This window comes from Dipodomys merriami, unplaced genomic scaffold, assembly GCF_024711535.1.
Source record: "Dipodomys merriami isolate MVZ:Mamm:240054 unplaced genomic scaffold, mDipMer1.0.p SCAF_29, whole genome shotgun sequence".
NCBI lineage: Eukaryota > Metazoa > Chordata > Mammalia > Rodentia > Heteromyidae > Dipodomys > Dipodomys merriami.
The window spans coordinates 388881-460969 of NW_027204381.1; the positions used below are offsets into that span (position 1 = coordinate 388881).

Here is a 72089-nt window from a genome sequence, read left to right on the forward strand (position 1 = left end):
TCCCCTCCCCTCCCCTTCTCTCCGCAGGCAGACAGACAGCAGGAAGCCCTGGTGCCTGGAGCAGTGGGGAGGCTGCGGACCTCCCCTCCCCTCCCCCCTTCCTCTCCCCTTTCCTCCCCTCCCCTCCCTTCCCCTTCCCCTCTCCCTCCCCTCCGCTCCCCTCCCCGAGGTGGGGGTCACCTAGACCAGCTCGTGATTGCACCAGAGGGTGAGGGCGCTGCACACGTGCACAGCCCGGGCCCGGAGAAGTCTATCCCCAGGCCTCAGGAGAAGGGAAGAGGGGGTGTCGCGGAATGGGGGGAGGGAGGGGGGCCGGCGGTCCCCCCTAGCAACCCGAGGACATCTAGGCAAGAATCACTGCCCCTCCCGCCTTCTGGCTGAGGTCTCCACGGGCAGCGCCGGTACCCCGCGCCCCCCCCCCGCGCGGGCGGGCACAGGGAGGGGCGCGGCGGCGGTTGGGGGGGACCCGAGGAGACACCCCCTGCCCGGGCGTGTGTGACGCGGCCCCGGGGCCACGGTGACCTGGGATCTCCAGGCGGGAGCTCCGCGGGGCGGGGCTCGGGGCGGGGCCTGCCCTGCGGAGGGGCGGGGCCTGCGCGGAGGGGCGGGGCCTGCCCTGCGGAGGGGCGGGGCCGGGGCGGGGCCGGCGACGGGCCGGTGCTGCAGTCGTCCGCTGCAGCCCGCGGGGCGGTGCGGCGGCCCAGCGAGCGCGGAGCGGAGCCCGGCGCAGCCCGAGGTTCATGGCCCCGACGGGAGGCGCAGCCTCTGCACCCCTGTAGCTCGGCTCTTCGCTTGAGCTGAGCGCCCCGGGACCGAGCCTGGCAGCCTCGGATCGCGCGTCCTCGCCCCTGCAGCCTCCTCTCCCGCCCGTGGACATGACCGCGTAGCCCTCTCCTGGCCGGGGGTTTGCTTGCAGTTGTCTTCATGGAAGCGATGTCCCCCCAGCAGGATGCTCTCGGGGGGCAGCCGGGGCGCTCCTCTTCCCTGACGGGCGTATCTCAGCTCGCCGGAGGACCGGGCACCAGGAAGGTGAGGACGCGGAGCGGGCGGAGGCCTGTTCCCCCCCACCCCAGCCCACATCCCCGCAGGACCCCGCATCCGGGTACGATCCTGCACGACCCCCGCATCCCCGCAAGGCCCCTGTCCTCGCACGATCCCCGCACCGCCCCCCGCATCCCCGCACCCCCCCGCATCCCCGCACCCCCCCCCGGCATCCCCCGCACCCCCCCATCCCCGCACCCCGCATCCCCCGCATCCCCGCACCCCCCACATCCCTGCACCCCCCACATCCCCGCACCCCCCACATCCCCGCATCCCCTCACCCCCCCCCCGCATCCCCGCACCCCCTGCATCCCCTCACCCTCCGCATCCCCTCCCCCCCGCGTCCCCTCCCTCCCCCCGCATCCCCACCCTCCCCCCGCATCCCCGCACCCCCCGCATCCCCGCACCACCTCAGTGTCTCCGCTGGAGCCCGCGTTCCCACACAATCCGCAGAGCCCCCCGCCCCCCCCGCATGATCTCTCCACACGACCCCGCATCCCCACGCCCCCCACCGCACCCCCTCCCGCATGCCCACGCTAACCCCCCATCTCCCACGCCCCTCCTTGGCCGCCTTCCCCACCACGAGCCCCGCGGGCGACCGCAGGAGGCAACAGCCCTGCGGGTCCTCTACGCTCCCGCCTTCCCGCTCCCCATCCCAGGGGGCACCCCCCCTCCTGCTCCCCGCGATCCCCGCGGTCTGGAGTTCTAATCCCGCTGCAGGCTCCCTGGGCAGCGGGCTCGGAGGGGGCCCCAGCGTCCGAGCCGCCTCACCTGGCCGCTCCCACGCCCAGGGGTCTCAGGTGGATGCGGGATTTGGGGGTGCGGGCAGGGGGCGCTAACGGTCCCACTGTGGGGCGCGGACCGGCCGGGAGCTGGGCTGGGGGGCGGAGGGGGCGCCCGGAGCCGGCCCCGGATTCGGGGTGGGCGTGAGCGCGGGGCGGCGCCCTGGGAACCCCGCAGGCCACAACTTGTAGCTTTTGCTGGGGATAAAGGCGGCAGCCGCGGGGCCCGGAGGAGGTTCGGATAAACCCGTGTCGGGTTTCTTTGGCCCGGTCCCCCCATCAAGGGCAGCCAGCCTTGGCTTGTGGCAGTCCTCTTGGGAATTGCTGGGGGGGGGGGTTGTTCTGGCCCCCATCTGCCACCGCCTCCTCCTCCTCCTCCTCCCCCTCCTCCTCCCCCCTTCCTCCCCTCCTCCAGCCCCAGACCTTCTGATATTTGGCTCATTTTTGTTGTTGTTGCTGCTTATTATGGTGATGGCCTTTTCCAGCCTCTCTGAAAAACAAGTCGGGGTGATTAAAGGGATCCCCTAGTTCTCCCTTGGGAAATATTGGAAGCCGTGGCATTGCTGTGATGAGGGGGTTACACGGGCTCCCTTGAAGCTCGTGCAGATTTTACAGCCTGTCATGAATCTTCCCACCTGGCAGGTTGGCGGCTTGGCTAAAGGTCAGGTGAAGGGAGGCTAGGAAGGGGCCGGGAGGGGGAAGCGAGCGTGGAAACGCGCGCCAGCCAGCAGCCCAACAGCCTTGACCTTGAAGCAAAGCCATCTAGGAGTGTGTGTGAACTTGATGTATGGGTTGTGGTTCTGGCTCTCAGTCTTTGACGTATGGAGGCTGCTGATTGTCTCTTTCTCCCTTCAGAGATGGGGTGTGTGAGAGAGAGGGGGGGTCTTCCCAAATAAACGGTGAATTTACCAGGGTCTCAGTACATTTAGGATGACAAGTGAAGACGCCATAATTGATACTGATTTTTAAAGAATTGTTTATTTAGATCATCTTAAGGAATTGGAAAGGAAAAGAAAAATCAAAGGATTATCTTCCTAAGCAGTAACTAAGCCTGTAACTAAATGTAACTATAAAGCATGCAGGCCCGGGAAGCAAGCACGGGAGAGCAGCTACATCTTCTGCCCATGGCACTTGTCCTATAAATGAAGACTTGCTCTGCCTCCTTCCGGTGTCCTTGCTATGAAGAGAGCCCCTGTCTCTAAGATGGTACCACACATCACAAAGCGTAACAGGTTTATGCTTCACCAAACCAGTGCCTACCTTTGCCAAGATGGCTGGGTAAAGCAAATATCAAATTGAAAGGATTATAATGTATGTGTATATACAGACATATGTGTGTATAGAGAGAGACATATATACATATATCGTATAAAATTGGGTCTCAATTGAACTCCAAATCTAGGATCTGTTTCAATTCATTTCCTCTGCACCAACCAGTTCAGGAGAGAGAGCTATTTTCCCTTGAAAGGAGCTTGACTTCCTCCCATTTAGTAATAACTGCTGATGCTTAAGGCTCAGCTAACCACCTCCATCTCTCCCTTTCCTTTGCAGAAGTCATGAGGTCTCTCTGACACCTCTCTTGTCTTTCCTATGACCCAGCCCCCATTTAGTAGCACCTGTGATCTGTGTATGCATGGGAATTAAGCTGATCACGTGGTACATGCGTACAATCTCTGCCCTCTGGAGTCTTGAGGAGGATTTATTTTTATTTTCATTTTTTGGTTCAGGCCAGCCTGGCCTACTTTGTGAGAACTTGTCTCAAACCAACAACCACCACCACAAAATGTAAATCAATCGCGTTACTTACCTGCTTAAAATTCTGATGCACTTGACATCCCATGCATGACAAAATTCAGATTTCTTTTCTTAGCCTTGTCTACTCCTCCTTTTTCTCCTTTTCCTCCTTATTAGCCAGCTGTGTGGGCCTTCTTTCTCATGATCAAGTTATCCTATTCCTTCTTGTTTTGAGAGATTGGTGTTTCCAGATTCCCCTACACCTGCCTGTGCTGTTGACACCTTCGTATTGTTCAGACCACAGAGCCTCTCACTGGGAAGTTCTTACATAAAAGGGGGTCACCCCGCCAGCGGTGCAGCCATTCTTACTGTTATCTTAGTGTTGCGTGTCACCTGCTGTTTTTGTATTCACTTGTTTCTTACCTGTTACCTGCACCAGAATATGAGAACCATGAGGAGAGAGGCTCTTTATCTATAGGCTTCCAGACTGTTGCCTAATAGGTATCATTGGGGTTAATTGTAGAACAGTTAACAGGACAGGCATGGGCCCTGGCCTCAGGCTTTATGGTTCACTGCAGCTATTTTAGCTTTGCCTAAAGCAGCACAGACAATATGTAATGAGTCGGCTTAGATGTGTACCAATAAAACTTTATTTAGAAAAGCAACATAGACAATACGTACATGAATGGGCCTAGCTGTGTACCAATCAAACTTTATATAGAAAAACATGCTGTGGGGTCCCTGTGAGCAGCTTCCTGACCCCTAGTTTGGAGCAATGTTGTTGAGGAGGACTTCGATGGTGAAACTTTATCTGTAATGTCTTGTTCAGTAGCCACTACCTACATATGCCTGTTGAACCCTTGCATTGTGGCTGGTGCACCTAAAGAGCTAAGGTTGATTTATAGCTTCACTGAGGTATAATTGATGTACAATAAATAGGAACCTATGAGGGCTGGGAAGGTGGCTCAGTGGTAGAGCGCTTGCCTTGCATGCCTGAGGCCCTGGGTTCGATTCCTCAGCACCACATAAGCAAAAAGAAAAAAGCCGGAAGTGGCGCTGTGGCTCAAGTGGTAGAGCGCTAGCCTTGAGCTGAAGAGCTTAGGGACAGCGCCCAGGCCTAGAGTTCAGGCCCCACGACTGGACCCAAAAAAATAAATAAATAGGAACCTATGAAATCAGATCTGCATTCCCGAGCAATCACTAGTCTAAGGTTGTCACTATGGATTACATTTTCAGTTTAAAGACTTGTTGTGTGTATATGCCAGTCTTGGGGCTTGAACTTGGGGCCTGGGCACTGTTCCTGAACTTTGCTATTTGCTTAAAACTAGAACTCTACCACTTGAGCCACAGCTACACCTCCAGCTTTTCGGCAGTTAATTGGAAATAGGCTCACAGACTTTCCTGCCTCAGCTGGCTTCCACCCTCAATCCTCAGATCTCAGCCTCCTGATTAGGTAAGATGACAGGTGTAAGCCATGGAGCCTGGCCTTTAAAGGACTTTTATAAAAGGATTCTAGTTTTTCTTTTTCATCTGCCTTCTTGCACTCAATATAATTATTTTGATATTCATACTGTATACAGCAGTGCCTTTGATTGTTGAGTAGTTTTGCTTTATCCAAAACACTTGGGACCAGAGGAATTTCAGATTTGGAACTATTTGCTTATGGATAATGGGATATGTCAGGGATGACACTGAAGTCACGGCATGAAACTCATTTATACATCCCTGGAGATCATTTTATACACTGTGTTTGGACTGTCACACTGTGAGATCTGGATGCACATTTCTCCTGAAGACTTATCAGCCCTTGGAAACCTTCAGAGTTTGGAACATTGAAGATGTCAAGTTTCCAGAGTAAGGATGCTCCACCTGTGAATGTTCATTTATCCATTCGCCTGTGGGTGCGCATTCGGGTTATTTCCAGTTTTTAGGAGCTGTAAACATTCACCTGTGAGTCTGCATGGACCCACTTTTGCATTTCTTGTTTGTTTGTTTTTGATGGTCATGGTGCCTGAACTCTGGGCCTGGGCGCTGTCCCTCAAATCAAGGCTAGCACTCTACCACTTGAGCCACAGTGACACTTCTGGCTTTTTCTGCTTATGTGGTGCTGAGGAATCGAACCCAGGGCCTCATGCATGCAAGGCAAGCGCTCTCCCACTGAGCCACCTTCCCAACCACTCGCATTTCTTTTGTATAATACTTCGGTGCAGAATGACAGGGTCATACATTAGGGGTGTATCGTTAGCAGTTGAGGGATGTTCCATTACTTGTTTTCTGAAGTGATTTCACATTTTCGCCAGTGTGTCAGAGAGTCCATCTTGTCAGAATTCTCTCCAGCACGTGTTGTTATCTGCCTTTTGGACTATAGTCTTCTTCATGGTTTGGGTTCGCAGCTTCCTTACTGAGTGATGCTCTGAACGTCTCTCCGTGTGCTTGCCATCCAGGTGGTATGTTTTTTAACTCTTATCCTTAGCCCTTACGTAAAAATTTTTTAAAAAAGGAGCATGCAACAGAAAGTTCTTAGGGAGTTGGAACAGCAGCATGTTCAAAGGTCCTAAGGTGGCTGATTTTGAGGAACTCGCTTTTAGATGCTATGTAAGATGTCTCTGTTCGCCAGCCACATGTATTCTTTTGATCTCTAGTAGAATTAGCCTGCCTGGATCTCTTTATTTTGTTTTCTAATCAGAAATTTTGACTGTTTCTAAAAATCAAATCCACCCCGCGAGGACCAAGATTTTTCCATCACTGGGATACTTCAAAAGACTAGACAATTAAGTTGCACAGGAATTCCTAAAATGAGGGCTCTACAGTAAATAACATCATGCAGATAATGCTTTAAATTCTTCTGGAATCATATATGCTTGAAAACAGCCATTATTTGAACCAAATAGTTTGGGATCCATAGAAGAATATATTCAAACCTGCATTCAGTTTCAGGAAAGACTTGGGGTCAAACACACTGACCTTTTGGTTTCCATACTAATTAAAATCTATTGAACTAGGTGAGTGCTGGGGTAGGAAAGAGGCTTAAAGGCATGGGGTGAGAGAAAATTATTTTAAAATAGCTCTAGCATTTTAAGATGCAGCAACTTCTGGGCTGGGAAGGTGTCTCAGTGGTAGAGTGCTTGGCTCGCATGCATGAGGCCCTGGGTTCGATTCCTTAGCACCACATAAGCAGAAAAAGCCGGAAGTGGCGCTGTGGCTCAAGTGGTAGGGCACTAGCCTTGAACTGAAGAGCTGAGGATCAGTGCCAAAGCCCAGAGTTCAGCCCCCACTATAAATAAATAAACATATAAATAAAAATAAAATGTAGCAACTTCTGCTACAAACTTCATTCTACTTTACTATTTACTTTCTACATTCTCTGGATCCAAGTCTGTTTCTAGCATTGTCTAGAACATTTCCAACGAGCTAACTTTCATCGTGTGTGTGTGTGTGTGTGTGTGTGTGTGTGTGTGTGTGTGTGTGTGTGTGGTATTGGGGACTTAATTAAAGTGTCTTAGTAAGCTTTGCTCTTTGGTACTGAGAACAAAACATTTCGCTCATGGTTGAACTAGGGTCCTTTTCTGTCCTTAATTCACAAGGTGAATTACATAAAATCAGGTACAGAAAATTCTTGTTCTACCCACTGCAGCCACTAGTAGGACATTAGCTAATGGTGGCCCGCATTGATACCCGACTGGCCTAATTGCTTTGGGAACTCCCTGGGTTTTAGGCCTTGATATCTGCGACTCTGAGGCTCTTGTATAAGGCAGAAGTAATCTGGGAACTCATCAGCCAGGCCCTACCTCCATGCTGACACCTGAGCCTTGCTTACTGCTGGGAAGGGTTAGAAATATTCTCTAAATAGACTCAAGACTGTATTTCTAAGTTATGTGTAGGAGCCCTGAGCCTCAGGTGACTCTGGTGTGGGAAATTGTGTGTGGGAACTCAGTTGAGATGCTTTCAATTCAGTAAATGTTATGTCTTGAGTCTGAAAGAATAAAGAAAGAAAATGATCTCACATCAAGTTATTCTTACTTAAAACATGACTGGAAGCCAGGTGCGGGTGGTTCACACCTGTAATCCTAGCTACTCGGGAGGCTGAGATCTGAGGATTGCGATTCAAAGTCCACCGAGGCAGGAAAGTTCATGAAATTATCTCTAGTTAACCATCAAAAAGCTCGAAATGGTGCTTTTGCTCAAAGTGGTAGAACACTATCCTTCGGTACAAAAGTTCAGGGCCCAGGCTCTGAGATCAAGTCCCAGGACTTGAACAACAACAGCAGAAAGAAAAAAAAAAAGGGCATTAAGCATTTTAGCATGAAAGAAAAAAAAAACAACTAAGTCATTTCTGACTAGACTAGAATAAACTAAAATGTTTATAAAAGTTAGGGATACCATTTTGGTGGTAGGCCTTCAATGATGAATTTTGAAAATTGAGTCCACCTTGGTGAATAGAGACAGAACTGGCAGGCTGAAAATCCACAATTCACAGGTCTGTAACTACTTTGTGCATCACAGCTGTTGCTTCATGTCAAAGTAATGTCACCATGACGCAATGTGCTACCCGTCCCTAGAGCCACAGTACCCTCCCGGAGAATATCTTGGCTAAGAAAAACAAAAAACCTCTCACTCCTCTTCAGGAGAGCAAATTGTTCTTTCAGTGCAAGTTTTATTTGAAAAGTTTTTCACCCAAATCTCTGGAGACACCATGCATACACTTCCTGAGAATCCATTGCGTCATACCCGTGTCCTCAAAACTCTACAGGTCACCTGAGTGTATCTACACATACGTGTGGCACCTTCGCCTGTCACTATTTTGTACCACTTCCTAGTTTAGGGCATGGGTTGGCAGCCACTTAAAAGTAGAAGGAAACTAGGCGCTGGTCGGGAGGCTGAGATCTGAGAATCACAGTTCAAAGGCAACGTGGGGAGGAAAGTCCATGAGACTCTCATCTCCAATAAACCACCAGAAAACCAGAAGTGGTAGAGCGCTAGTCTGAAGCAAAAGAGCTCAGCGACAGCTCCCAAGTCCTGAGTTCTAGCCCGACAACCAGGAAAAACAAAACCATAAAAACTCTGGAGTGTCCAGAGTTTCCCCTATTTATCATAGGTGCCCTGGTTGAATGAGTGCTATCATCTCAAGAGAGTCTTGGTGGGAGAAGGTGTGGGAGACCTGCCCTGTTGGGGATTAGTAGACAGGGAGCATCCCATTGGCAATTGACCTGTGTACTTGAGTGCTATTCTAAGGGAATCGTGACCAAATCTTGAGTCTAGTAGCCAGGCTAAAGAACAAGACCCAGGGGCTGGGAAAATGGCTCAGTGGTAGAGCGCTTGCCTTGCATGCATGAGGCCCTGGGTTCGATTCCTCAGCACCACATAAGCAAAAAGAAAAAAAGCCAGAAGTGGCGCTGTGGCTCAAATGGTAGAGTGCTAGCCTTGAGCTGAAGAACTGAGGGACAGCGCCCAGGCCCAGAGTTCAGGCTCCATGACCGGACCCCCCCCCAAAAAAAAGAACAAGACCCAGGCAATCCAAAGGTCATTAGGGATACCCCAGAATTCCATATGGACAGAGATTCAGAGAGAGGGACAAAGGGTAATAGAGAAGAAGGGACTTCCATGGTGGCATGTCTATTTATGCATAGGCACTTCAGAGCCTCTAAGAATGTTACATTGTCAAAGTGCTTTTCATTTCAGAGAATTCTCATCTGTATGCTTCCCTTGGATTCCCTGTGGCAGGTAGCACAGGGATCATAGTCACTTTAGAGAGAATCTGAGAAGTCATGCCATAGGACTCCCAATAGTTGGATCCCACTGTCTGCTAGGGCCAATCTCTTTACACTCCATTTCACATGCTCAGTTGTACTTCAGGGTTATTGTTGTCTTGTGGGAAGAGGAAATAGCCCCAAGAAACATTTGTTTCTTTTTTAACCTCAGAAGGAATTTTACCTCCCACTGTGGTCTGTACTGTGATGATACTTGTTTTAGGTAGATGCACAAACTGATTCTGGATAGGATGGCTGATGAACAAATATATCTAAGACTATATTAGCTGAGCATAGTGTCACCCATTATAATCCCAGCACATGGGAGACTGAAGCAAGAGGATCCTGAGTTCAAGGCCAGACTTGGCTGTATAATAAGTTGAAGACCAGCCCCTGGACTATGTAGTATACCTTTCAAAAAGATTGCTTTTTATCACAGGGCCAATTGACAATAATGAGAGGCTTTGGTTTGCTGAGTGAGTGTTCTAGATCATGTTGTCATAGCCAGAAGTGAGGTTATATTTTTGAATTGTAGAGCTAATATTTTTAACTAGAATTGTCCAATGGCTTGAGTATGACTCCACAAAAAATTGCTTCAGACCTGCAAGAAAGGCAAGAAAAAAAAATGAGTATATTGCTCACCAGATTGTACCAACTAGCCTGTAAAGGAAGCATAGTCAAATTTGAGTAAACTAGTTTGTAAATTTGATAGTTTGATGACATATTTCTCTAGCCTTGAAAGTGTGGATTTCTTCTTTAAAAAACAACTTTCCTCAGAGCCCTTATTTTAATGTTCTGCTTATTTTATGTCAAATGCTTGAAAGTCACTTCCTTCCATCTCAGTTACATTTGACTCAAGTGCGTAGATTTTGATTCTAGACAAATCATGAAAAGTTGCCGTTAACCTCTGACTTCAGTCTGCTCCCTCGTTATTTTGATACACTTTATTTGTCTTTCATCGCTAGGAGTGCTAAGAAGGATATCGATTCACAATGATTGAGAGGTTGTAAAAAAAAATGCAGAGGGCGTATCTCTTGGCTCATAAGTTAAAAATCTGATTCTGTCCTCAGTTGTTATATGAAAAGTGTCTCTCTGAATTGTTGGCAATATGAACAGAGAGCTTGTCTTCTTGGGTTACCTGATTACAATTTCATTTTTCCTACAGAAGCATGCCTGGGTTGGCACCTTTAAGTATCATGTGCTTGCTGCAAAAACTAATAATTAAAATGAAATAATTAAACATATTTAAAGCACTTTTAATATCTTTAAGTAGTTGCACAGAGGAGCTGCCATTCATCAAAGCAGTGTATGAACACAGGGCATCTTGATCAGTGTCACCCCTTTCAATATTCTCCCCACCCCTTCTCTCATTCACCCTAGTTTTACTTTATGTATTGAATTTCTTGCCATTCAACAAAGCAGATGATAGGTGTGATACCCATCTTGATCTCTACCATCATCACATCAATCTGTTGACGTGATGCACTACTCCTGAGAATTTGCCACTTGCCACCCCTGGGTAGAGCTGGGAGGCATGGTGGTATGGTAACCAGGTCAGCGAATCCCTGAAATCTCTGAGGAATTCAACTAAGAGAACCACTGGAACACCATTGTGATGCAAAAATGGCTAGGCAGAAAGCAGAGACGACGCGGGTTTACATTTTCCTATGTGGTACTTTGCAATGGTTACAAGAAAGAAGAAAATTACAGCTTCTGTCTATAAACAAGTTTGCTGGAATAGAAGCCAGCGGTTTGGGAGTTGAGTAGTGAAAAAAGTTTTTTGTTGTTGTTTTTAGCATGTATAGTTCATATATCAAACAATTCTCCCACTTGACACTGAATGGCTTTTAGATTCATTGCAGAATTCCTCAATTGGTTTTAGAGCTGTACCTTAAAAAAAGGACACTACACATTAACTGGTCATTGTTTCCCAAAGCTCCAATCCCCCCCCCAAAAAAAAACCACAGACAAACAGGAGTCAATGATGTCTATAGATTCGATTATTCTGGACAGTTTCTATAACTGAACTCATGCAATAGATGGTCTTTCAAGACTTTTCTCTACATGACCATAATATTTTTTCCAAGTTCAACTGTGTTGTGGTACATCGTCATTCATCTTTTATCTCCATTAATATTCTGTTGCATAAATATACCATTGTTTATCCATTCATCGGTTGTCAGACTTGGCTCTGTTTTCTGCTTTCTGTCTATTATGAGTCATGCTGTTCTGGATGTTTGTATTCAAAGCGTTGTGTGGATATATGTCCTTATTTCTCTTGAGTATGGAGCTAGAAGTAGAATTGCAAGATCTTACATGGCACCTGTCTGTGTGACCATTTGAAGAACTGCCGAGAGGTTTTGCCAAGTAGCCGCACCCACTTATATGCCCGCTAGCAGTATATGGCTGTCCCGTTTCTCCACCTCCTTACCAGTGAATTCCTTCGCTTTTTCAGGATCACCATCCAAATGTGTATGCAGTGTGTGTGATTGTGGTTTCCATTTGCACTTCTTGGTGGCTCATCTTGGTGAACAAATGTTTATGTGCAGCCCGGATATCTTCTTTGGAGAATTTCCTATTCTGATCCTTGGCCTGCTTTTATCGCCTGCATATCCAGTTGTGGCATTTCTTTGGCCTCTCCTGGGCATTGCTTATTAGGTCTAAGGTGTGCAATCTGTGGATTGTATTCACTCTCTTCATTGGTATATATCTCTTGAAACATGGAAATGCCCCTTATTGCCAATGTCCAGCTTGTCTGTTTAATTGATGTTGTTGCTGCTGCTGCTGTGGTTTGGGTGCTGCCTCTAGAATCCCATCGATTGCCTCATCCAAGGTGACCTATCAGTGGCCTGTGTTTTTGCTAAGATTCCCTCCCTCCCTCTTTCCCCCCTCCCTCCCTCCCTCCCTCCCCCTCCCTCCCTCCCTCCCTCCCCCTCCCTCCCTCCCCCTTCCTTCCTTCCTTCCTTCCTTCCTTCCTTCCTTCCTTCCTTCCTTCCTTCCTTCCTTCCTTCCTTCCTTCCTTCCTTCCTTCCTTCCTTCCTTCCTTCCTTCCTTCCTGTGTATTGGTACTAGAGCTTGAACTCGAGTCTCTCTCTATTGTTTATCTACTCAAGGCCAGTGCTCTACTACTGGAGCCACAGCCCCATTTCTAGTTTTTTTGTTTGGGGTTTTTGTTTTTGTTTTTGTTTTTGCTGGTTAACTGGAGATAAGAATCTCTCAGATTTGTCTGTCTGGGTTTGCTTTGAAATGGGTTCCCCAGATCTCAGCTTTCGGAATAGCAAGGACTAACAGGCCTGAGCCACTGGCACTCAGCTTGCTAAGATTTTCATCGTTTCAAACTCGGACTTTCAGGTGATGAATCAATTTTGAGTTAATTTTTGTGTGTGGTCTGAGTAAGCAGCCCAGCTCTGGTCTTCTGCACACAGTCATCCAGTTACCCCAGCGCCCTTTGCTGTCAAGTAATTCCCTGTGGGTGTCTCATGAGATAGTTGTGTACCATGCCAACGATATGTTTAAATGATGTAGTTTTCATTGCACAAGCTTGTCACTTGCAACCTAGCCCCTTCACAACTGCTTGATGATTCCTTCCTTAGAGATTTGTTTTGCTTTTCTCTCTTTGTGTGTGTGTGGGGGGGGGGGGGGGTGATGGTGGTATTGGTGTAGTGGATGGGTTAGGTTCTTGTCCATCTAAAACCCCCATTTATTGAGTTTGTAGTTTGTGCCAGACATTATACTAAGCCTTAAGAGTTTTTAAGAAAAAAACAATGTTGCAGAAGCAAGGGAGAAAATTTGGAGACAGAGTCTCTGCTCTCTTGAAAGGAGCAGAAAATTAAATAATATAACAAAGAAAATCTTGAGCAGTAATATATGAAATATAAAAGGAGCTTGAGTGTGTGTGTGATAGATATACATATAGAGATAGGTAGAGATAAATGATAGACTTCTAGTTGCTTAAAAATGACAAGATAGAAAGCACGTTGCGATTCATGGAGTCTTGCTGCACTTCTGTGTTATTATTGAAATATAAACAAAAAAGTGAACTAGAGCTTTTAGTTCTCATCTTTAGGCTTCTGTTTGCTCTTGGGCTTTGTGATCTTCAAAACTGACTATAACGTCAGAGGAAAGAAGACAGAAAATTCACAATCTGATTTCTCTTTAATATGAATATTATACTTTCTTAATAAATGGCTGTTTGTTTAAAAAAAACAAGTTTTTAAAAATTTAATTACTGTACCCTTATTCTCTTCTACAACTTCTCCAGGTTTTTCCTTGCCTTTTCCCCTGTAGAGGAATAGATGATACAACTTCATGTTTGCTCATGTATTTGTTAGGACACATACAATTTTGATTAATTAGGTTTTTAGAGGCACTATATAATCCAGACTGGCCTTGAACTCACAATCTTCATATGTCAGCCTTCTGAGTGCTGGGATTATAGACATGTGCCAGTTTAATTTGGGGAGGGAAGGGGATGGTCAATATCAGATAAATCATACATTAGCAAAACCATTTCCAAAAAATCAATGCAGCTGCCTTTTTCCTTTTCTTACTCTGATGTATCTGATTTTCTAAAAGTTGATCTTTTTAAAATATTGCCTTCCTGAACTGTTTATTGTCTATCCTGTATCATCTGGGTCCAAACATCAAGTACTTATGAATGCTGAAATGTAGCGTGGAGAGTGATCTTTTTAAGCTAACAAAGGAAATAGGCATGATTTGAAGCTCACCTTTTCTTTCCTGTGAGGCAAAGTTTCATAATGAACCATGTCACAGAACAACTGGAAAAAAATCTGTTGTTGGTGCTAGCACAGACGCTCCCTCAACCTGTCCTGACAAGTCTGCACTATTGTACATTTGTCAGTCAATCAATAGTCTTGCTCTCTTTCAGTGTATTGTATTTCAAGTAGTTGTTAAGAACATGCAGAAGCTCCCAGTCCTTATTGTTTGCTACATGAGCAGGAGAGACCTGTATATTTTGAATGAATTAATACCTAAATCTCTAGGCTACGTTTCAATGCGCTGGGCTGATGCTACGAGTTTTCATTACCCTTCAACAATATAAATTATGTGAATCCTAAATGCATGGTGCACATAATGCTTATTTTCTTATACATTCATGGCAAATATTAGAGCTAGAAAGACCTAAGAAACTCTACAGTCCCTATTTTCCCATTTTGTAGACAAAGAAAGATGCCCAGAGAAGTGACTGATTATCTTACGTGGAATATCTCATTAGTAGCTGAGTAAGTCTGTGTACAAATAAAAGGACTTTGAATAAAAAGAATAGACTCCTGTATTTTGACTTCGTGCTTGCTAATGCATCCAGCTGCATTGAGTAGATGCCGCCAGTGCCTGTTTTGCACATCTGTTTTATGACTGAGGAAACATAGTCTAATCATGTTGTGTGTAAGGGACCTCCTGGCATTAGGTTTCCATAAGAAAGTGGTAATAAAAACCCCTTTTATAAGCTGGGCACTGGTGCCTCCTACCTATTATCCTAGCAGTGTGAAGAGGCCGAGATTCAGAAGAGTCATGGTTTGGAGCCAGCTTTCTCCCTTCTTCCTCTGCCTCAAGATGTGAGATTGCTGTGAATTCTGTTTCTGAGGGATGTAACAGAGGTTACAAAGAGTAAGAGGCTACTGAAATCACTCACCCCAGGAAGGCTTAGTATCTGCTAATAATCTGAGGACAACTTAAATAGAAAGGCCCCAAATGCACATGCTACAGAATTTGTTTTTTTTTTTTTCTGTAAACTGGAACTGAAACTGGCTCCTGGTTAATAATGCTCGATTGAGGTCATCGGTACTTTTTCATTTGTTTCCCATCCTATGGATGTTTTCTATAATTGTTCCAGCTAAGTTGATTTGTGCCTATCGTTTCCAAATCATGAGCCAGAGATTAAGCAGGGGAATACAGTACTGAGTAAAGATGAGACCAATGGTTGGGAGGGACCCCTGGACACACAGTGAATTTGTGGGATAAGAACTATGTCGAGGAAATTTGGGGTTGAGTATGGTTGAAGTCTTTGGTATGCACTATGAAAGGAGAACCATGGTAGCTGATGGAATTGTCTTAAGAAGCAGGGAGGGAGAGGGAGAGGAGGTGAATTGGATCAAGGCCTACTGCATGCATGTAGGAAATGTTTAAAAATGCAAAGAAAAACGTGCTAAGGACGTTCAGCTTGTCAATCTCTGATTCATACTCAAATCCTCTATCTGAGAAGTGGTTCTTTTGTGATCCTGTGATCGGACACCAACACGGAGCTAGCCGGTTAGTTTTGAATATTGAATGTTCCCTGAGCAAGCACGGCTTGCCTGGGCCCTTAGGCAGTGAGCAAGACCACAAGCAGCCCAATGGGTATGGTGGGAAGAATGGCTTTGATGACGGCACGGCCTTTATTGTTAAATATGCTCATCTGTCTCTTGGACGTAGACGCTACGGCTGTATCTAGAATTGTTAAAATATATAAGCCTGAATTTAGAGAGTAATTACCCAGATCGTTCAAGTTGAATAAAACCTCATTTGCCAAAAATGAGAGGTCATTGAAAGGGAACACACAAGGTTACCTACCCGTTTGCCTTCTATTTAGATGTCACCTAAAAAGAAGATACTGTATTTTTTTTTCCTACTTTAGAGAAAACGAGTCTATTTGGAAGAAGGTATTCCCAAAGGTGTAAATATTGAAATTTAAAATAAAATGAAAACGCTAGTCCACCGATGTATGTAACGATCTCGTTTGTGTGTGGCTTTAAGTGGTTTTTCTCCTCCCTCTACTTGACCTCGTCATGTCCTTTCTTCTATAAACCCAGCTGAGGACATACCCTGCCTATGAAATGGTAGTGTATTTCCTGGCGGTGTATTGGGGTATGAGTGACATAATAATTCACATCTAAGCCAGGCACTGGTGGCTCACACCTGTAATCCTAGCCACTCAGGAGGCTGAGATCTGAGGATTGAGGTTCAAAGTCAGCCCAGGCAGAAAAGTCCCCCTGACACTCTTAACTCCAATTAACCACTCAAAAACCAGAACTGGAGCTGTGGCTCAAGTGATAGAGCACCAGCCTCGAGTAAAAGAGCTCAGGGACAGCACCCAGGCCCTGAGTTCAAGCCCCAACAACTGACTAATAATGCCTTTCATCCCTGACGTGAGAGACACTGCAGTGTACGGTACCATCCTAGTCAGATGTGATAGTTTTACAATCCATGATGCAATTGTAGGCTCCTTGATAGGCAAAACCAAACATGCACAATTGGATTGGAAAGCAACCATTCCTTCCCTCCCAAGCCATCTGGTCTTCATGTGTTGCAATCTTTTCCTCCACAGAAAATGAAAACCCTGGCAGAGAGGAGGAGGAGCGCCCCATCTCTAGTCCTGGATAAAGCTCTGCAGAAGAGGCCGAGCACCAAGTAAGTACAGAGCTCAGCGCACTCGGCTGGGAGGTACTTGGGACTCTGTATTGTGTGAAGGTTTCTCAGAGCACATCTACAGCTTGGTTTTTTATCTGTGGGGTCATTTGTTTATAAGCATCAATGGTGTCTGTGTCATGATAGAAAAGATGGCTCCTAGAGTGTTGTTTGTTGGTTTGGATTTTTCTGAGGACTCTAGCGAGCAGCCTTCACACAGATGATGTGAGCCATGAAACAGCCCATGTAGTCTAGAGTATTTTATTCCTGTATCACGTGCAAATGCCCTGTGTCCAGTAGATCTGTTAAAAAAAATAAAGAAGGGGGAACACTGTGTCTAATTATTCATGCATATTACCTATTTTATATGTAAACACAAGTATTTTTGTACATTTTAATGGCTGCTACATTTTATAAAAGCACAGCTGCTTTGCTCTTTTTAGAACCCTTTCCCAAAGCCATGTGGATGTACATTATCTTGTGCACTTGTCACATTGAGCAACTTCTTAGCATCCTGCTCTTAAATTTAAATATAGCAAATATACCGATTATAAGGAGGTCATTCATGTAACTGCTTCATCCTCATTCAGGAGAATTGTGTCTGAACACACACACACACACACACACACACACACACACACACACACACACGGAAATGTAGCACCTATTATTCATTTTATTGTTCCTTTATATTTTTGTTAATGTTTTACCTATATTTCTTAAATTATGCTCAAGACCTGTGAATTCCAGAATGCCAAAGGTGACATTAAAATAAATGTGTGTACAGACTTTCATAGAACAAAAGGGAATTAGGTGTAGGGCCCAGAGATCCTCTCCAGGCTAGCAGAAATGCTAACACGTGAGTGACTGGAACATGCCATTAGGATTGCTTGGCTCAGTGAAGCAGTATAATGCACAGCCATGCTCCTCCACCCAGGCCTCCCCTAGCACCTCTGCAATATTTGCTTCTGGTAGAGCCGTTTCCTTCTACAGGCTCAGATAGACCTTCCCCAGTAGTTGCAGAATATGACTTTTGTGCCAACAGTAAGGAAAAACAGCTTAAGTTAATGTGGTGTATGTTTTCCTTATGAATTACTATTTTAATGCATATTTTATGATTTTACTATACATCGTTTTTTATTGTTATTTAAAGGGGGTGTACAGTGTGGGTATAGCTGGGTCAGGTAATGAATACATTTATTTTTGAACAGTGTCACGTCTTCCCTTGTTTTCTCCCAGTTTTTCCCTCCTGACCCCTCTCTCCCATGAGTTGTATAGTTCATTTTCAACATAGTAGCTAGTGAATATCACTGCAGCATTTGTTCACCCTTTGTCCCAAGTAAGCCAGACCCAAAGAAACATAAGTTGCATGGTTTTCCTCATTTGTTGTAACTAGAATGTGTCTGTAATTTGATAAGTAAACACGCTGGACAGTAAAAGACAAAAAATACATTTGGACGTGATAAATTATACAAGATTCTAGACATTCACACAGTGGGACTAAAGGGGGATGTTCTTAGGAGAGGATCACAATGGCTCCATAATTTTGTATATGCTTTGATCCCATTTCTCTAGGGGAATAAGTGAACAAAAGGACCATGGCCTATAACAGTTAGTGATTAGGCTGAATGTACACACAATATTTGTAATTACTAACTAGTAACTAACTAGTAATAACTAGTTCTGCTAATTACTAGTATGATTTTGAGATTGGTTCTTTCCATTTTTTGTGTGTCTTGTCTTTTTGTGTGTGTTTTTAAAATTAAACATCAAGCCAGGTGCCAGTGGTTCAGGCCCCTAGTCTTAGCTACTCCAGAGGCTGAGAGCTGGGAATCATTGTTTAAAGCTATCCAAGGCAGACAAATCTGAGAGACTCTTACCTCCAATTAATCAGCACACAGCCTGAAGTAGAGGTGTGGTTTAAATCATTGAGCAAAATAGCCAAGTGAGAATTCAAGGCACTGAGTTCAAGCCCCAGTACTGGCACAAAAATGAGTAGCAAAATAAGTTGGAGATCAAATCCCACTACAAGATGTATGCAAGAAAGTCTGAATTTCATCCATCATTGCATAACACATGTTCTTGAAAAGTTCTATTAAGTCAGATTTTTATGAATTATCAGCAAATTGTTTTATTAAGAGATGTCACTACTGTTTTCCATAGGGGTCAAAAACAATACAGATTTTTTGCATTTCTAATCATTGCATGCTGGAAATATGGAACTTTTTTCCAAAGTCCAAGATGATCGGCACATATTTTAGGCAGCACTTGATAGAGGAAAATCCTGGTACCTGCTTCCAAGTCATGACTATCTCTTGAGAAGTGAAAAGGGATCCATTCCTGGATATGAATGATTTTCTTTGCAGTATAGAGTCAGACAGCAAAGAAGCAGGTTCTTTCTACTGGCATTTTACAGGCCTTGCTTCATGCCCCGATTTCTCTCTACTGATGCCTCCTGGATCTTCTAAAATAATAATGTGTAGATGATACAAAACAAAACAAAAAAAACCAAAACTTTTATCCAACTTCAAGCAGACATCTGCAGAGGATTTAAAAGAAGGCTTTCATCTGACAACAGCTGCATCACAATTTAAAAAGAAAAAAGTTTATCAACAAGCTAAATTTCAAGAAGAAGGAAGACTTAGCTCAGCGGCTGAGTTAACTGTTGGTGCCTTGAATGGTGGTTTTTTTTCTCCCCAGCAGTCTTTGATGAACCAGGGAGTGTAGAAAGGAAGAGAAGTTCCAGGTTTTTAACGAGTTTTTGGTGTGTGATCGCCACTCAGATCAGCGGTTGATGTGTGTTGTAGTTACACTGTGTGGTATAGTGCATGACAAACGTCTTGGACACTAAGACATGAAAGGTTTGCTAAGGTGAGCATTCACAACGTCGCTCATCACACCCAGATGCCTTAGTCTTTAGCACCACAGCGTTCAGTTCTGGGTATAAGGACAGCCTCGCTTATGTACCGAAATTCTACCTGATAAGCCTCAGGGCACATCCAGTAAAGGCATTTGTTTTCCTAAAAGGTAAATGAAGGTTGAACTATAGTAGCTTATTGACATCTTTCTAATCCTATAGTTATTTAATTATTTGTCATAATTGTAGGCACTCGAAAGCCATATACCCTGAATCCTAATTGCTGCTTCCTAAACACATACCCTTCAATCTTTGGCCAAATACTTCTATCCCTTTTATCATTGCAATGAAAAACTTTTTGAGTTGTGTAAGTCAATGTAAAGGAAAGACACTGCATAAAGTGGTAAAAATTGGTCCTATTTTACCAAACAGAGTGAGTTTTGTTAGGCAAAAGGCTTCCTAGATACCCATAGTGCTTTTGATGCTTTTTCAAACTTTAGATTCTTTCAAAATGGCCGTGTGTGTGTGTGTGTGTGTGTGTGTGTGTGTGTGTGTGTGTGTGTGTGTGTGTGTGTGTGTGTGTGTGTGTGTGTGTGTGTGTGTGTGTGTGTGTGTGTGTGTGTGTGTGTGTGTGTGTGTGTGTGTGTGTGTGTGTGTGTGTGTGATGCTGTGTGCTATTTCTTCAGCTGCAGTTCTGGGTGGAGATCTTTAGGAGATTGTGTTAAGTTTTTCCATGTTCTCCTGGACTTTGACAGGATCGAATTAGTTTATTTTTTTTAATACTTGCAGAACAGCACGTCCATTTAATTTCTCCATTCCAATGTTATAGCTTATTTTCTTGCTAATTGCAGTCATGATTCAATTTTATCTTTGGTTTTGGCACCGGGAAAGCATTGCTTCATTAGCGCATGCCTGTTTCCCCTTCCTCGCCCTTGTCCAAAGGAACAGCAAGGCCGTCCGAAGATGCCATTACTGTATTTATTGAGCTAGATACTCCCTTCCCAGTGCAACTTGAAGGTTTTCCCAGAGTGTTTTTGGCACTTCGTGATTGACTTTCCTTCAGAACCTTGAGAACAAAAAAAACACGAAGGAAACAGAAGAACAGATGTTACGACTTAAGGAGGCGCTTCAGATTGTTATGCTTCAGAGAAAGCTCTGGGCCAGCTTTGGAGCGAGTTTCAGCCCTTCTGAGTAACTGCGAGAACTTCAACATGGCCTTTTGTGGACTTTCCTTACCTGTAAAATGGGACTGACCCGTTCAAAGAGTGAATACCATGCTCTATTTCGTATCGTTTCATGGCTGGATACATTTTTGTTGCAATTGCATTATGGCCTGGTTGGGACTGTGTGTCCTTCCTGTAGACCATTTCCTCCTCTGCCAGCCATGTGACAAGATTGGCGGAGCTGGGGGTAAGGGAGGGACCACTGGACTGCATGGCGTCTTTCCTATTCTCACCAACCCCCAACAATTCTAACAGCAACTCGGTAGCACAGACAATAGAAAAACGCGAGGCATGGTCTTTTGTAAATCCCTGATTTTGCATATAACTTAAAAATAAAGCATTGTACTTTTAATTTCATGGCAAAAAAAATATTCCATCTATATGCATAAAACTTCTGTACGTTCGCTCTTTTAACCCACCAGCACCCCCCTTGAGACTTCTCACAGTGTGCGTCCATCACTCTCTAAAAAAATAAGAAAAATAAGTATCCCCTCCCCGTGTAGAGCCAAGCGTTTGCTTATCTGAGATCCGTGTGTGACTTTTTTTTTTTTTGTGAGAATAACGTACAGAGGAGTTACAGTTACATGGGCAAGATAACGAGTACATTTCTTATCAAGCATTGTTGCCTCCTCTTTGTTTCCCCTTCCCATCCCTTCCCATATTCCTCTGCTCCCCCCACTCCATCCTCCCCCACCCCCCCACCAAAGTTGTAAAGTTTGTTTTTTGACATAACGTCTTATACATCTCATTGTTGCAATGGGTCCACCTGTATCCCTAGTTAAACTATTTGTTTTTTCCCTTCCCCTCCACAAATTATACCAACATCAAATACAGTGAAAGCAGGGGGTATACCATGGGGGAGGGACATACAAAGCAACAAAGAAATCATCTTATAAATATGTTAGAAACAATTGCATGAAAGGAAAAAAAAACAAAAAAAACATTTGAATACTTATCTTGGGGTTCATTCCCCTAACATCAACTTATCTGACCTTTTCTGCTTGACTCAGACATATACTTTTGGGCATTTACCCAAATGATCACAAACAAGACCACACTAAAATTATATTAAGTGAAGTAAGCTAGGCTCAAAGAAACATAGGTCCCATGATTTCCCTTATTTGCAATAACTAGTATACGTCCGTGTGTGACTTCTTGCAAGTTCATTTTGTAAGACAAACCCTACAGCGGGCCCAAATGAGTCCTTGTGTAGTCTTGTCTGATCTCATGTGACTCTGTATCAGAATTGATCTGTTATAAAGCATACAATAGTATGTCACGGTGGGCACTGGTGGCTCACGCGTGTAACCCTAGCTACTCAGGAAGGAGGCTGAGATCTAAGGTTCATGTTTTAGAGCCAGTCCCGGCAGGAAAGTCCATGAGACTCTTATCTCCAGTGAACCACCAGAAAATTGGAAGTGGCACTGTGGCTTAAGAGGTATAGCACTCACTTGGAGCTGAAGAGCTCAAGGACAGCATTCAGGCTTAGAGTTCAAGCTCCATGACCAACAATAACAACAATAGCATGTCACTTCAGCGATTAGGTTATAAAAAACGAATCTTCCATCTTGATGGTGGCTCCTCCCTCTTTCTCTGGTCACTGGACTGGGGCATCTGCATGAACAGCCCCCTAGGGACACCCACAGGGGAAAGAACCTGGGAAATGCAAACCCCAGCTTCAAAGAGAATGTGCTTCTATTTCTTTCTAAAACATCTGATAGTAAACACAGTGCAATTATCTAAGGATTGAGTTTTCTTTCTGGGAAGGTTGGAGTGGTTTTTTTTAAATTTTTGTTTTTATTACTGTGGCAGTTTCTTTCATAGATAAAATGAAGAATTAATTGAGTATTCAGTACTTTCCTGGGTCACTTTTAGTTATTTGGCCTTTCAATGGAATGAATCCATTTCATCCTGTTGTCAACTTAATGAACACAAAGTTACACATAATATTCTTTTATCAGATCTCAGCCTTCTGAGTAGCTAGGATAACAGCTGTGAGCCACTGGTGCCCAGCTTTCATTTCTTTTTCTTTCTTTTTATGTATTTCTTTTTAGTAAGTGGTAATAGATAAAACGTAGTTAAAATCTTTTTTTTTATTTCATTTCAGTAGCTGGATCTATAGCCACATATTTCTTCATAATATTCTCTTATCCATGTAATAATCTACAGAATCTTTATGAAGTTTTATTTAAAAATGAATGTTGGAATGTTGGATGCTAGTGGCTCACTTCTGTCATCCTAGCTACTCAGGAGGCTGAGATCTGAGGATCACGGTTCAAAGCCAGCCTGGGAAGGAAAGTCTGTGAGACTCTTATCTCCAGTGAAATCACAGAAAAAGCCAGAAGTGATGCATAGTCTCAAGTGGTAGAGCCTACTCTTGGGCAAAAAGGACAGCACCCAGGCCCAGTATCAAGCCTCAGTACTGGCCAAAAAAAAAAAAAAAAAAGAAAGAAAGAAAGAAAAGAAAAAGAAAAAGGAGTGTTGACTTATTTGAACTATATCACCTTAAAGTATAATTTGGATGTGTTCATTCTGAGTGTTGTTGAATTTTTCTTAAACTATTCACTGTACAAATATAACATTTCCATATCAAAATTACAAGAAGTAAAATCTGACTAATAAACTTGTAAATTCAGCTCCTTGGCTTTAAAGGGCTTTTGTGGTGAATTTCTACATGTGAATTATTCCTTGTCGTCCTGCTGTTGTTGTTTTTATTATTATTATCCCCAATGTTTTTCTTTCCTCTTATGTTTTGCTAAACACATGTTTTTCATTTATTATATAAAAATGTGTTTATGATTATGTTTGTGCACCTGCAGCCTGAAGTAGGCTAATTCTTAATCCTGAACTTAATCCTGTTGTCTATTTTTTATTAAAAGAAAAATAAGATGGAGATAGGAGAAAATAGGATAAAGGAACCAAGAACACCTTCCTTTTTTAATGTTTTAACCTCCAGTAAGCATTGGGCAGATTGGATAACTCAACTGGAATTGCTGGTTCAACAATAGAGCTCTGATATATTGATGTCAGAACTGCTCAAACTTCTGAGTCGCAAAACTCTGAGTGTAGAGATCTGGACCATGTGTTCACTGGGGTGAATTTGTTTTCATTCTGACAGTTAGAGATAGCTTTATTTGGGGAGTGTCCTTTCAATTGTTTTCTTACATGTTCGTTAAGGAATTCTAAAATATGAAGAGACGTTTATAGAATAGAACTGTAAGCTCTCCTATCACTCCACCATTAACTAGAAAGAATGCACACTCCCCTGACTGTTGGCAGGATTCAGTTTGGGCCTTATGAGTTTTTCCATTGAGTTGCTACCAACATAACAGTCAACTTCCTCCATAGCTGACCATCTAAAATAAAGACACAATGTGTGTGCTCGTGCACACATTCTCCCTGCTCTCCTCTCTTGTCCTGACCACTCCTCCTCCTCCTCTTCTTGCTCCTTCTCTTCCCACGATCCTCCCCCACAAAGATAAAATCTAGAACATCTTTTACAACATCATCTGAAAGAAGATGGTTTATGAACACTATGGACAGAAGTCTCTTGGATACCTAAAAATTGTCTCCCTTAACTATAAAAAAAATGCCTTTACAAATTTTAACTCTTTTATCTATTATACTGGGGCTTTGTAAATAGTTCTCCGCACTAATGACCAATACTGTTTTATTGGTACTTCCTTTTACTTAGAGATGTCTTTTGTGTGCTTCCAATTTTCTTTGAATATCTTTTCAATAATTTTTTTCCTAAAATGGAATCTAGTGTCCTTGCAGAGTAATAAATTTCCTACAATTTGATGTCAAGGTAAATCCAATTGGAATCATGTCTTTATCAGTGTCCATCCATAACAGCTGAGCTTTTCTTTGCCATTAACTTCCCGAGTCTCTCCTCTCTTCCCTTGTCTGCTGAGTTTCCAGACAGCTCATTCTACTTGGTTCCTTCTTTGCCTAAGTCTTAGAAGAATTAGAAGTACCCAGAACTCAACACTTGAAACAGTTCTACATCTATCCCACCTCCCTAGATGAACCAATCTCTTCCTCTAGCTTTAAAACACTTGTTTTGATACCATTTAATAGATATTTCAAACCTAACAAAATTCCCTATCTCTGCCTCCACCTAAGTGGTTGATTTACTGTCAAATCGTAACAAGTTCTGCCTTTGAAACATATCCAGAATATAGCTAGTTCTCCCAACCTTCGTGGCTACCATCCTTTTCTGCAAAATGCCAAAACCAAATAGAACAGTGGGTTTCAGTGTTTGCTAGAAACTGAGCTCTGGGACTATAGCCAAAGTTTCCTGAGTAATGTACTTCTCCCATATCTTCACTATTTAACACAATGTCTAGCGCACACAGGTAGATGCTAATGTGGATATTTGTTGGGTAAACAAATAGTATGGTGAAGTACATAGAAGCTAGATTCTTTTTCTCATGCTCAGTTATACCTTCTTCATTTCCACAGCTCAGCCCACTCCCATCATGCCCATGGTTAATTCATTTACACACTTGGTCTTTATTGTCAGTAGTTCTTAATGTGTTTTCAACTGTTTCTCCCTGATGGCTCTCCCTTCTTCTAAGTTGCCCTCCTCTTATACTTTCCTCAACTTATTTCAAATCACAGTGTCCTGCTTAAAAGCTTACAAAGTGATTTGAGGTTTGTTTTTTGCCTTTTTTTTTTTTGTCAGTTGTGCGGCTTGAACTCAGAGCTTGGGCACTGTACCTGACCTTTTTTGTTCCACCACTTTGAGCTACAGGTCCACTTCTGGACTTTCTTGCCTGGGCTGGCTTTGAAGCATGATCCTCAGATCTCAGCCTCCTGAGTAACTGGGTGTGAGTGACCAGCTGGCTGAGACAAGGTTTGATTAACCCCTAACGTGGAAAGAAAACTCCCCTGATCAAGCTCCTTCTACGGGGATACTTCCCAGACCCTTGTTGCCTCCGCCTTCCTGAATTCCCAACAATTGTGCAAACACCCGCTCATCTTTGTGATGCTCCTTGCCTCTTCACCCATCTGTCTGTCCACCCTCCAAGAAATGGAAGTCAGTCAGCCTCAGATCGGGGCCCCATTTTCCTCCTCTCTGTTCCTTGTACTGCTCTGACTGTGGTGTATCACAGTGTTCACTCATCTATTCCCCTGTCAGACTGCTGACTCCTTGAAGGCATGGGCCGAATCCACGCCCCGTACCTGTGACATGTCAGGAACCCAGCAACGCATCCTTTACTATGAGCAATTGACTGCATGGTGTGTGCAATAGATGGTGAATGAGAATTCTTGAGAGATAGGAAGCAAAAGATCAGCCGTACATGCGATGACAAGCAAACATTCAATTGAGAAAATGTTCATAGAAGAGATGGCATTTGGAATAGGCTTTGAAATGTGGGGAATGCTTTAGAAGGTAAATTGTGTTCAGCTATTGAACAAGTACTGAGTGACAACTCTGTACTAGTTAGTATGCCAGTTGTCTGGATCCTATCTAGTGCTTGTCATTAGAATCTCTAATTGATGGCTACTTCTAAACATAGCCCTTTCTAAGAGTTTTAGTTGACTTTCTTTGGTGATCAATAAGAAGCAATAATAGCACTTTAAAAAAGTGTTCCTACTGGAGACTGAGATCTGAGGATCATGATTCAAAGCCAGCCAGGGCAGAAAAGTTCCCATGAGACTCTTATGTCCAATTAGCTACTCAAAAAATGGAAGTGGAGCTGTAGCTCAAAGTGGTAGAGTGGTAGCACTAAGCAAACAAGCTCAGGGATAGCACTCAGGCCCTGAGTTCCAGCCCCACAACCCCCCTCCCACCCACCGCCCAAAAAAGGCTGTTGCTAAAGGTAAACTCTTTTTTAAATTAATCCTTAGTGATAACATGGAGAGAGATTACTCTGATCAGGTTTCAGGGAAGCTGTTAGCTGCTTTTTTTTTTTTTTTTGCTGGTTGTGGGACCTGAACTCTGGGCCTGGACTCTGTCCCTCAGCTCTTCAGCTCAAGGCTAGCGCTCTACCACTTGAGCCACAGCGCCACTTCCGGCTTTTTTTTTTTTGCTTATGTGGTGCTGAGGAATCGAACCTAGGGTCTCATGCATGCAAGGCAAGTGCTCTACCACTGAGCCACCTTCCCAGCCCATTAGCTGCTTTTTACTACAAATAAAAAGCAAACAAATAAATATGGTCCTTGCCTTTCAGAAATGACTTCATTAATCCATTGGAAAAGGGAATGTTAATATATAAGTAAGTGGCAGTAGAAGGTTAATTCATCGCCTCTGCTTGCCATCATTGTTAGATCATTTTAGAGCTGTGTTCAGATTAGAACTTGTCAATACTCCCGGGCTGTATGAAGAGGATACATAGGTTATCATCTTACCTTTCCCTCATTTCCACACTACAAGAGACTGAAAGAGACTGCATGCCACATGAAAATAAAAACTTCAGAGTCATCTTACTGTGGAATATATTTTTTAGCAGGAAGCACTGACTGGGGTTGCAATTTGAAAAGACAGATTATTTGTGTTTTGTTTCCTCCTATAAATGTGAGTGTTGAGCTGGGTATTGCAGCACAAAATTTTTAATGTGTGTGTGTATATATATGTATATGTGTGTATATATATGTGTATATACATGCATATATATGTATGTTTATATACATATATGTATAAAACATGTATATGTGCATGTGCATAGTGTATATGATCGGTTAAGACACTATGTGGCATTTGAGATTCTTTTTGTTTTTTTGGTCGGTCGTGGGGCTTGAACTCTGGGCCTGGACGCTGTCCCTCAGCTCTTCAGCTCAAGGCTAGCGCTCTACCACTTGAGCTACAGCGCCACTTCCTAATGTGGCGTTTGAAAATGTATCCTGTTCCATATTTCTTGGCTAACTATAAGCAACAATTTTGTAAAGCTTTGTCTTAGACTGGCTGATCTGCAGCATGCAATCTATTCCAGGGACCAACTATAGAAGCAGCAGTTTTATCAACCTTTGTCTTGGAGTAGATCATTTGAGTAACAGATCTGCACCCCGTGGCCTGTTACAGGGACAGTCCCTCAGCCGGCATCGACACGTGTGCGTTCCTGTCATCCTTCCTGTGCTCCAACAGGACTCTGCTGATTGATGGCCAGGTGGAACTCAAAAGAGGCCTGCAGAGGCAGGAGCGCCACCTCTTCCTATTCAACGATCTGTTCGTGGCGACCAAAATCAAGTGAGTATACTGCTACCCTCTCTTCCTGTTATCATTGTAAAAGTGCATCTCCACAAAGGGAGACCACACTGACCAAAAGAATGTTTAGCCTTCTGCTCTGATAGCTAATATCTGGAGTTTCCTGTTTGTTTTGCTTTTGAAAAAAAAAAAAGGAGTTTTCTTTTATATCTTTTTGTTGTTGTTGTTGTTGTTCGTGGGGCTTGAACTCTGGGCCTGGGCGCTGTCCCTCAGCTCTTCAGCTCAAGGCTAGCACTCTACCACTTGAGCCACAGCGCCACTTGTGGTTTTCTGGTGGTTTATTGGAGATAAGAGTCTCACAGCCTTTCCTGCCTGGGCTGGCTTTGAACTTTGATTCTCAGATTTCAACCTCCTGAGTAGCTGCAATGACAGAAGTCTTTTATATCTTTTAAAATAATTTTCCCCCAGAAAAGTACTGGGTCCCTATGTGTGCTGGGACCTAAATACAGGTAAGGGTTATGTAAAGAATGTCATGGACATGATCATTCTCTTTTCTAGCTTGACCTCGAATGTGGGGGCTTTCTATTTCATGGGGAGGGGAGATGGGAACTTAACATTTTTTAAAAAATAAAACAACCACCAAGAGGAACGTCTCTGCAATACCAAACTTGAGTCTGGCATGTCCCTTGTCATCCTCAACTGGAGGATAATTGGAGCCCTGGCACCCTTGAATTTGCTGAACTAATTTGAGACGAGCACTTAGCCCTGCTGGTCACAGCAGCAGGTAGGAGGGGAGCAGGTGGACTTGGTGTTTCATCAGCTCATCTTCAGGCTTCCTTCAGAAAGGGCGGTTCAGTCTTCAGCTCGCCTTTACAGGGGCAAACTCAAGGGGGCTAAACAATGGCCCCTATTGCCACATTTATTATTGTTTTTAATCTGAGTTGAATTGGAGCAGATGCAGTAGAGAACATGGGCGGGCGCCCCCTGTGACTGACTCAGGTATTACATTTGCTCCAGTCTGTGCCCGGTGTTGACCACACTTGCTGGAAATGGTTTGCCAGTCTTGTCATTCTTTCCTGTAGGAAATTAGAACACGTATGAAAGCCAGCTGGGGGCCTTCCTGACCACTCTTGATATTCATTAGAAAGATAAATAGTTTCTCCAATAAAATTAGGGCCTTCCTTTTTACTTTAATGATGGGATCTGTTTTACAAGCATTTAATTATTTAGAAGGCAGCTGGTATTCTCTGTTATGAGTCCCAGGCCAGCCTGGGACCATGATTCTTCCTGTGCCTCGCATGCAGTTAGAATCGCTCTGCATACCAACACACACTCAGCTTCCTGGCTCTGATGGAGTCTTGCTAACTTTTTGCCCAGACTGACCTCGAACTGTAATCATCCCAAGTAGCAGGGATTACAGGCAGGAGTTACCAGCTTGGTTCACCTAGCTTTATGTCCATAAATGTTCCTAACCTATTTCTCCTCTCTCTCTTATCAAGAAGGTCTTCAATAGTCTATGAAACGAACTCCAAGAAAAGGAAAAGAGACATTTTTGTAAAATTAGCATTGCTGCTGTTTTTGTTCTCTTTTCCTTTTGTCTGGTTGGTTTGTTTGTAGTTGGGGGAATAAGGGAGGGCACAGAATAGGCAGAACATAGGGTGAACAAATACAACAGGAATACTCACTAGACACTATGTGGAAGATGAACTGTACATCTTGTGGCTGGGGATGGGAGGGAAAATCCAGGAGAGAGCAATGGAAGGGGAGACATGGTTCAAAAAGAATTGTACTCATCACTTATTACCTGATTCATGTAACTGTAACCCCTCTGTATATCAACTCTACAATAACAATATTTTTTAAGTCTTTAGCTCTCTGTGTTAGACAAGAAAGTAGACCAAAGATAGAAGATGGGGGTGGGAGGGGGAAGGGTAGTGATTCAGAACTACCCTTCAGAAGCAGCTCCCTCCCCCCAGTTCAGATTGCAGCTGTGATACTTAAGCTATTTGGCTTTTGGTAATCTCTCTGGCTCCACCTCCTTATGTATAGGAGGTCCTGAATTTCCCTGGGTATTTTGTCTATCAGTGCTTTTTAACTCATTAAGTCTCAGCCCCACCATTTGTATGAAATATGTCAATGAGGTCAAAATATATGGCATTTCCACATCACAGGGCCTTACGGGAGGCTCAGGGAGAAATTGTCAAAAAGCAATTTTACTGCTGATTAAAAGTAGGTCATCTTCCAGGTCCCCAGAGATGAATGATAATCACGTGAAGTCTATTCGCTTTCTCTCTCTTTGTATTCTCGTCTAGTTTAGGTTCTAATTTTAGATTACAGGGTTCAGTTTGATTTGTCCTTTGGGTTCAGTTTTGGGGTTTTTTTTTTTTTTTGCTCTTTTGCCAGAATGCGAGGTAAAATGGATGAAAACTAAAGTTAAAATAAACTTGCTTTTTTAAAGGTTGGAAAGTCTTGCTACAACTCAGTTCAAAGTGTATTGTAAATTCTAAGGGGTTTTCTTTAATCTTTCACAAGATAGCAATGTTTTTCAACTTGTCAATAAATTGTACACTTGTACACTTTAATATTCAGCCACTTAAATATTTTTGAAAGTAAGCAAGTGAGAATTTTTGTAGTAGCAGGAAATTTCAGGCAAGTTGTTGTTCCAAATCCAGTGCTCAGTGTATAGAAAAATAGTGTGGCCAGTTTATGAATGCTTTCTGTCATACACGTAGGCCTGAGGAATCAACCTTTCATCCAGCATTTCAAAGGCCAACCACGTCAAAATCTACTGTGACAATCACCTGACACTGCAATGTTCAGACATTCGTCGCCCACAATTATGCCAACTGGCTTCTTGTAACAAGTAGAGCTAAAGAAATAAAATGAAGAGATCCTGTTGCCTGTTGTTTTTCTCTTCTATTTTCTTTGTGTGTGTGAACGTGTATGTGTGTGCAAGTGCGTGTGCCTGCATGCGTGCGTATGCATGGGCTGGTTCTGGTACTTGAACTCAGGACCTAGGTGCTGTCCCTGAGCTTCTTTTACTCATGGCTAGTGATCTACCGCTTGAGCCACAGCTCTCCTTCCAGCTTTTTTGGTAGTTAATTGGAGATGAGAGTCTCGCAGACTTCCCTTCCCTCCAGGGGCTGGCTTCAAACCTTGATCCTCAGATCTCAGGCTCCTGAGAAGCAAGGATCACAGGTAGGAGCCATCCGCAGCTGGCTGCTTGGATTTAAGGAAAGCTGCTTTTTTGGAAAATGAAATTATCGGCATGCTAACTTGAGCAGCCAGATTGTTCAAGGAAGCCTCTGGAAATCCCTTATTTGATGTCTTCCAAAACATATGCGCACATACCCTGTTCTTTCCTGAGATTTCTAATTTCAGCCTGGAGTGGAGCGAAGAGATGTTCTTGTCTTTGGAGAAAAGGCACCGACCTCGGGGAGGGAGGGATAAGATGTTGAAAGGGGTGACACGGATCAAAAGCTATTGCATTCATAAACCACTTTGTTCAATGGCAACTCCTTTGTGTAGCTACTTAAAGATAATGATAGTAAAAGAAAGGCACTTTGGCCTAGGTGGTTTTGAACTACCTTTGATACAGAAACGGTAGTCTGAAAAGCATCCTACAGTTATAACTTGTCCTTACATGGTGAGCTCACAACCATTTTGTTTTTTCTCTTTCTAGATACAACAATAACTTTAAGATAAAAAATAAAATAAAATTGACTGACATGTGGACAGCTAGCTGTGTGGACGAAGTGGGAGAAGGCCACACTAATGCCACCAAGTCCTTTGTCCTGGGCTGGCCCACGGTGAACTTTGTGGCTACTTTCAGGTAGGAACCGCAGCTCCTCTTCCTCTTTGCTTGGATTAGCTAATTTTTTTTAATTTTTCAATTTTTTTTTTTTTTGCCAGTCCTGGGGCTTGAACTCAGGGTCCTGAGCTTCTTTTGCTTAAGGCTAGCGCTCTACCACTTGAGCCACAGCGCCACTTCTAGCTTTTTCTGTGTATGTGGTACTGAGGAATCAAACCCAGGGCTTCATGCATGCTGGACAAGTATTCTACCACTGAGCCACCTTCCTAGCTGGATTGGCTACCATTAAAAACAAATTTTGTTCCTCTAATTTTTTAAGGAAAAACCTTGTATTCTGCTTAGGTATTTAAGTCAATTATTCATGTGCCTTATTTTTTAAAGCCATACTTTTTCATTCGAATGTTTAAAAATAAATGATAAATATTGGGAACTTTTAGAGCTGTTTCCTTGGCGTGGCCTGAGATATTTTTGTGAAAGGGTTCTACCTGGATTAGGAGTGTGGAATCGAGTCGTCAGACCTCTAGGATCCTCCCTGCTTCCGCAGTGCCAACGTATCTGTTTTACATATTGGTTATTAAACCTGATCAGTCTTTGCAAGCCACTGAAAGAAATCTTCACCCAAGCAATTTTTATAGAATAATCCAGTCTAAGTTTGAGGAATGAGTTTTCCCTGATATTACTCCCAGATTGTCCAAAGCAGTAGTGTTGTGTTATGCGAACAAAATGAAGTGTGATACAAGACTAAGTTCCCTGAACTGTCTTTCTGATTTGGTGTCTGCAGAGATATGACCATCAAAAGTGAATTTCTGATACTATGGAGTGAAAATGAGTTTCCTAAGACTCAGTCTGAAGCCTGGAGAGTGGTGAATAGATTCATAAATTCAGAATATGTGTCCTTATTAGCCAGGACATGATTAGTTAGAGTTTGTTGATTCACATCTGTCGTTTCCAGCAACTGTATCCATATTCCAGTCTTTGTTTTACGCTTCAAGGCAAATATGCATGACCTGCACCTGAGGCTTTTTGTTCTGCTTTTCTTTCCAGTCGCAACAAACTATTCAGGCATTGTCTTGAAACCAGACAACTAAAATATCTTCCAAGCTGTTAATCTTTTAATAAGGACAAGCATGCCATTAAATTCTGTTATGCATTGCTGGCCTACCATGAGCTTTTAAGAGCTTATTTGGGAAAAGCATGTTATTGGGGGGTCATTTTCTGCATATTAGTTTCTTGGTTTAAAAAAACCGATTTCTACAGATATCATCACTTCCTGTTGTTGAATCCGTTTGGTAAAAGGAGGAATTCCAAGTGATCTCTTTAATGAAAAGAATTCCTATGCAACTTCAAGAGGGGGAAGACATGGGGACATGTTTTCCTCACATAGCATTGCTCAAACTATGGCTCTGTAGCCAAGTGGTTAAAGTTGACATCATCAATAATGTCACAGTGGTGACATGGAACCCCTTACTATAAGGTGATAAAGAAAGCAACTCGCCTCTGTAGTGTTTCCCTCCCTGCAAAAGCAAAAATACATAAATAAATGCTAATCTAGCCATGAGAAGACCATCTGCCAAACACAAAGCGAAGACAAGTCTGTAAAATCTCTGAACAGTACTCCTCAAAACTGTGAAGAGCTAAACCAAAATCAGGAAAGACTGAGCAACTGTCCTTACACCAACCCTGGGGTGGACGGAATAGGTAAATGTTATAGGATATTGGATTGCCTTCAAGAACAGAAAAAAAAAGACCATCAAAAGAAAAACCGACAAAATCTAAGTCACGTCAAGAGTTTATTTTAAATGTGAGTGCCAGTGTTTAGGAATTGGATCAGAAAAACGTAAAAGGATGTGAGATGAATACAGAAATTCACTGTATAAGCTCTGTGACCATACTGGTCTAAAGAATGAGAGAGAGTAAATATGATCAATGTATATTGTATTCTTGTCTTGACATAGCACCAAAAGAAATCCCACACTGTATAGTTAATGTGAACTAATGAAAAAAAATACTTTCTTGCAAAAACATACATTTGATTTTAAAATGACTTGATCTCTCAAAGCCAACGGTTGAGGAATTCTGCCTCTGGTATGGCAGAGTGCAGTCTTAGCACACTGACCAGCCTACGGATAACAGCTCGGAAAGCTGAGCAAAATACACACAATTGTAACTCACCTAAGGGTTCTGAAGAGGTGACAAACCTGGGGTGATCTGAGAGGAGAGTTGGCACTTGGAAGAAGGCACCAACCTCAGTCGGGCGAGTTTCCTGGTTTTTAAGACACCAGAGGGTACAGGGTCACTAAAACTCACAAACCCCTGCAAGTCCTGAAGAAGCAGAGTACAGAGGTGAATGGAAAGCAAGAGGAACGAGACAAGGGGAGTTCCACTGTCCATGTGCAGACGCTGTTCAGTGAGTATACTCCTTGGTGAACCGGTGAGACAGAATTTGTAACTCCATCCCACCAAATTCATTGTCTGCTGAAACCAGAGCAGCGACACAGTCTGACTAGACAGTCGAACAGTTAGAACAGTGTCAAGAAGGCAACAGAAAATTCCTTGGCATACAGAAGGGACAAAAAGGAGAAAGAAGCTCAGTAACAGAAGCCCACCCCGAGGTGACTCATCCCCCAGATTACCAGAAAATAATTTTTAAATACAAATAAAGAGGCCAAAAGAAAAAAAATCCAACTGAAATGCATGAAAAGATGAGAAATATTGGCAGAGCAACAGAATAACCGAGAAAAAGCCAAAGGAAAATTCTACAACAGAAACGTGCAGAACATGTTTTGTTGCTGCTGTTGTTTTTTTACACAAACCATGTAGCTTCCTTACAGAGTGGAAATGGGAGGTGTCTGTGAATATAATGTTGGTATAAATTACTTCTGTGGTTCCATCTTCCACTCTTATTTTCTTTGTTGGCAGTTGTCCGGAACAAAAGGACACGTGGCTCACTCTCCTTCAGAGGTAATTTTTTTTTCAATATTCTGATTTTTAATGTTTCACCTGTGGTAAAAGAGCTTAAAATCGTGTGCTGCAGAGTTATATCCCCAAACGCTTCCCTTCACCCTTACTAGAAATTACTCGCTTGCCCTCAAAAAATATCATCGGTTGTTTAGATTGTATAGTTGCAACGACTGACTGTAAAATAATGTTCTCGGTGTAAGCCTTTCTGGGAGGAGAAAATTGGGGTTTGTTTCAGTCATTTTAGACTGAAATTAAGTCATCTCTTCTACCTCTTCCTGTCATCCTCAAACTACCAATTAATAGATTTGTTCAAAAGTGCACGATTTTCTATAGTCCACCTCACAAATCCAGTATCTAGACCAAAATGGCTAACTTCAGCTCCTCAGCTAAACCCCTAGCTCTCCTCCTTCCTGCCCTTTCCCCCTCCACAAGCTACGGGAGAGTTAAGAATTCCAGGCTGGTAGAAAACTAAATGGGAAATGAGAAGCCATGGCTCTGGGTTGGCCTAGTGAAGTATTGAATATATTCTCACACTTAGTAAGTATATGGGGCCAAACCTGTTCAGAATAGGCAGGGAGACTTTAAGGAGAAATCGATCTATATATTTATTTATATGACCCTGATCATGATTCTCGAACCTCACTTGGCAAAATGCATGTCTCATTCTTTCTGGGTTTTGGTTTTGGTTTTTGGTTTTTGGTTTTTTTGGTGTCCATGCCTAATGTCCTGAAGAAACCTTTTTTTTTTAAAATTCTCTTTCAACCCACCATGTAATCTGACTTGGCTGAGTCTGTCCCGTGTCTTTTTTAAAAGTAGTACGTAAGCCGATTTCGAATGTGATCAAAAGCGATTGATTTTGAAAAGTAAGCCGTCAGCGAATTCCATCTGACTCAGTGTTTTTTGGGTTGTCGTTGCATTTGATTAGATACATCAATCTAGAGAAAGAGAAGGACTACCCGAAGAGCATTCCCCTCAAAATCTTCACCAAGGACATTGGGAATTGTGCCTATGTAAGTGTTTCTCGGCCAGAAAATTCAATTCCAAGTCCCTGCCTCAGGTAGAGAACAGCATGGAGTCAAGGAGAGTGAGACAGACAGACAGACAGACAGACAGATGACAAAGTATGAATGTGCTACTGAAATACCATAGTTGGGGGGGAATGCTTTTTCCTGAGTCTGTGCAAATCTTTGTATGTATGAAAGGAAACCACAGAGAAAAAGCAGCGAGAGATCTATGTTCACCATAGTATTTAACACTCACCCATGGAAAGATTCTGGCCTGTGAGATGTGTCTTTTCTCTCCCTGGCATGAATGATTCTGCGAGATTTGTGTTAGCAAAAGGCAGTTAGTAAGCAAGGAGATATTTTCTGTACAGGGAAGTATTCTTCAGGGGTTTTTTCCCCCTGCTTGTCAATTCTTAAGTCAAGAGTGCTCAGGAAAAGTCCTTCATTCTTTGAGATTTGGAGGATTGAATCCCTCAGGTGAAGAAAAAATGGGTCACTTGCGGAAGATGGCTTTTGTAAGGGATAGCATGCTTCTGGCTCCCGGTGTTTTGGTATGGTCTTTAATACCAGTCTGTGTAGTGGGTTGGCTGAAGCTATAGTTCAAGAGCAGAAACATTATAAACAAGTTGGAAACTTTGTGTGTGTGTGCTTGTGTGTGCGCTGGTCCTGGGGACTTGAACTCAGAACCAAGTAAGCTTTTTTACTCAAGGCTAGTAGTACTCTCCCACTTCGCACCATAGCTCCATTTCTGGCTCTTTTTTTTGTGCATGGGTGTGTGTGTGGTTAATAGTAGATAAAGAGTCTCTCAGACTTTCCTGCCCTGGCTGGCTTCAAATGTTGATCCTCATATCTCAGCCTTCTGAGTAGCTAGGATGACAGGCATGAGCCACCAGTGCTTGGCTGGAAAATTATATTTTTATGCTGTGGACTGTCCCTCTAGTAGCCCTAGATCGCATGGAATAGTTTTGTGGAAAGCTATGTAGTCTGAATGAGTTATGCATTGGACAAAACCCAAGTTAGGCATATATTCTAACCAGTTCAGGTATCTGACTTAAATTCTTGCAGGAACTATTCACATTTTTACGGTAGGAGACTGCCATGATCTGTTTGCTTTAGTACAGTGGAGGGATAGTTCAGTATGAAAAGAATTTTCATGGAAAGTCCCCTGACTTATTTATCATTAAAAGCGAGGCTACATCCAGGATGAAGTGACAGAGCCAATGTCTCGGCCAGCACTGCTTCTAAAAGATCACCCCCAAGAGTAGTGCATGTGGAGGAAATAGATTATTCTTGGCCTCTTGTGGTGCAGAGCCTGTCAGTGAATTCTGCCGATCTGGAATGGATAGCCAGGTCTTTCCATTTTCTGTTATTTGATTTCTAGCCAAAGTGCTCTACCTTCTACCATTCATTTGTGCTGACTCCCAGAAAGCCATGCAGGGGAAAATATACTTCTGTAATTACTTTGTGGAGCATATATGTCTAATGGTTAGCAAAACTAGCTTAGTATCCAGGTAATTAGAAAGATTCTGTACAAAAGACTTTACGAGAGAGTGTCTTTAAGTGGAATCAAGGTGGCTTGTTGACTTGAAAAACAGATGCAGAAGCCCTTTCTAAAGCTGTATTTGGGACAATAAGAAGCGCATTTTGAAATCAGTGCATTTACAATGATCTTTTAAAAAAAAATTTTAAAATTCAAATAAAAACAATTTGTCCAGACAAGTACTTGGCCCACAGTAAAGAAAGACTAGAACACAATGACAACCCATACATTCTCAGGAGATTTAAACTTCTCTATTTTTAATTTTACGTGTTTTTTTCATGCCACTTTTTTTGAGTGTATCATGTAATCCTTGGCTATCAGAGCCACCTGCTTTATCTGATAATTATCCTGCATACAAACTTATCTGCATAGCCGGTAAGAGAATTGAGCTCTCTAGTATGTTCAGTGCTCACTGATTAAGTCCTCTCATGAAAGTCTTAGTAACCACAAGGGCTAGACACATAGAAAAAACTTAGATATTATGAGTACAGAAAGAGAGACCCAGCACTTTCTCTGTTCTTAGATTTCCCACTGCAATATGCAAATGAGGCAGAGGGCAGCCTGACTGATTTGCTGTGTGTGTATGTGATGTGAAGTGGGGTCCATGTATACTCTTTGCTTAAGCTCTTGTATTTTTTGAGCTTAGGTTCTACAAGAAAAAGAAATGTTTTAGTAAAGGGCATATCAAGGGGTAAAAGTAAGAAGGGTCTGTGTCCTACTTAAAGTCTCGTGCCTTATGCTATTTGTGCTTGAAAGCAAGATTCGTCTTTGGATCATCATTTAGCAATGATTATTTGTCTTTAATTTCCTTATTTGTAGATGTATCTCTTATTTCTTTTTTTTCCCCCCTACAGTCCAAAACTATAACAGTAATGAATTCAGATACAGCGAGTGAAGTCATCAACATGTCATTACAAATGCTAGGGATAACCGTAAGTTACTCTGCTAGATATTTTTTATTTGTTTTGCTTTGAGACAGAATCTCAAGGCTGGCCTTGAATTCACGGTCTTCCTGCCTCTACTTCCTACATCCTAATTATAAAGAAATTTTTGATTCAAAGTAGTATTTAGTAAACTTAGATGTAAATACTGTGCTTTGTAAGATAACATATCTGTCCTATTTTGTCCCCCATATGTAGAAAATAAAGACAGGAAAGCTTTACACTAAGTGCACTATATATCTCCACTCACACACAAAAACATCTTTGCTAGAAAATTCTTAATAGAGTTTCAGCCTTCTTTCCCCCTTCCTTCTTGGCATTATCTGACAGTTTGCCTACGAGTTGGTCTTGGGATAATGACAAATTCAGAATAATGTGTTCTGTAGTAGAATTTTTACATCAAGGACAGCGAAAGGTGGGGAGAAGAGGCGCTGGTATCAGGGAGGGGGGTGACTGTGTGAAAACAGACTAATAGTAAAGCACATTAAAAAAATTTAATGGGGGATAAAAAGAATTACAGAGTAGCAAATTTGATCAAAGCACCTCATATACATGTATGGGAAGAATGCAGTGAGACCCTTTTGTATGATTAACATAAACAGGCCCTGTTCACTGACTACAGGTCCTGACGATATGGTGGTTTGTGGGTGATGAGACTCAGGGCAGTTTGTAAGTGAGGAGAGCTCTGGACGCTGTCATGAATTTGAAGATCCTTAGTGTGCAGTCCACATTGTTTTGCTTGTAGTTTCTCACTTTTTGCTTTCTGGGGCAGAGGAAACTTTTGGAAATTTTATTAGTGGGAAAGATTGGCGTATACCTGAGGATGAGGTAGAAGATTAAGGATGGGGGGGGGTTCATCCCATGGCTCCCTGCGAGCTCTGCAAAGCCTGTGATGAGTCCTTTAATTGAAGGCAAGGGCTTCTGAGGTGTGCAAACAAGCAAAGAACCTAAACATTTCAGTCAGAGTCTCCAGGAAGATACTCCGGTGACAATGATGTGGTCTGGCACACTTAGCATCTGCCGTAGTATTGCTGATGTATTTAGATTTGCTCTTCACCATGCTGTGCTGAAAGAACTCAGTGCTACCGCAATTTGGGACACACAACCTAATTAATAAAAGTTTAGCAAAGGAGATGACTGAATCGAGTTCTGACCTCTATCAATAGAGCTTAGAGAAGAGTAGTTTAAGGGGTAGGGAAAGAGTTCAATACATTAATCATTTTTCCTATCTATAATTCTTTACGGATTTTAGTCTGCTTAGACCAGACAAAACTTAAGTTTTATTTAATCAGGAATGCGAGTTACCTTAGTTAATCCTGGTTAAAGAGATTTTCACGGTGTTTTCAATACTGCCTAAAAATCAAAAGAGTTGTTAGATTGCTCCTCCTCTCTGATCAAGGGATGGGACGAAGAAGATAGATAGGACAATCTGTGTGTGTGACCAGCAGTTGTCTGTTGGGCCTTTGCCATAGCCAAGAGCAGTTAAAGAATAGGAAATATCACCAACACACTTGACTATTCGTGTGAAACATTTTGCTTTGTCCCTGGCTGGCAGACTCAGCAGGAGCTAAGTGATAGAGTGTTGTCTCTTTCTCATGGATTAATAGTATTACTGGGTTAGAATAGTGCTGGTGACGGGTTTGCTTTTCCTTGACCCAGTCCCTTATCTAGGTAAACCTCTCTGTTCTGTTTCCGGGACTGTTCTTGTCCCAACTGAAGCCATCTATCTATCTCCTCCAAGCTTCTTGCATCAATCTGTGCAGTGGCATATTGATTTCTCATTCACATCACCTATGTAGTGAGACCCTGACCCCACTGCAGTTGTGGGGGAGGGGGCGGGGAATCTGTAGCCTGGTAAAGAGGAAGCCAATCCTTCGTGCATGGGAGATGAGTTGTAGGAACTAGCAAAACCATCTTGAAAAACCATAACTATCCCCATGACCCTGAATTTTCTTTTTGCAAAGCATAAAATACCCCCCCCAAGTGTATCTTTATGATGCAAGTGTCAAACATGAAAGATGTATGGTGACTTTTAATTCTTTTATCTCCAAGGGCTCTGAGAAAGATTACCAGTTATGGGTTAATTCTGGAAAAGAAGCCGCACCATACCCACTCATTGGTAAGTTTCTGGGGAAATCTAAGCCGGCATTCTGTCATAACTATAATTCTAAATGTCTTGGAAGTGGTCCCAATCCATAATATACCTCTTTCATGGGGTATGCATTTAATACCTACTAACCATTTACTGCGTGCTAGACAATTGGATTTTTTTTTCATGCCACAAGCTAATGGTACAGTTAGGGAAAGAAATATAAAATATTCACTTTGCTTTTTCACTTTAGCTTGTCACGTTTTCTAATTTCTCTGTGAGAAAGCAATATGTACTGGTATTCTTCTCCATATGTAAGTTTTTATGTTCACTTCTTGAAGTCTCTGTTCCCTCCTTTCCTACTATGTTGCTTCTATAGGAAACCTCCTATAATCCATCATCAGTGAGCATCTAATCATCTTTTCTGTGCCCAGAACTTTCCTAAGCCTCTTTAAAAAATGAGATAAATAACCCATGCTGATTCCTAAGTGTCTTTAGAGAGTAATTTACAAAACTAATGAACTATACTGTTCCTCTAGCCAAGTTTTCCAGCATTTGTTGTAAGGAATGCTATTTTAAGACAGAGTCTCACTAGGCTAGCTTACGCTGGTCTTCAGACCTTACACTCCTCCTGTTGTTGGTAGGAATTATAAACAGGTGACACCTCACTTCAAAAAAATACATCTTGATCAATAATTTCATGCAGTGTAGCTAATTGACGTAGATTAGTTACAAGGGACAGTGTCGATAGCAGATTGGGAAATGAGTGAGTAGTACCTGCTAGGCTTTGTGTAAAGCAAGCATTTGCATCATCTCCTGTAACCCTGTCACCACCACTGACCCCAGACATATAAGACAAAAGGTTCCTGCAAAATGTCTCTCTCTATTCTAATACAGAAGAGGAGGCTAGACAGCAGAGCTAAAGGCAAGACTGATTGCATTTCAGGTGTATTTTTCTTTTGATGTCATTTTTTTAAGTGAACAATGTAAGTTGTCATTATAGAATCAAGTATCTAAAATAACAATATAATTTAATGTAATTTATTAAAAAGCAATGAAGACTAAGGAGATGATAACTTTTAGGAACATTGCGATTTAAAGCTTCTACTGCTACCTTGTCCTAATAAGATTATGCCACCAGATCATACATCAAGGAGGCTGAGATCTGAGGATGGAGATTTGAAGCCAGCTTAGGCAGGAACATCTGTTGAGATTCTTACCTCCAGTTAACTACCCAAAAGCTGGAAGTGGAGCTGCTCAAATAGTAGAGCATCCACCTTGAGCAAAATAGCTCAGGGACCAGCACACAGGCCCAGGCTCTGAGTTCAAGGGATAGGACTGGTACACTAAAAAGAAAAAAAAAATGCATAAGGTTTTAATTCTGTGTCTCAGTGGGTATTAGAAAACAACTGTAAATTAGCTGCTGGCTATTTTGATAAATGAATTTCATATTTTTTTCATTATAAGAGCCTTTTGCCTTAATCCCTGGCAGTTAATAATACACTTTCATTGTATGTGTATGCCAGGTAGCAAGGAAGAGCCTGAAGAGTATACTGAGTTCTGTAATAAGTAAACTTATTCTGTGCCATTATTTAAGCACAGAGAGTAACAGTATTTAGGGACTACACTGGGAGAATGGAATGACTTACAGTACGGCAGAGGAAAACAACCATGTTCCAATCAGATGGCCAAGGTTTTCTTTTTGTATCTATTACTATGACTTTAATCCTCTAAAAAACCCACCCTCAGGAGGAGTCAGTGGGAGGGAAGTATAAAACAACCACTCCCAATTGCATAGCTAATAATATAATAATATTCCTGGGCAGACAATTACATAACTAATAAACAGTAACAAAACAATCAGTAATGTTCCTCAAGGATCGTTTTCATCCTGTTCTTTAAATCATCTTGGCCACGAACATTTCCTTGCCCAAACCTTACAATGCTTGTGTATTATGGAGCTCATGATGCAGGATAACTATTTTAAATCATGGGTTGCCTGAAGATTTTTCAGATCTAGTGTCAAAGGAGAAACTAGAATACCCTTTAAAATGCCCTTCTTAAATGCCAACCTAGGAGGAAAAAAAAAGACAGCATATGCACTCATCTCCAAGGCAGACCATCATTCTCAGTAAGGGATTCTTAAAAGATACTTTTTCTCCTTCCCTTTACCCCTCCCCCAACATAGTGGCGCTAACTTCCCAGAGGGTCCCCTGCCTTCCTGCAGTGGTCTCTTTAACAGTCAGGGCATACAAGTAGGTCCACAGGGACAAAAAGATTCTCTGTACCCCAAAGTCACAGGGATGAATGGCGGGCAGCACAGTCCACTTTGTCGTACACATACTCACGATGCTCATCAGTCCCAAGTCCATGTTTGTATTTCGTTTTGTCTTCTCTTGGTAGGGCATGAATTCCCCTATGGAATTAAAATGAGCCACCTTCGAGACACTGCACTCTTGACACGGGGATCCAGGGACTCCGGCACGCCTCCAAACCTCCAAGAACCCTTCCTCATTGAACACCTTCCTCGCGACATGCAGTGCCAGTTCATCCTCAAGCCCAGCCGCCTGGCGTTAAGCCAGCAACTGAGTGGTGAGCAGCTCTCTCCCTCCTCCACGCAGCCAGCCTGACTCAAAAGCTTTCCTTCCCCCAGCATAAATGTAGCACCCAAGCCAGGACCCAACTCTCTACCCCAAGCAGGTACATTGTTGTTTTTCTTTTGAAAGTTGCTAATTGATAGGAGAGCATTTCAGAAGGTGGTTTTATAAACTGATACCGAACATCACCAACTTGTAGCCAGTAACCCTCATTTGCCCCATCTATCCTTGGTACTTTTTCTGCTTTAACCTTCCTCCCGGGTCCAGCCAAAGGCTCAGGCAGCGCTGCAGGTGCTACAATGCCTCTTTTGTACTGACTGTAACACACCATACTGTGTGTTCCCTTATGATCACATTATCAAAAGAGAAAAGAGGCTGTCAGTGCTGTGTTAGAAAGCTGATTCTACCTCACCTGGAACCCGTCCTGATGAGCAAGCAGAAGGACTAATGGTTTCTGCAGAAATCTCTCTCCCTCCTTATTAGCCTTCTATTGCACCAGATTCTCTGTGAACACAGATTTCCCTTACCCCATAATAAAGGCTCTAGTATTAGAATAGTGAGGTTTCACATAAAACCACCCAAACTTGCCCTAACCCAAACAAGAGGCTTAAGCAAATGAGCAAACTTAGGAAGGACACACTTAAAAGAGAAGGCGGCCGGGACTGCAGACATAGCCAGAGCCCCACCCACACTGCTGAGTGCCACCTGCATTTCTCCAGCGGTGTCATCCACTAATGAAGCACTAACGAAAAGAATCATAGCCTGTGCTTTTGCCCAGATTTTTTTTCTATTTAAGTAGTTGTAAAGGAGTCACCATTCAGTAAAGCAGTTTGTGAATATGATGACTCTAGACCAACATCGCCCTTCCTGTTCACCCTCTTCCTCCCCAGCCTTCCCTCAAGCTCTTCATTTTGGATTCTTGTCTGTACCATCTCCCTTCTCTCCATTTGTCTACCCCTTTCCCCTTGAATTACAAATCCCTGCTTTAGGTGTCAGCTGGGGATGTGGAATAAATTTACCTACAATACTTGGGGCTTCCAGAATCAAGCTTTCTCTTTCTAACACCCCCAACCCCTCCCCTCAGCCCCATTCTCCAGGGGCTGGGACTATCTCTTGTCTCTACTTGTTCAAGCCAGTAGGAGTTCAAGTTTCTTTCTAGAGTTTATCACCAACTACCCTGGGGCCTAGAGGTTCCTCTCAAGTTTGCATGGGATCTGTCCTGCAGTAAACATATTTTGTGAACTGAAAAAAGATACATAAGAGTTTTTGTAAAACATTAGCTTCCTGTCTCAGTAGTAGAGAAGCAAATCAGGAAACGAGAATTCTTTGTGTCTAGAAAACAATAGGAGCAAACTCCTCCTCTCTCATTCCTCTTCCACGCTTTTATCTTGTTTTTATCTCTGCCCCCTTTTCTCCTTCCTCTCTCCCCTTTCTCCTTTCCTGTCTCTTAGAGCTAAGGGGGAAATTGTGTGGGCATAGACGCACATTTTGCTTTAAGTTTTTAATCGACCCTTCATTTTACCTATGAACTCAGGACCAAAGTTCTAAAAAGATACCCATTTTAGTCTCCCCCTCTCCCCGACCCGTGGATAAAATCCCACATGATTCTTCCTTAATTTGTAAAGTATTATAATGAAATTTCATAGATTGCTTTGATAGGGCTTCCATACACCATTTTCTCTCTCTTTTTTTGAGCCATTGTAGAAAGAAATAAGGTGAAGTGAATTAAACCGCTTTCCCCAATGATCTCCCATCTTGTTAGACTCGGGTCAGAAGACGTATCGAAGGAGAAGGTCTATCATCAACTGGGCCTTCTGGAGGGGCTCTAGCACTCACCTGGACAACTTGCCCATGTCACCAACGTCGCCCATGCCAGGACAGCTCTTCGGAGTTCCTCTGCCAGACATCTGTGAGAACGAAAATCTGCCCAAACCTATCTTGGTGAGTCTCCTTGGTGCCTGGCAACTACCGGGAAGTGAGCAATCAGGGAAGGCAATCTGGCCCCACCCACTCTGGCTTTGGTTAAGAATCTTCCTTCTTCCAATAAAAATAGAAATCTGCTTTGGCTACTGAAGAATCTCAGAAGACGTTGACCATCTAGTCTACGGATTTCCAAAACTGAGATAGCTTAGAATTTGCTCTGTAGACAGAATCTACCTTAGCCTCTCACATGATCACTATCAGCCAGGAACAATGAGACTTGGGTTCTTCGAGTCCCTGGCCCAGCTCCCTGTCCTTCAAGGCGTCCACTCTGACTCTAGAAGCCAGGAAAGCCAAGAACCTGTCCTCGTGGGTGTGAGCCACGTGCCCATGGTGGGTTTTCTCCCTTTGCTTCCGCACAGGCCATGCTCTGCTTTCTGAACCACAAAGGCCCGCTCACGAAAGGCATCTTCAGGCAGTCTGCCAACGTGAAATCTTGCAGAGAGCTAAAGGAGAAACTGAATTCTGGAGTTGAAGTCAACCTCGACTGCGAGTCTGTCTTTGTGATAGCATCTGTCTTGAAGGTAGGAAGAGCCCCCCCTTTCTTTGCCACGTGGGCTAGGCCTGCAGCACCAAACATGGAGTTTGGTTATATGAGCTTTATTCCTATGTGCAAAGAATCGCCATAGATTGTCTTTTTTAATTCACACAGTCATCATTGGGCTTTAAAAGCTGCTGCCAGCCAGGTATGAGGATGGTAAGCCCCCTGTCATCCTAGCACTTGAAGACTAGAGACTAAAAGGTACAAGGCCAGCTAGGGCTGTATACAGCTAGGGCTGTATAAGGTCAACCTGCTGGGGAGGGAGGAGGAGGAGAGGGGAGCAACGAAGAGGCCAGGGCTGTAGGTGAGAGAGAGGCGGAGAAAGGGAGAGGCAAGGAAAGAGAAAAGAAAAGAGACAAGTGAACAAGAGAGAAGCACAAGTTAAAGGAGAAAGGGGGGAGGGGACAGAGGGGAGAAAGAGAAAAGCAAGAGAGAACAGTCAGATGGGGCAGGGGGAGAAGGGGCAGAAGGAAGGAGAGGAGAGGAGTGGGGAGGGGAGGAGAGAGACGGGGAGGGCACGCAGGCCAGGCAGAGGCGAAAGGAAAGGAGAAGGGCGAGGGCGGAGAAGAGAGGAACAAGAAAAGTGGACATGGGGGAGAGTGATTGAACCAAGCTAGAGTTGAGAGGAGAGAAGGGCAGGCAGGATGGGAACAGGGAGGAGGAGACGGGAGAGATGGAGGACAGGAGGCACGAGGAGATGAGGATGAAAAGAGGAAGACTGGAGAAGGACAGAGGAAGAAAAGACGGCACCAGAGGAGGAGGAGGAGAACAGGACAGGATGAAGGGGAGGAGGAGCATGAGGAGGTAGAAAGGAGGAAGAGAGAAGGCATAGGAGGACAGGATGAGGGAGAGGAGGACGATGGGGAAGAAGAGAGGACAGGAAGGCAAGAGGAAGAAAGAAGTGGGAGGAAGAGAAGAAAGAAAAAGAGGGAAGGAGGCGGATAGGAGGAGTGAGTTAAGAAGAGAGGAGAAGAAAATGGGGGAGGGGGTGAGAGGAGGAGGAGGGAAGGAAGAGGACCAGGAGAGACTGAGGAGGGGTTGAGGAGGAGGAGAGAAGGATGGGAGGACAAGAAGGGGAGGGAGACAGGTTGAGGAGCTGAGACAAGGATGAGGATGGGAGGAAGCCAAGGATGAGAAGAGGAGGAGGACAAGGAGAGGAAAAGGAGGAGGGGAGAAGGGTGGAAGAGGGGGAGTGCAGGGTGACAAGAGGAGGAATAGGAGACCAGGATGAGGAGGCGACGTGGTGGGGAAGGGTGCAGGAGGATTACTAGTGGAGGAGGAGGAGGAGGAGGAGAGGATGAAGAGGAAGAAGGCTAGGAGGAGGAGCGAGTGGTGGGGTGTGGTGAGCTGGAGGCCTGAGAGGGAGCTGCAGAGAGGAGAGAGGGAAGCTGGGATTTAGGAGGGGAGATGGAAGAGCTAAGTAGGGGTGGGGGTGCAGACGGGGGAGAGGAAGGAAGAAGAAACCAGAGTCAACTGTTGGAGCAACACAGGTAAAGAAGGCATGAGAGCCCGAAGTTGGGACTCCAGCCTGCAGGACGCTGCAGACGGATCTCCTAAAATCAGCTGGAGAATTGCACAAGCCACGTGTGACCAGACCACATGGCTTGTGTCATAGTCCTGATCCGCCACACCAGCCCGCACGGGGCGCTCAGCCTAGGGCTGACCGCAGGAAGGGATGTGTTCATTATTTGCATAGCAGGTTTATATCACTAATAGGAAATCGGTGACGATGATCATCGTTAATTACAATTAGAGACCTTCCTCCCCACCTCCAGCTGCAGGTGAGCTCTTCCAGGGTAAGGGCAGGTGCTGTCCCTCCCACAGGTTCCCAGTACGTAGTAAAGCATCCATCCACTTGCTTTTACCCCTGAAACATACGAGAGCTATTGGACGAGAGAACCCACGTAAGCCTTAATGCATGTGTGTGCCAAGATCACTGGAATAAAATGTTCCAAGAGAGCAGACTTTGCTTCAGACTCCTCTGTATCAAGCACTTCCCACAATGCCTTGAGCTGGAAGTACATGAAGAATGATTGCCACAGATACAGTGATGTACATTCCCCTGACTTAGTTATTTAAGACAGGGAGTAAACTTCCAGAAGTTTCATCCCCAATAGACTGGCCTTCATTTTTCTGCACCATAATCTAGTCTCTGATTACTTCAGTGATTTCATTCTAACAATAACAAATAAGTCAAGAAACAGTTCTGAGGATCGAAGTTCAAAGCCAGCCTAGGCAGGAAAGTCTGTGAGACTCAAATGAACTACCAGAAAACTGGAAGTGGAGCTTGACTCAAAGTGGTAAAGTGCCAGCCTTGAACAGAAGAGCTCAGTGACAGCACCCAGGCCTTGAGTTCAAGCCCCACAACCAACCCCCCCCCCCAAAGTCAAGAGTTGGCTGAAAGCTCTATGTAGTAGAGTAGTAGACCTTAACTACTCCAACAAAAATGTTTTGTAGTTTCTCCAGTACATATTTACATGAGAAATAATGGTGTCAAATATTTGTTTTGTTTTAATCTATGCAAGGATTTTCTACGAAACATTCCGGGAAGTATTTTTTCATCAGATCTCTATGGTCACTGGGTCTGTGTAATGGATCAAGGAAATGATGAACAGAAGATAAATGTAATTCAAAGGTAAATTATCCTGTCTCAAAAATGCTTTTAAAACATGTCTGTTATAAGCTTGTCCATTGAGGTTTTACTGCTTCTGTCATTGATGTTGCTTTTCTCCCTACTTTTCTTAGGGTGGGCTACTTAAACTGAACATCCTCTGAATCTCATAGTAGCTGAAATACATTAGTCCACTAGCTAATAATCTTAATCTGGGTAGAGCTACTCAGCTAATAAGATAATTCCTTTGGGATTTCATCCAGTAACTGAAATCATGCAGAGAAAATTACCTGTTCCATCCTCTTTAGGAAACTACAGGTCCGGTAGAGTAGAGAGTGGATTAGAGGTAGATAAATGCCTATCATCTGTGCTATAGAAGGTATTTGTTAAGTGCTTTGTGAACACAGCAGAAGGACGAGTGAAGGACTTGGGAAGTTGCATAGTCTCAACCTGATCACAAGGAATGTGATGCTGAGGCTCATGAACAGGGGGATTGTTGGGGAGAGCTGGCCACCCCATATTCCCTAGTGCTCTCTACACTGTAAGCGAATAGGGAAGAAATGCCTATTCACAAAGCAATATACTCCAGGGCCTGGAGGGAAGACTCAGTTGGTAGAGTGCTAGCCAATGAGTAAAAGCATCAGGTATTGAGTTTGAATCCTAGGCTTGTACTAAAAAAAAAAAAAAAATACTTCAGTCTCTGTGAAAACCCTTGCATCCCATTATTATTTAGTTGCTTGTACTTGCTTAGTTTTTTTTCCCTAGAACAGTTTTCAAATACCAGTTATCTACAATTATTGACATACGATGTTGGACTGATAGTAGTCTAATTGTCAGAGATGTACCAGAAGCCAAACCCAGGTAATCTGGTACTTCCTCCACTTCCATTACAGTTTTGGTGTAAACCAAAACCATCAAATTCTATACTCGGTTGTATATTATCCAAAATACTGTTTCCTATAGAGGGATGTTTGTGAAAAATGTAAAACTGACATTCATGCAATCATAAACATGCCAAAGTTTCTGTTTAACTCATTAATGAATAAGATTTTAAAGTACCACAATGTAGATATACTGCTATCCGTTCTCTATACCTTAGACATTTAAAATAATCCAAAGTTTTAGAGCCCCAAAGAATCAGATACCACATGAATGAGATGCTTTTCCACTGAATATACACAATAATCGCCTGCTCTATTACAGCGTGTTTTGGTTTCTTCTTATCAACCTTAAGTCTTTTTTGTTGTTGTTGTTGTTGGCTGTGGGCCTGAACTCTGGGCCTGGGCGCTGTCCCTCAGCTCTTCAGCTCAAGGCTAGCGCTCTACCACTTGAGTCACAGTGACACTTCCAGCTTTTTCTGCTTATATGGTGCTGAGGAATCGAACCCAGGGCCTCATGCATGCAAGGCAAGCACTCTACCACTGAGCCACCTTCCCAGCCCCAACCTTAAGTCTTGAAGAAAGGCCTTTGGTTGTTCAATGAGTATCAACCTATCTCATTTCCCCAAGATTTTCAGAGGAAAAGAAAAAAGCAACAATCACCAATAGGAGCATATGGAGAGATCTAAGTGTGTGTTTTCTACATAGTTAACACTTACTTTCCATGAATGATCACTTTAAAATCTGAATGGAGTATAACTGACTGCAATAAGCTTGACTTGTGTGTGAGACCCTGACCCGGAACAGAAACTGACCTTGAAGCTGACCTACAAGCAGATCACAGGCTTTCAGAATGGATCTGGAAGTCTTAAGGTCGAAGATTGGGTCCTCACCAAGAGATAGCAATCCTGTGTTGCTACTTAGAAATAAAGGAGCAATTTTATCAGAAAGCTTTTGTGGGTTTTAGTTGAGAATATTCCAAGGTGTTGCAGGGTTTGCCCCAGTTAAACAACTGCACCAGCTCAGGGAGATCCCACAGGCAGCATTTTTTAGTAGGCATTTTCTGCATTCTTTCACATTTTCATTGAGTTATAAAGACAATATACAAAAATTAAAAAAACAATTTCAAAGCGCTGACTTGCTCCTTTTCTGTATATTCAGACTTCACTTTGCACGGTACCACATTAACTGAATGCCTTGCATGTCTGAGCTGTGTTCTTGATTGGTCTTTTCACCCTACCTGGCTCCCTCCGCTAAGTGAAGTGTGTCTGCCTTGACCAGATTTTTAAATTAAACGCTTTGCTTTAAAAATCCTTTTTTTTTCTGACTTTAGGCTATTAGACCAACTTCCGAGAGCCAACGTGGTCTTCCTAAGGTATCTGTTTGGGGTGCTGTACAACATTCACCGACATTGTTCAGCTAATCAGATGACTGCCTTTAACTTAGCAGTGTGTATCGCTCCGAGCATTCTTTGGCCTCCTACTTCCTCCAGCCCAACACTAGAAAATGAATTTACAAAGAAGGTAAAGAAGGGTTTTCCCGCATTCATGCCTCAGAGGGTCTCCATGCTCATTCTGAAACACATTCAGAGCCGTTTCTTAAATAGTGGAAGTGTACCTCCTTACACATGGCACTTGTTAACACCCAGGGGTTCTAGCCTAGGCAGGAAGCTAAAGTTTAGCCTTCTAGACAATAGGACTAACTAAAAGCAAAGAGTAATAAGAAAGCACTTGTGAAAAAACACTGATAGAAGACTCAGTTCTTAGCCCTACCACCTGGTGATGTGCAGGGCAGGAGGCGTTATACTCAGTGTTCTCATCTGAAATAGCAAGGTGATGATACAGTAAATATAGAAATCACTGCCCCCCCCACTGAGTGTTCATTAGGAGATTCCACATAAAGTTCCCCTTTGCTCCCAGCATTTCTTCTGCCCCTTGGCCTCATCTACCGGGACAAAGGCACTACAGATGGCCTCCAGTACATCGCTGTGGAGTAGTACTGAAGACCCCCACTCCCCCACCCCACTAGCCCATCGCCTCTTCTCTCTTCCTCAAGAATACCCAATCAGAGAGCAGAGTAGAAGGCAATGACTAAGTCGAAGAGATTCATCAGGAAAAGCCCAAATTGCCTTTCTAGCTGGCTCATTCCTTCATGGTATAACCACAGAGGAGCCCAAGCTCCTGATAACAAAATGTATTTTATTTTACCCCAAACCACCTGTGAAAAATACTTGATTTTAAAGGTGCTGCTGGGCGCTGATGGCTCACACCTGTAATTCTAACTACACCAAAGGCTGAGATCGGAGGATCACAATTCAAAGCCAGGCAGGAAATGCCATGAGATTCTTATTTCCAATTAACCACCTAGAACTGGGAAGTGGCACTGTAGTTCAAGGTGGTAGAGCACTCACCTGCTAAAAGAGTGCAGGGACAGCACTCCAGCCCTGAGTTCAAATCCCATGACTGACAAAAAGAGATAAAACCATTGGTAAAGTGTAGCATTTTTTTGTAGCATAGTGGTGCCACAAATAGCAGCTTTAGTCCACCGTTTAGAATGTCTGCGCCCAAACTACTCTTGAACAGTATCCTTGTTATTAAAGGACATTTATATTTTTTCCCTCGGGCATTTTTTTGCACTTATTGGTTAAAATCATAATTCATATGTGAACATAGTACTTTGTGTCCTTTTTGTTGCACAGGTTTCTCTGCTTATACAATTTCTGATAGAAAATGCCTGTAGGATATTTGGAGAAGAAATCACTTCCCTCTTAGGAGAGGTTTCTGTGAGCTGTGACTCGAGAGAGACCGCGTCAGGTATGGTGAAGAAGTTCTCCAGGAAACAGGCCTGTGTCTATGAGTTATTTGTCCAAGGGCCCATGGGGGGTAGGGGAGAAGAAAGCCTCGTCTGACCTGGGTCTGTGGGGCTGCTTCTGTTCCCTTCTACAAGGCAGGCTATGCAGATGGAACGTGTTCTCAGCATGGCAGGGTGGGTAAAAAGTATGCAAAAAGAGGTCCCAGAAGTTGGCACTGTTACTATATTATGGTATGATGATAGTTTGACTCTGTTAAAGACACTTGATGAGGAACTGTAGCATATATTAATATGTATAATAGCACTACAGTGGTTCAAACTAGAGTGAGGCAATAGGGAAGTCAAGGGCCTCTCTTCCTCTTCCTCCTCCTCCTCCTCCTCTTTCTCTTTCCCCTCCCTTCCCCTCCTCCTCCCTAGCATGCTCTTAAACAGCCAGAACACAGCTGGCATCATTAGGAGCTATGGAATGGATTATGGATTCAAAGGCATACAACCTATATAGAATATGAATTCCTGAGCCACTGGTTATTTTCTCTTTTGCCAAGTATTCTACGCCACTGACTGAACATCGGTATCCCCATCTATAAAATGTAGATTATAATGATGTCTTTGTTTTTCCATGCTGAGGCTCTAAGTTGGGGTCTTGTGCTCCTGCTTGGCTATTTTTGCTCAAGGCTGGTATTCTGCCCTTTGAGCCACAACTCCACTTCTGGTTGTTTTCTGGTTATTTGGAGTTAAGAGTCTCTCAGATTTGTCTACCTGGGCTACCTGAAATCCTCAGATCTCAGCCTCCCAAGTAGCTCAGATTACAGGCATGAGGCACTGGCGCCAGACTATTTGCTCTGGTTGTAAAGATTAACAATGAACTTAACTTCAAAGAACTGGTGTATGAGAAATGGATAGGATTCGCAAATGGTTGCACCAAGACTACAGTTAATTCTGTATGACCAGCAGTGCTGTCCACATTCGCAGGCAGAGTTTTAAAAATAGAGCTCTACTTGACATTCATTCCTTCATAAGTGGTTCAACCACCCTCTTAGATTCAGGGTGAATAGTCATTGCTTTTAGAAAAATCTTATCTCAAGAGGAACTGAGATATATCTAATATATCCTAACAGGATTTTTTTTGGGGGGTCTGCTTTTTGGCTTTATCTTCTACACTTAGGAAAGCATCCTTCCCCCTTCTTGTGAATAGAATGGAAGGTTGGTTTTGAAAGTATCGTGGGCTGTATTCGTGGCAGCCACAGTGTGAATGGCAGGTTTGGTTTTTCTTGACAGATACATCCTGCTTCCAAATGAATGACTCCTCCTACGACAGCTTGGAAAACGAGTTGAACGAGGACATTGATGCCCCGGGCCGAGACCTCATCAAGAAACTTGGCCAAGGGAGCAGAAGTATGGACTCGGTCTTAACCCTCAGCGACTACGACCTCGACCAGCCCGAGGTCGAAGGCCTGTTGAACCTCAACGATTTTGATCTGGAGCATCCCAAAGAGGAAGACATTCAGCTGCCACCGTCCCTCGAGTCCAAGCTGGTGAACGTTCTTGTAACGTACGGGGAGGTATCCCTGGGTGAGCATGCTGGGGACCCCCCTGACACGTGCATACCCACTTCCCAGTCCGTGGGGACACCCCATGCCCCCAAAGCCCCCCGGCGACACCGGCGCTGCTCCGAGCCGACCATCCACTACCTGGATTCAAAACTTTCCTATCTCAGGGAGTTTTACCAGAAGAAGATGCGCAAGTCCAGCTGCGATGTGGTGCTGTCTCAGAAGGACGAAGACTCCCTGAAGCAGAATCACCAGCCCCTGCACGACGCGGGGCAGACGCGTTGGAAACACAGCTCGGTCACGGGCACGGATGATGGCAAGAAAAACACCCCTCAGCAAAACCCCAGAAAGAAACACACCCCCGCGCCCCAGGGACATCATGCGGGGAAATTCCCCAAGTCCAAACCAGTGGCGATTTCTGTGGCCTCCCTTAGTCACATGACCTTCCAGGACCCTGGTGGCCATCAACCCTTCGGGACGGAGGCAGAAGGCTACCGTCCAGCAGGTGCCCGCCAGAGTTCCCTGATGCGCAGGCGCAGCTCAGAACCCAACATCGATGACCAGAGCTGCCAGCTGACCTATCTCAGGGGGATTTACTCCAAGCAACTCCATGAAAGCAGCTGCCAGGGGGGTCTCTTGCACGGAGAGGAGGATTATCTCCAGCGGCATAAGTCTTTACAGATGGAGGGGCAAAAGCTGATTAACCAGAGTTTGGTCTTGGGGATTGAGGTGGGCAAGACCAGCGCCACCAGTCAGGGCACTGAGAAGGTGTTACCTCCCAGACTCAACCTCTGCCCCAGGACTAGCTACTCCAGCTTATCTTCCCCGGGCACCTCCCCCTCGGGGTCCTCGGTGAGCTCCCAGGACAGTGCTTTTTCACAGATTTCCGAACACTCCGTGTTCACACCCACAGACACTTCCTCTCCCATCGATTGCACTTTCCAGGCTCCAGGCAAACAGGATGAGCTTTCTTCTGAAGACTTTCTGGGCTCCAGCCTCCTTTCGGGAATGCCCGGTCCTTCTACAGAGCCGGCCAGCAGCCATCTGGCCTCCACAAGAAAAGACATCTTCGAGTGGCACTCACAGAGGCATTGTGTGACGCTGCACCCCAGCATGTGGCTGAGAAGTGGCTTAGCCAGTTTGAAAAACTGGTCCCTCAAAAAGAAAGTCAAGACCGCCAGGCCCGAGGAAAAGAAAATCGGTTCTCTCAAAGAACTGTCAGAGTCCCTGCCCCAGGCTTCTGATGTCCCCGAAGCCAGCGCTGTCCCACAGAGACCGGAAGACAAACCCCTAAGGGCAGCTGAAGAACTGGCCACGGCCACCGTGCAACCAAGCCAGTGGTATGCTTCCTATCCCTGTCAGGACTCGGAGAATCACTGCGACTCTCCATTCCTCCTGGGGGAGAGCAGACCCAGTGAGGGAGAAGAGGACCAAGGGCGGTGCCCTTCTGATCCTTGGCCTCAGGAAGGCGCTTCATCCTGCTTGGTGGCTTCAGATCCCATGGCCAGCCCCGATGACCGCCGCCCAGGCTCTACAGTGCTTGGTGGTGATGCAGACAGACATTTAACCAAAGACATTTAACCACAGAATCTTACGTTGTCTACAAGGACAGGAACTGAGCTAATAATAATAATATCACAATCACAGTGATACCCCTCTCCCCACCCCCCATTTATGATGCTAATACTGAGGACAAAATGCTCAATTGAGATTCCTTGGCAAAGTCTTCAGGCTAAAAATAGAAAAAAAAAATGTGATCACTTGAAAGCGTTGGGAGACTTTTCCTATTAATGCTGGGGATTTGGTCATTTTCTGATATATTCTTTTTAGATAGTCTAACAGATAGCTAGAAAACATCCTTTCTGCCGACTGTGTCAGCGTCTTTGAGATTGGTGTCCTGATTATGACCCATGGAGTGAGGGAACAACACAGTGAAACCATCAGCACACCTAGGATGCTCTTAAGAGACAGGCCAAGAAAATGGCCACTAATCAAAGCATTAGGAAGAAAACTACATATGGTCATAAAGGACATCACACACAACCTTTCCCCCAAATCTAAGCCATTTCTCTAGCACTTTCTTACTCCTATGTCCTTACAACTTATCATTTTAGGATCCAGCTAGAGTGGAAAGAATAGTTAATTCAAGAGCCATGAATGAGTACTATGATATCATGGTTTTGGTTTGTTTTTTGTAATCATTTGCGTTGACGGATTTGTTTTCTCATGAGTGTTGAACTGGTTGGCAAAAGCTCTAGGAAACATATTCTGGGAAAGGAGGAAGGGGAAGTGGGGGAAGAGGAAAATATTTTCTCATTTCAGGGCCTTCTCAAAAAGGTATCTCTGCAAAGAGCATACTCCAAAAATTGCAACTCTTTATGTAGAAAGTGACCATCTGACAGCCATTACTCATAGTACACAGGAAAAGACTGCTCTGGAAGTAAAATTTCCCTGGTCTACTAATTAATGCATGGAAGCTGCAGAGACAAGTTTCAACAGAGCTGCTCAAGACTGTTATTGCATTGGTATCAGCAAGAAAAAAACAAACTATTAAATATTCATTAAAAATTCATTACAATATTTAAAAGTTTCTGTCGGGGTGAGTACTGCTAGCAAGGGCTAAAGAAAAGGATGAAGGCAGAGGCAGGCTACTGCCCAAATAGATGATTTACAACTATATAAATAGAGCCATGAAGCCAGGTGCCAGTCACTCACAAATCCTAGCTATTCAAGAGGCTGAGATATGAGGACTGTGGTTCAGAGCCAGCCGAGACTGGAAAATCCAGAGACCCTTATCTTCCACTAACCACCAAAAAGCTGGAAATAGCACTGTGGTTCAAAAGTGGTAGAGTGCTAGCTTTGCACATAAAAGCTCAAGGTCAGCACCCAGGCTCCCGAGTTCAAGCCTTAGAACAATTATTATTAAATAATTTAAAAAGTGAAAGATCACAATGACCTCAGGATTAATCCAAGAACCAGCCCTTTGTTTAGATCCACCCAGCTACTCTCCATTATACCCCCCGCACTGACCTGCACTGCGTGCAGACTTTCTCATGATTTTCTTCGGGTTTGCACTCAGTACAATAACACCCCTTTATCCATTGCACAAATGTCATCCGCACGCGGCATGGCTCAGTGGCAGCCCTGGCTCTTCGATTGCTGTTAGCCAGGAACCACAAACACCACTTCTAAATCATGCCTTCTCTAATTGTCACAGCTTTGCAATGGAGATACCAGTTCAGAGTGTGGCTGGCTAGAGTCACAAACTGCAATACTGAATTAAGGAGCTAAAAGGGTTTTCTCAAATGGTCACTGGCTTTCAGTGTCCCTCTGGAATTCTTTTTTTTTTTTTCTCATATTCATGTCCCAAATGATGTGTGGTTTCTAAATAGTTTGGGGAAAAGAAAAAAAAAGATTGGTTTTAGATATATTATCCTTCTTCTGTCTTGAAGATTCACTCCAGGACATGAGATTCTTGGGCCTTGCCAACCAGAGTAGGAGGATAGTCTCAGAGCTAGCTATGAACTCCGCCTCCTCTATTTTAACTACTGTCCTCCAAGAGTCCGCCTCAACTTCAACCACAGGACTTGGTCCCTGCCACAATTGTGCATATTCCAAACTATTTTCTTACGTCATTCGGCAACTGTTGTATCCAATGTTTTACCCTTCTCCTAAACATTGGATTTTTCAGTTATAGGATAAGAACAATGTTGTCTTCTCTAAGGAGTTATTTTAGTATTAGCTAAGGATTCATCCTACTTCTCCAGAACCTGGCCTTGTACGCTCTGGATCATTATAATTAATGTTTAGAAGTTTCTGCCCAAAGAGCCTCCAGCCCCTCCCCCCATGACACTGGCCCTCTCAGTCGGATAGAAGGCAGATTCCACCACATACCTAGCCATATTGCTCATGCATCTTTTGTGGTCTATAATACGGAAGTCAGCAGGGACTCCCCTTACCTTAGGGCATACTACTGACAGAACTGCAAGATGTGAATGAAGATCTTCTGGCCTGGAGTGTCTTACTGGAAGAAATTAGTTCTACACTTAAAAATCGTCATCGTCTTTCATCATAGCAGGTAGGAAAAAGGAAAAAAAAAACCCACCCACCCCATTGGACACATAAAAGAAAATAGTCACTAAGTGTTTTTTAGCAACCATCTCTACACTCAGTGTTCCCTAGATACTCCTGTGATACTTAATGTGAATAATCTGTTAATATTGCTGTAAATTATTGTATGATTGGAAGACAGACTATGTGTCACTTTATTATATTCCCATCAATCTATAATATATTGGACTGATCCTTTAAAAAATGCTTTGAGTTTGTATAATATATCTTGAAGAATTTTATTACGATACGTTATGTAACAAATGTGTATTTTTGTACTTGCAGAAAACTGCTGCTAACTTTTAAAGTTGTTTGGTTTTCAAAGGCACTGATAATGGATATGTATGAAGTCCATGCTGTCTGTCAAATAAAATATCCTTCTGCAGAGTTCACAGTCCCGTGGCGCATTAATTGACTTTGGGAGAGGTGGTTTGACAACCAAACCTCACTTTGCAATGAATACTTCATAGAGGATAATCCATGTTGATTGGAAGCTCTGGGGTCAGAAGTCACAATTTCTCAAGAAAGAGTGGGTTTTTCTTCACTGTTTTTTTTTTAAATCTTGTTTACCAAACAAGTGAGGTTTTAGACAACTATTTATATCAGGAATTACACCTCCATCGTGTTCCTCAAATGATACACGGCCTGTGAGCTTATATCAAAGGAACAGTAAGCCCAGTTGTACTGATTGCCAGAGATTTTCCTAAGACCGAACCCATTGGCTGAAGTACCCAGTTGACTTTAGACATACACCAGGACATCAGTGCTCTGGGAGTCATGAATTTGTGAACACCACTGGTTTTTCATCCCTGCTCCGTCTTCCCCTTCTTGAGGTCCCTTCAGGTTTCCTCTAAGGATGACCCCATTTTGAAGGGATTCCAAAAAATATACTGTCTTAATCCAGAAAAAAAGAATTGTTTTCCTCTAAGGAGCAAGGACTACAAATCCACTTGCACAAAGGCTTTTTTCTTTTGGGGGGGGGCGGGGAGCAGCGTAGACCTACATATGCGGTTTATCTCTAAGTTGTACAGAAACATAGAATTTTACCTGTAGCAATCTAATGTTTTGCATAAATAAAGACATTATTTCCAAGGTATTTTCCAACTTTTCAAGGCATAACATTGAATGACAATGATCTGCTGTATCCTTGGCCCAACCGCATACTTTCTTGGTTGAAAATTTCAAAGACTATGATGTATCTTGATCCAAATTCTGCTAGCCAGTGTTTATTTTCCCTACCAGATCATGTTTGATGACTGGAGAGAATTTTTTTTTTCAAACTGCCTATTTTGGTACAGAGAAAACTCATTACCAACATATCCTTGGTATGTAAATTTTGTCTAATAAAATCTGGGGAAAATGCTTTATTGTATTTCTTTAGCTCTGGTTGTGAGTACTTCTCAGTTTCCTGCTAAAAGGAAAAATACCTGGGAGTTTTAAGTCCTCCTCTGCTTTTGAATGAGTTGCATGCCGTGGCTCATGTCTGTAATCCTAGCTCCTTGGGAGCTGAGAGCTAAGGATCACGGTTCAAAGCCAGCTTGGGCAGGAAAATCCATGAAACTCATCTCCAGTTAACCACCAGAAAACCAGAAGCAGCTCTGTAGCTCAAAGTCATAGGGCACTATCCTTGAGCACCAAAGCCCCAAGTACAAGCCACAGCACTGGCACCCAAAAAAGGATTAGATGAATATGGGGGGAGGGGGGTTACGTGTCCTGAGGCCTGATCTCAAAGGGTAGTTGTTTTCATCTAACTTTGATTTTAGATTACGTGAACTTGGAATTAAATTTAGAATTCTCTTTGCTGCCTCTAGATCTTCTGTTTGAAGGGGGTAAAACTTTTCCCTCAGCACTGAGCAAATTAACTGTGTGCTCTAAAGAGCTGCCTGTCTGTGATTCTTGATGTATATGAATGGGGGCTAGAGGGGAGAGGCCATACTGTGGTTTGAACTCAAGGCCTCACACAGTCTAGGCTGGTGCTCTAAGCCATGCCTCTGGCCATGTTTTGTGCAGGTTACTTTTAGGATAAGTTCTCACTTCCCGCCCAGGTGCATGCCTGAACTGTGTGATCTGCCATCTTTATGTTTCCTATAGCTGCTGGGCTGCTAGGCGTATGCTACTGCATCCAGCTTCCCTCTAGAGACTTTTCTGTCCAGACTAACTAGCCACAGTCCTCCCAGTCTCACCCTCCTACATAGTTTGGGACAACAGGTGCATGCCATAGCACCCAACTATGGTTTTAGACCCTTTTCATAAACTTTCCTGCCAGGGCTAGCCTCCAGCCTCAGTCCTCCTGGTTTTAGCCTCTCAAGTAGCTAGCAAAACAGGCATGAGCCACTGGCACCCAACCTCTACATATACTTTTCAAGGAAAAAAAAAAGAAATTTATGTTATACCTTTGCCCAACACTGGAATGATTGAGTCACAGGCCAATGGATATAGAAGCGTACTGCTCCATGACACTGCCATGAATAGAGTTTATTGTTCCTCTAACAGAGCTCAAAACGAAAACTGAACCACAGGGATCTCGGAAAGTTTAGAAAGAGCATGGCAAGGAGAAATGGGAAGTATTAAAAGGTCAAAATGCTATTCAAGCCATTTAGTTTTTATTAAAAACTATTCTAGACCTTAATGGTACTCATGGAGAAAAAAAAAATGGTTTCTGTCTTCGAGACCTTTAACCAACTAAGGGAAAATGTGGAAAAAGAACATCATTAACATTTATTGGGCACTTACTGTTGCCTTCACGTACTGGTAATAAATACATTGCATGTACTATTTAATACTCAAAATAGTTCTTATTTGGTGGGCCTTCAGCTTGAACTGCATTCTTACCTTGACATCTCCCCAAGTCACATGCGGTCACTTAAAATGGAGATGGTAATTCTCCTTCCACAATAAAGCATACAGGATTATATGCACGAGAATCATTCCCAACTTTACTAAATTACTATGTCTAGATTGGGCGTCTATATTCCAAGAAAGTCACTCTGTCTTAGCAATAATTTCAAAACTTGTGATCTAGACAACTTGGAAGAGGCTTGAATCTCCTTTCCCAACAAGGAAAATTCCAGAACAGACAGATTTCCTGCTAAATCCTATAAGGACTTGAAAAGAACTTTAAATAAGAACATTTCAAACTCATTCCATGAAACCAGTATGAACCAGATACCAAAACAAGTCAGTAGACAGAAAGCTATTCAACAATATCCTTGATGATGAAAATAAGACTCCAAAGTTCTCAATAAATTTCCAAACCCAATTTAGCAATATTAAAAAGAAACAACCAGCATACAATGCAACCAAGTTGGTTTCATTCCAGAGATGGAAGGGTGTTCAACACATGGAAATCAATAAATGTCATTCAGACATCAATAGAATCGAGAATATTTTTGTAATCATATAGTTAGAGTAGTGGATACAGAGACGGGCCTGTGACAAGATTCAACATCCTTTCCTGCATCCTTTCCTGATTAATGCGCTGAGGAAACTAGATATAAAATTATCACGCCTTGGCATCACCCCACCCCCGCAACACCCCACTGAATGGGAGAAACAGAATGCACTTCCTCTAAAACTAAGAATGGATCACACAGGTTGCTTGCACCTGTAATCCTAGTTGCTCAGGAGGCCAAGATCCAAGGATTGTGGTTCAAAGCCAGCCTGAGCAGCAAAGTCTGTGAGACTCTGATCTCCAATTTACCACACACACACACACACACACACACAAAACCAGAAGTGGAGCTGCATAGAGTGCCAGCCTTGAGAATAATAAATTCAGGGACAACATGAAGGCCCAAGTTCAAACCTAAGGATAAGCACAGGCACGCGTGTATGCATGCGCAAGCACGCACGCGCATGCGCGAGCACACACACACACACACACACACACACACACACACACACACACACACCACACGCACACGCACACACACACAAGGAATGAGACCAGACTATCCACTCTTACTCAGAGTAGCACTTGAGATTTTACCCCGATCATTAAGGCAAGGGAGAATAAGAAAGACAAATATGAGAAGTCAAATTATATCTATAGAAAGTAAGATGATCCTATAATTAAAACACCTTCAGACTCCATTAGAAGATTTGTAGAACAAATTGAGCAAAGTTCAGGACACAAAATCAGCACAGAAGCCAGGCACTGGTAGCTCACGCCTGTAATCCTAGCTGCTCAAGAGGCTGAGATCTGAGGACCACCATTCAAAGCCAGCCTGGGCAGGAGAGTCTGTGAGACTCTTATCTCCAATAAACCAGAAAACTGGCATTGTGGCTCAAGTGGTAGTGCACTAGCCTTGAGCTGAAGAGCCGAGAGAGAGCACCCAGGTCCAGAGTTCAAGCCCCAAGACTGACAAAAAAGAAAAAAATCAACATAGAAAATTAGGTTTCCAGTCGGGCGAAGGTGGCTCACGCCTGTAATCCTAGCTACTCAGGAGGCTGAGATATGAGGATCGTGGTTCAAAGCCAGCCCAGGCAGAAAAGTCCGTGAAACTCTTATCTCCAATAAACCACCAGAAAAACGGGAAGTGGTGCTGGAGCTCAAGTGGTAGAGCACTAGCCTTGAGCTAAAGAGCTGAGGGACAGCATTCAGGCCCAGAGTTCAAGCCCCACGACTGACCAAAAAAAAAAAAAACATGCTAAGAGAAACCAAGAAGAAAACCCCATTCATAATAGCTTTAAAAAAAAATACTAGCAAATACTTCAAAAATAACCAGCAAAAACCAGAGCTGGAGATGTGGCTTGAATGGTAGTGTCAACCAAGCAAGTTCAACAAGTACAAAGCCCTGAGTTCAAATCCCAGTACCACCAAAAAAAAATGTGGTATATATGCACAATAGCATATTATTCAGCCTTAAGGAAATCATGTCCTTGCCCATGTAATTGTAACCACTCTGTACGGTATTTTCACAATTTAAAAAAAAAAAAAAAGAAATCATGTTCTGTTCAAGAAAATGGGCAGAACTAGAGAACTTCATGTTAAGAGAAATAACCCAGATTCGGAAAGACAACTATCATGTGTTCTCTCATTGTGGAATCTAAGACAGATTAAAAAAAAAAAAGATACTAGGGAGACAATTTGAGAGGCAGAAGTGAATCAAGAGAAGGGGAATTAAGTAGGTAAAAGTGAATGATATAATAAAAGTATTTTATATTGAACCTAAGTATAGTGCTATATACCTGTAATTCCAGCCTATTCTGGAGAGAGGCAGGAAGATCAAGAGTTTCATACAGGGCCTAGCAAAGGTCTTGGTAAGACTTGGTCTCAGAAACAAAAGAGGGTCTAGCAACATAATCCACGTGGAAGAGCTTGCGTTAGCATGCAAAGACCCGAAATTCAATCTTGCCTTTCTACTGCCCCACTAAAAAAAAAAAAAAAACAGTAAAGTTCACAAGCTAATAAGCTAAGTTTCTGGTACAAGGAACTAGAAAGACAAAATAAATGCAAAGCTCAGGATAAAGAGAAAAAGGAAATAATAAAGATCAGAACAGAAGCAAAAGAAACTGAATATAGAAGAAAAAAATTCAACACTTGTCCATTGAAGAAAATCAATAAAGTCACTAAGCCTTTAGCAAGACTGATAAGAGAGCATATCTGCACATACACAAATCACCACACGATAAAGCAGAACATTACAGATCTATAACCATTAAAAGATCACAAATCACCGGGCGCTGGTGGCTCACGCCTGTAATCCTAGCTACTCAGGAGGCTGAGATCTGAGGATCGCGGTTCAAAGCCAGCCCGGGCAGGAGAGACCGTGAGACTCCTATCTCCAATAAACCACCAGAAAACCGGAAGTGGCGCTGTAGCTCAAGTGGTAGAGCGCTCGCCTTGAGCTGAAGAGCTGAGGGACAGCGCCCAGGCCCAGAGTTCAAGCCCCACAACCAACAAAAAAAAAAAAAAAAAAAGATCACAAATCATTTTTACACATATAAATTTGATAAAAATGAATTCCTCAGATACCACTACCAATATTCTACACAAGATGAAAACAGATTACGAAGTATCTCAATATATCAAATATTATATTTGATATATATTTTAATATATTAACGATATATATTAAATATATCAAAACCTGAAAATGTCCCAGAACCTAACAATTTCACCAGAATACCAGTTTAATACAATTGCCCGTAGAACACATTATCTCCTCTTTAAAAAAGTAGGAACCGAACACTTCTAAATCATTTTCATGAAACCAGTATTCCCCTATTACAAATGGTAAACAAAGACAGTACAAAAACAAAATTTACAAGGTGGACGCTGGTGGCTCACACCTGTAATCCTAGCTACTCATTAGGTTGAGATCTAAGGACCATGGTTCAAAGCCAACCCAGGGCAGGAAGTCTTTAAGACTCATCTCCAATTATTCACAGAAAAAGCTGAAGTGGCACTGTGGCTCAAGTGTAAAGTGCTAGCTTTTAGAAACAGGAACTCAGGGACAGCACCCAGACCCTGAGTTCAAGCCCCAGGACCAGCAGAAAAAAAATTACAAATCAAGTCTCATGAAATTACATACCAAAATCAAAACTCAGAATAATAGAAACCTGAATCTAGTAATCAATGAAAATATTACACTATGGCCAAGAAGAATTTCTCCAGGTGTATAGCATAGCTACTTAAAAGAAATGAGGACCACCTCTCTGAAGAGGAAAGAAGGATGGCCAATAGACACATGAAGAAACGCTCAACTTCTCTAGCTATAAAAGAAATGCAACTCAAAACAACATTGAGATACCACCTCACCCCGGATGGAATGGCTATAATCAAGAACTCTAACAACAACAGATGCTGGAGGGGATGTGGACAGAAGGGAACCTTGCTGCATTGTTGGTGGGAGTGTAAACTTGTTCAACTACTTTGGAAAGTAGTATGGAGGTTCCTCAAAAGACTCCACATAGAGCTCCCCTATGCCCAGCAATCCCACTTTTGGGCATTTACCCAAATAATCACAAACAAGACCACACTAAAGCTACCAGCACAACTATGTTTACCACAGCATTATTTACCATAGCTAAGATATAGAACCAGCCCAGATGTCCCTCAGTAGATGAATGGATCAAGAAAATGTGGTGTATGTATGTATGTATGTATATACACACACACACACACACACACACACACAATGGAATTCTATGCCTCCATTAGAAAGAATGATACCACCCATTTGTTAGGAAATGGAAAGACTTGGAAAAAATTATATTAAGTAAGACAGGCCCAAAGAAACATAGTTCCCATGGTATCCCTTATTTGCACTAACTAGTATATGTCTAGGATAATCTTACCAGACAAGCAGAAAAGTCAAAAGCTACATACATATGACCGTATAAGATGATGCTAAGCGAAATGAACCCCAAGATATGGACACAAGAGGCTTTTTCTTTGTTACTGTTGTTTTAATGTACTATATGATTTTTTTTTGTTTCTTTGTACAGTCTTCCCTCATGGTATAACCCCTGTTTTCACTGTATTTGATTCAGGTGCCCTGCATCTTGTATATACATTTTTCTAATTTGGGGAAGGGAAGGGAAACAACAAAATGCTGAAACAAGGCTACAGGTGACTCATAGTAACAATGAGATGTACAAGACAGTATGTTAAAAACAAACTTTACAGCTTGGGGGGAGGGAGGGAGGAGCTATGGAAGTGGGAGGGCAGGGATGGTAGGAGAAAAAACAAAGGAGGGGGTAACAATGCTCGATAGGAAATGGACTCATTACCTTACTCATGTAACTGTCACCCCTCTGTATAGCATCTTTACAATAAAAAATATATATATAAAGAAATGAGAACCTTTCTCAACAGAAAAAGCCCAACTCCCTAGTGACCCCAAGTCTAATCACTGGAAACAGTTTTTTTTTTTTAATGGGGTGGGGAAGTGGGTGGGGTTTCAACTCCAGGTCACTTTTGTTTGGCAGGTGCTCTTCCACTTGAGCCATGCCCCTACGTCCTTTTTTGCTCTAGTTACTTTGCAGACAGAGTCTCACATTTTGTGGCCCAGGGCCAGTCTCGACTTCAACCTCCCTATCTATGCCTTCCATGTAGTTGGGACCATACATCCATCTGCCATGCTCAATATATTTGTTGACATGGGAATCTCACTACATTTTTGCCTGGATGAGCCTTCACCCGTGATCCTCCTGTTCACCAACTCCCAAGAAGCTGGGGATTACAAGCAAGCACCACCATGCCATGCCCACGTGCTGAAAACAGGTTTTCTCAAAACTCTGAGAACCAAGAACATACATGGATACACACACTCTGCCTCCACTCCCTTGTTTGTAAAATGAACGTTATCTACTCCAAGGACAGAAAACCATCATCCATTCACTCAACAAACCTGTATGGTATCTCTGACGATGGGTCAGGTTCTGTGCTTTGCTAGGTATAGTAGTAAGCTCCCTGTCCTGAGGAAGGTAGACCACAGAGCAAACATGAAGGAGAAAAGCAATGCTGGGAAGGAAGATGGACTGTCAGGAAACAAGGCATGGTGGGAACTTTGGGACAGGCATCTGAGAGCATTGGCCAGAGCAGGCCATGTGCTCTAAGGATATCTAAGGCAAATGTATAACTGGCAAGACAAAAAGGAAACGTGTCCACAAGTTTAAAATCCTCTGTGTGTGGATGAGAATTAACCTGATCTGTGTTGCCTCCAGATCTGGTCAAAAGATTTAAAATAATTCTGGGGCCCAGTGGCTCATGCCTGTAAATTGTAGATGTTCAGGAGGCTGAGATCTGAGGATCATGGTTCGAAACCAGCCTGGGCAGAAAAGTCTGTGATACTCTATCTTCAATAAACTCATAATTGAGCTGTGGCTCAAGTGGTAGAACACTAGCCTTGAACAAAAGCAGCTCTGGGACAGTGCCCAAAACCTGAATCTGAGTGAAGGGGGGAAATTTAAAATATTAAGTAGGGGCTGGGAAGGTGGCTCAGTGGTAGAGCGCTTGTCTTGCATGCATGAGGCCCTAGGTTCAATTCCTCAGCACCACATAAGCAGAAAGAAAAAAGCCGGAAGTGGCGCTGTGGCTCAAGTGGTAGAGCGCTAGCCTTGAGCGGAAGAGCTGAGGGGCAGTGCCCAGGCCCCACGACCAGACCTAAAAAAAAAAAAAAGAAAAGAAAAAGAAAAAGAAAATATTATGTAGCCAGAACTATTTGATGTGACCTGAGATATCAACAGACCAGCCTCAAATGACCTGAGAGGCCACATCTGGGAAGAGTTCTACAGTCAGGAAGTGGCAGGACATTCCTCGTGTTTTCTCCATGGCCCACATTCATCCCTGGCATTTGCTGAGCTGAGCAGCTGTCATTCAGTGCTCCTTTAGAACCCAGCCCTGGTTATGCCAAGACCACACTGTGGTCTAAAGACTGCCTCTGAGAAGACATTTCCCAAATGCACTTAACTGACAACTGGTGTCTGCCAGCTTTTGCTTCTGTTCCTTCTAGCTATTAATGAAAGGCATTTATACTCAGCGCCACGGTGGTGATCACGTAGCTAGATTACAGGTGTGAGCCATCAAGGCCCGGCTAACCTGAGCTAGATCTACATAAGAGGCTGAGATCGGAGGATGGCGATTTGAAGCCAGCCTAGGCAGGAAAGTCCCTGAGACTCTTATCTCCAATTAACCATCTAAAGACCGGAAGTGGCGCTGTGGCTCAAAGTGATAGAATGCTAGCCTTGAGCAAAACAAAAACAAAAAAGCTCCAGGGACAGCGCCCAGGCCGAAATTCAAGCCCCACAACTGAAAGTTGTAAAAAGTGGGTAGTCCACTTTCTCACTGGCCTACTTGAGCGGGACACCTGCTTGAAAGGACACAAGCCATAGCAAGGGTGACTTGGGAGAAGATGCTATGTAGGATGAGGGCTGAGCCCCTAAACTGGAGAAGCCTTCCGTGTCCCAGGACCTTCACCCTCTGTCCAGAGACATCTGACAAGGCGCATGCTCACACTCACCCCAGCCCAGGCCTGTGTGAGACTGAGCGGCCTACAGCAAAAAGTTTCTAGGAATCCGAGGGTAAGAAAAGATGAAGACCCTGTGCCGTCTGTCTGTCTGCCTGTGATGGGTATAACGCATGATAGCTCGCTCTGAGCTTTCTTGAGCCAGTCCTTAAGTTTTCTCTGTGACTTCCACTCAGCTTTGCAATATAACACCAGCCCATTGGCTCCTTATCTCTCCTCCTCCCCCCCCCACTCCCAGTTTTCACCTCTCTCACACAGACAGACCGACACACAGACACACACACACACACAAAGGACCACTCCTTCTTTGAAGCCTTTAACATTGCCCTTAACACCCTTATCTGCTGCCTGCTGCAGCCATGAAAGGATTGAAGCTACCCAATCTCCTTCCACTACCTTCTGCCCACCTTCTCCACAGTCCTTCCTTCCCTTTCTCAGTGACTAAGTGTCTTCTGCAAGCAGGCCCATGCGCCATAGACCCTGGAGCCCCCGTCCTACGGTGGAGACAACCTGGATTTGAACATATCACCTGGAGTTTGTTCAGCTCAAACTCAAAGAGCTATGAAGAAGCTAGTCTGCTGACTTCCTTAGCTTGCAATCATCTTCCCAGGGGGGAAAATGAGAAGCGCAGGGCAATCAGGCCCGACCTAGAAGAAATAGAATTGTCCCTGTGTAAGCCAGGCGCCAGTGGCTCACGCCTGTAATCCTAGCTACTGAAGAGGCTGAGATCTGAGGATCACGGTTCAAAGCCAGACTAGGTAGAAAAGTCCGTGAGACTCTTATCTCCAATAAACCACTAGAAAACCGGAAGTGGTGCTGTGGCTCAGGTGGTAGAGCGCTCGCCTTGAGCTGAAGAGCTGAGGGACAGTGCCCAGGCCCAGAGTTCAAGTCCCACGACCGACCGAAAAAACAAACAAAAAAGAATTGTCCCTGCATGATGAAGCTTTTGGGATCATCACCATCTGCGGGGCCCCAGGTTTGGCTGGCAGAGGGCAGCAGGATGAGCTGTGGTGTGGTGTGTCCCCACTTGACACTTTGGGGAAACTAAGGGCTCCCCCAGTTACCAGCTCAGCAGAGAGTTTGCCAAGTGTGCCCAGGGAGAGAAACAGATTGTCCCATCACGCACTGACAATTTGCTTCATAACAATAGTCTCTGCCTTCCTGATTCCTTCATGCCTTCCAAGAAGGAAGGCTAGATTCGAAGGGGGAAAAAAAGTGAATTGTGTTCCAGGTAGCTCTTCTCAGACATTACTAAAGAGGGCAGGGACTGGCCTTCCCAGGTCCCAGCCAGCTTACAACATAGGGGAACCTGTTAGAAATAGTAGGAGTTGGGTTGTAGGTGTGGTAAGCATCTGAAAGCAAGTTTAAGTCCTAGTCATGGAGAAGGAAAGGGAAAGGGAGGGAAGGGGAGCGGAGGGGAGGGGAGGGGAGGGGAAGGGAAGGCAAGGGAAGGGAAGGGAAGGGAAGGGAAGGGAAGGGAAGGAGGAGGGGAGGGGAAAGAGAGAGAAAAGAGAGAGCAAGAAAGAAAGACAGAAAGAAAGAAAAAGAAAGAAAAAGGAAGAAAGAAAGGAAGGAAGGGAGGGGGAGGGAGGGGAGGAAGAAGAGAAAAAAGAAGAGATAGAGGAAGAGAGAAAGAAAAAGAGAAAAAGGAGGGAAAAGAGGAGGAGAGAAAGAGAAGAAAGAGAGCAAGAGTGGAAGAGAGAAATCAGGAGAGAGAAAAAGAGAAAGAAAAAAGAGAAAAAGAAAAGAGAAGAAAGAAAAAACCGCAAAGGCAGTTGCACAGTGACTGGCAATGCGGGTGCCTTAGCTTTGGGCTGGGCCTCACTCGTGGTCAATAGATAACTTGTAGGAAAATAAGATAGTCTGACAAAAGCAGCTACTTCAATCAGATAAGTGAGCGTTTTGGTGGAAGAGAATGTTAATGCAAAATGGGATTTGGAGAGGAAAAGAGGGTGTAAGGCGGGACGCCCTCGGTGACTTGCCCGGGAGTTTATTCTGCGTCCCCAACAGTTGTCAACCTGCCAGGCACTGGGCGGGCATGATGGGAGGTGCTCATAGGAGCGGGCCTTCTCTCTTCTGTCCCTGCCGCCCCCACCCACTCCCCCCCGCCACACACACACACACACACGCACACATGCACACACATACATGCACACACACACACACACACACACACAAACACACAGTGCTTTTGAGCACTAGATGCTCAGAGCTGAGGTTTGGAGCATTAGACAACACAAGCAGGGTAAAGGGTAAGGTGAATGATAATAGAATTATAATATGTATGAGCACCTGGTAGCTGTTAAGCATTTATTCCCATCCACTTTTCAAGGCTCATCACGACAGGAGCTGAGGCAGTCTGATTAACCTCCATCATACAGAGGAACACATTGGCCACCCAGAGTTCAGGGGGGCCCAGGCCTTCTGATTTACTCGCTAACTTGGGCCTGGACCAACAACCAAGCTGCAGCGCAGATGCACTTGAAATGTAGAAGTTCTCCCTCAGTTATTCCAGGTTCTTTTGTGGGAAGGGGCTCTCAGAGCTACCGTGTCTCTTAGCTGAAATCAGTCTCTGCTGTGAACATTAGACCACCAGCACCCACTCAGAAGAAGAAGAAAAAAGAGTTCATCTGCAATAAATGTATAATTTTTTAAGTAAAAACAGAAAAAAAAACTGTGGCTCCTCATTTTTTTTTTGGGGGTCCAGTCGTGGGGCCTGAACTCTGGGCCTGGATGCTGTCCCTCAGCTCTTCAGCTCAAGGCTAGCGCTCTACCACTTGAGCCACAGCCACTTCCGGCTTTTTTCTTTTTGCTTATGTGGTGCTGAGGAATCGAACCCAGGGCCTCAGGCATGCAAGGCAAGCGCTCTACCACTGAGCCACCTTCCCAGCCCTCCTCATTTTTACAGGGAAAAAAAAATACAAACACATTTGCTCAGCACTCAGGGCCCTTGACACAGAGGCTTATTTTGTCTCGTTGTCTTGTTCATACTTACTAGACCTTTCCTTCATTCATTCATTCGATAACCAGAGAGCTCACAATGAACTGAGTGGAGGCGACACATTAGTAACTGAGATTAGATGAAGTCACTGCCCTCAGAAACAGAGCCTTAAGGGAAAAACAGTCAATTAAACAAGGAACAGGGAACGCCGGCTCACTATTCTTTTCATTCCTTTACTTATTCTCTTCCCTTTGCCCCAAATGCTCTTCCCAACATTACTATCCTGTCCACACGCATTCAACAATCATATTCTGAGATGTGGTCCTATAGAAGGGCCTGTGTCTTTGCAGATCTCACATTAATAGGAGAGAAAGATGATCCACATCCAAGCAGGAAAAATACCAAGGGCAAGAGTAGGTGGCTAGGTGGGTCAAGCAGGCGATATTTAAATGAATGCCTAGTAAAGAAGAGCCTTAGCCAGAACACAGGTTCCAAGACTTAAGAAGGAAATCTTTTGGCCTCTTGGAGTAGAAAGGTCTGTACAGCATAGGGAAGGGAGAGCAGGAAATCCTGGCATGGAGCACTCAGCAGGGTGGGCCGGTTCCAGGGCTATGAGTCGGGATGGTGAGCATGATTGCTGCCCATATTTTAAGGAACGGGCTCTTCAGGGGCTTGAGCGTGGAGAAAGACCACATCCATTCATCAGCGCTCTGCTGCCCACAGTGATCGTAAGATGGGAAGAAAGGTCATCAAGAGACAAGCCAAGAGGGCAGAAGAGCTGGTGACATCTCACTTGTCCCCAAGGTTAAAGATCTGTGATGCACCTGCCTTTCTCTCCTCCCTCGGGCCTACCAAGTGCAGTAATTGGTTATGTCCTTTAGCTGGACATAATTATTAAGGACATACCCAATTATAAGAAAGGAGGAAGGAACTTAGATCCCAGAAGGTTCTACAAAGCAACTGGCACTTGAAGTAGACCATAATGGAAGGGAAAAGTGGACCTGTGGGAACCAGAAATCCAAGAAAGGCACCACGATGGGCAACGGCGAGTGAAATGGGTTCAGCCAGCAGCCAGGAGGAATGGTGGAAACGGGAACGGAAGGAAAATAAAGTAAAAAAAGATCAGGAAAACGGATTGGGTAACATGATGACAAGTCCTTCTAGATGACACCCAGAAAGGGGCCCTTCAGTTTGAGGACAAAAAAGAAAAAGGGCGCTTTTGAGGTTGAGTAGGTTAGAAGGCTTTCAAGGTGAAGAACAGGACTTCAGGCCCTTACAAAAGGTCTTGGGTAGGCATTTGCTTTTGAGTAGAGGGATGATTCTGTTTGAACAAATGAAAAGCAGAAAAATAAAATAAAGCAAGCCAGAAGGGGGTGAGGGGCGGGGGGAGACAGGAAGAGGGGAAGCGTGGACTGCAGCCCTGAAGGTTAAAGGTGAGAAGTCACCCAGGCCAGCCTTTTACCTCATTGTCTGAAGCTAGAAGAGTAAACCTTCGTCCTCCTTCACGCCAGTCCAGGACTTGTATCTGATGAAGGACTTAGAAAATTACACCTAACGCCTTCCGGGCATCTTAGTCTCTCTAAGGCTGTAACAAGGTAACTGATAAAGAACAGAAATGCATTTGCTCACATTTCTGGAGTCTGGAGAGTCCGGCTCAGGGTGCTGTCTTCCAACTCCTTCTGGCTGTGTCCTCCATCAGAACCAAGGGAAAACAAACCCCTCCCTCAAGGCTTTTATAAAGACCCTATTCCTGTGCTTCTCAGAGGTCTCCTGACCTAATCTCTCTCCCTCATTTTCCACACCTGGCCGCGA

General features: G+C 43.7%; 1 protein-coding gene across 1 annotated transcript; it reads left to right on the top strand.

The window, feature by feature from the left end:
• Positions 1 to 841: 841 nt before the first annotated feature.
• On the top strand, positions 842 to 57744 carry Arhgap20 (Rho GTPase activating protein 20). The gene is made up of 15 exons (XM_070038140.1): positions 842 to 1029; positions 16629 to 16711; positions 27816 to 27980; positions 31621 to 31770; positions 34669 to 34710; positions 35636 to 35720; positions 38109 to 38186; positions 40248 to 40314; positions 42688 to 42876; positions 44644 to 44822; positions 45224 to 45385; positions 47928 to 48037; positions 50225 to 50414; positions 51590 to 51704; positions 52981 to 57744. The coding sequence occupies exons 1-15, from the start codon at positions 925 to 927 to the stop codon at positions 54831 to 54833; spliced, it is 3573 nt and encodes a 1190-aa protein (XP_069894241.1). The 5' UTR covers positions 842 to 924; the 3' UTR covers positions 54834 to 57744.
• Positions 57745 to 72089: the final 14345 nt, after the last annotated feature.

Bases quoted from the DNA above. Each gene is read 5' to 3' on its own strand.
- Arhgap20 (XM_070038140.1), top strand. From the start codon at position 925: ATGGAAGCGATGTCCCCCCAGCAGGATGCTCTCGGGGGGCAGCCGGGG. The intron at 35,721-38,108 runs GTAAGTGTTTCT...TCCCCCCTACAG, and splicing joins ACATTGGGAATTGTGCCTAT to TCCAAAACTATAACAGTAAT. The intron at 44,823-45,223 runs GTGAGTCTCCTT...GCTTCCGCACAG, and splicing joins ATCTGCCCAAACCTATCTTG to GCCATGCTCTGCTTTCTGAA.